The sequence below is a fragment of the Crotalus tigris genome, unplaced genomic scaffold (assembly GCF_016545835.1).
Source record: "Crotalus tigris isolate CLP2741 ecotype Arizona unplaced genomic scaffold, ASM1654583v1 scf7180000024280.1573445, whole genome shotgun sequence".
Classification (NCBI taxonomy): domain Eukaryota; kingdom Metazoa; phylum Chordata; class Lepidosauria; order Squamata; family Viperidae; genus Crotalus; species Crotalus tigris.
This window is the reverse complement of record NW_024100452.1, coordinates 1,256,243-1,328,331: the sequence shown is the minus strand read 5'-3', so window position 1 is coordinate 1,328,331 and position 72,089 is coordinate 1,256,243. Positions and strand designations below refer to the sequence as shown.

General features: G+C 39.0%; 1 protein-coding gene across 1 annotated transcript; it reads right to left on the bottom strand.

The window, feature by feature from the left end:
• Positions 1-14,928: 14,928 nt before the first annotated feature.
• Positions 14,929-48,399, bottom strand: UBL3 (ubiquitin like 3). The gene is made up of 5 exons (XM_039323636.1): positions 47,234-48,399; positions 27,633-27,741; positions 20,410-20,496; positions 17,517-17,594; positions 14,929-16,611 (listed from the first exon to the last, which is right to left on the bottom strand). The coding sequence occupies exons 1-5, from the start codon at positions 47,258-47,260 to the stop codon at positions 16,559-16,561; spliced, it is 354 nt and encodes a 117-aa protein (XP_039179570.1). The 5' UTR covers positions 47,261-48,399; the 3' UTR covers positions 14,929-16,558.
• Positions 48,400-72,089: the final 23,690 nt, after the last annotated feature.

Genomic DNA, 72,089 nt, shown 5'->3' with positions numbered 1-72,089 from the left:
CTCCTGCAATCAAGACATCGTCAAAGTAGGGGCAGACCCCTGGTATACCTCGTAGTGTGTTTTCCATTACGCTTTGGAAAATCCCAGGAGCGACATTCACTCCAAACTGTAGCCTTTTTACCTTAAAGGCTCCCCTGTGGGTCACAATGGTCTGAGCTATAGCAGCATCATCATCAACAGGCAGCTGTTGATATGCTTGAGCTAGGTCAAGCTTTGCAAAAACACGCCCCCCCCTTGAGAGAGGCCAGGATGTGACTGACCACAGGAACAGGATAGGCATGTTGCTGCAATGCCTTATTGAGTGTGCATTTGTAATCAGCACAAATACGAATGTCCCCATTTGCCTTGAAGTAGTTCTCCATTCTGGATACGTAGGACTCCCACCGCTCTGGATGTGAGACGTCGAATTCCGAAAGCCTTCCGATTTTCGCCATCTTCGGATCTTCAGGAGACGGGTCTATCAGCCAGCCTACCCCCGAATGCGCACCGGATTGGCGGGCAGCTGCCGAGTCGACGCCGTTCCTCTTCCGCCGCTCAGGACTCCTTGGGTAAGCTTACACTTCTTCCTTTCCAGGTAGTGCAAGGCATCCCACCTTCGTCGCCAGTGTTGAGTCCGTGGCGGGAAACAGACACGAGAAGCAGCTGGAGTTCTCAGTTTCTTTTATTCAGCGTTCAGCTTACAGGAAGATGACTTCAGCCTCGCCCAAACGCCTCGCAGCCTCTTATATAGGCAACTCCCGGGTAAATGGGTTACTTTTCCCGCGCCAGCACCCGCGCATGCGCACGGCGCTGGCGACAGCCTGTCTGGTCCCGGGCAGCTTTGCACCTGCCCGGGACTGCCTGCAAACGCCCGAGCCGTTTGCAAGGCTCGGGACATAACAGTTGGCATCTGAAAACACAGATTCCTATCAGTTTAGGATAAAAAAACAGTTGAAAATAGGAATATCGCATTAAAAAAAAAGATCCCCTCCCCTCCAACTTTTTCCCCAAAGCCAGTCCCGCCTACATGTGTGATGTGGCTTCACCATTTTGAACAGACCAGAAATAAATAAATGTAGCATTTCCTGGGACAAACGTAAAACAATTATGCATATGGAACACAGGTATTTGGGGAATAACAAAATGAAACATTGCCTGTTGTGTCCTGAGCCTGCAAATGCAGGCTCGGGACATTGCAAGGTTCCCGGGCAATTGCAAAAGCTGCCCAGGATCAGACTGAGTGGCGCCAGCCTCGTACGCATGCACGAGGCGCAAAAGCGCGCCATTAATTGTTGCTGTTTTGCCTGGGGATCCGGACACTAAATAAGGAGGCCTGTGAGCCTCGTTCTTGTTGGAGTGAGCAGAAGGAGAAATAAAGAGCTATTGATTCAACCATGTGTGATCTTCATTCGCCATCAAACGAAGGAGTTAACACTGGCAACGAAGGTGGGATGCTTACAAGCTTAAAAGATGAACAGCTGTAAGACTTACCCGAGGAGTCCTGAAGAAGGGAAGACGGCGTTAAACTCAGTGTCCTAGCCTGCCAGTACAGTGTCGCTGGAGGTAAGCTCGGCTGATAGACTCCTTCCCAAAGAAGCGAGGATGGCGAAGATAGGGCATTTATCTGAATTTGATGTTTCACATCCAGAGAGATGGGAGTCCTACGTTGCTAGGGTAGAGAACTACTTCAGGGTAAACCAGGTCAGAGAAGATGGCTTGAAGGCTGTAACCCTGTTGTTTGTCTGTGGTCAGGACGCATTTGAAATTGCGGAAAATCTGGCAACCCCTGCTCCTCTGGAGTCTGTAACATATACAGACCTAAAGAAGCTATTGAAAGAACATTTCCAGCCCAAGTTGTCTGTTATTGCGTGGAGACATACATTTGAACAGAGGGACCAGAGGACAGGCGAATCGGCTAAAGAGTTTATTGCGGCCTTGAGGAGAGCAGCCAGACCATGTGAGTTCAAAGATCTGGAAGAAAGGCTGAGAGACCGTTTTGTATGCGGTTTAAGGAATAGGGACTTACAGCAGAAGATCTTTGCAAAGGAAGATATTTCGTTCCAAGATGCCCTGCAAGAGGTTACAGCAGAGGAAGCAGCAGGTGGAGCAGAAAAAAATATGCGGCCCACCAGAAGCTCTCCAAAGACCGTTGCCATCCACCAGGAGAACGTGCAAGAAGAATCAGAAGAAGTTCCTGAAGATGAGGTGAATAAGCTTTACCAGGCAGCTGGAAGGAGACAGAAGGAACGCACAGAAACGGCTTCAGCAGTTCCACAATGTTTCGGGTGCGGAGGACGCCACAAAAGAGCAGACTGCCGGTTCCGTTTCGCCAATTGCAGGGCCTGTGGCAAGCAAGGCCACATCGCAGCCATCTGTTTGGGTCGTCAGAAGGTACAATCTAGAGAAGAATTGCATCTCAAAGGTACCAGGGTCCCCAGCCAAAATAGGGGAAGTATTCTAAGGACAGGCACACATAAACCCCTAAAGAAGAAGCTGTCCCTTAAAGTTAAGTTGCATGGGGTTCCCTTATCCATGGAATTGGACACTGGGTCCGCTCTCTCCATAATTTCCTTCAACACATTCAAGAAGATTTGCAGCAGCAGTGGCCTTCGAGTGAAACTCAGGCCATCCACTGTGATACTTACAGACTTTCAGAATTCTAAGGTGTGTGTTAAGGGGGAGGCCACCCTTAAGGTACAGTAAAAGGATTTTGAGGGTCCCTTAGATATGTTGATTGTTGGGGGTGAATGTGCGAGTCTTATTGGACTCAATTGGTTTGAGGCTCTGGGAAGCCAGGTCACGGGGCTGCACCATTTGCAAACGTCTAGTCTTGCTGAAGTCTGCAGGGAATTTGCAGATGTGTTTAGCTCTAAGCTTGGATCCTACAAGGGGCCTCCAGTTTCATTACGATTAGATCCATCCATAGCACCCATTAGGGTTAAGCCTAGGAGAGTTCCATTTGCACTCAAAAACAAGATTGATGCTGAACTGGACAAATTGCTCCAGCAGGGCATTTTAGAGCCTGTAGATTCTAGTCCTTGGGAAACCCCCATAGTAACGCCTCTAAAGGCTAATGGGGACATACGTATATGTGCAGACTACAAGTGCACACTAAACAAGGCAATGCAGCAACATGCTTATCCAGTACCTGTAGTAAGTCACATTCTGGCTTCCCTAAAAAGAGGGAGCATTTTTGCAAAGCTAGATCTGGCACAAGCATATCAACAATTACCTGTTGATGAAGCTGCTGCTGAGGTACAGACCATTGTAACGCATAGGGGTGCATTCAAGGTCAAGAGACTGCAATTTGGGGTAAATGTAGCCCCTGGCATATTCCAAAGTGTCATGGAGAACACACTTAGGGGTATCCCTGGAGTCTGTCCATATTTTGATGATGTCCTCATTACAGAGGAATCACCTCAAAACTTGGCTGAGAGATTAAGGGCTGTCTTGCTTCATTTTAGGAAAGCAGGCCTTAAGTTAAAAAAAGGACAAATGTAAGATAGGAGTCAATTCTACTGACTTTCTGGGATTCAGGATAGATGCTCAAGGCATCCACCCTTCTGAAGCTAAATTAAAGGCCATTCAGCAGGCCCCAAGTCCTAAGTCTAAAGGGGAGCTACAAGCCTTTTGGGGGCTACTAAATTTTTACCATGCATTTCTGCCAAATAAAGCTGCTATAGCTGAGCCCTTGCACAGGCTCTTAGACAAACAAGCCTGTTGGCAGGGGACTAAATTCCATGAAAACTGTTTCAATGAGGTTAAAGCATTGCTCACTTCTAATGCTGTACTAGCTCACTTCAATGAGCAACTCCCTGTTTGCATTGCCTGTGATGCTTCCCCATATGGAGTGGGGGCAGTTCTTAGCCATCTGTTGGCTGATGGGACACAGATCCCTGTAGCTTATTATTCCAGAACCCTGTCTTCTACTGAGCGAAATTACTCTCAGATTGATAGGGAAGCGCTGGCCATTGTGGCTGGCATTAAGAAGTTTCATGATTTCATATATGGCCGCCATTTCATGGTCTACACTGACCATAAGCCTCTGCTAGGGTTGTTCACCACGACCAAACAGACCCCACATATTCTTTCTCCTCGTATGCTGCATTGGTCCATCTTCCTGTCAGCATATGACTTTTCATTAATTCACAAACCGGGAAAGGAAATGGGTCATGCTGATGCTCTGAGTAGATTACCCCTGCCAACACTGGAGCCTGATCCTGCTCCAGCCATTAATATTCTTTCCATTCAAGAGCTGCCTGAGTCTCCCCTCAATGCTAGGGATGTGGCTGCAGAAACTGCCACTGACCATACGTTTACACGTGTACTGTTATGGGTATTGTCAGGATGGCCTGATAGATGCCCTGATACTGAGTTCTGGAGTTTCTGGCAAAGGAGACATGAGTTGTCTACCTTCAAGGGTTGTCTGTTATGGGGAAGTAGGGTAGTAATCCCTACCTCATTGAGGACTATAGTGCTGCAATCTCTACATGAGGGACACCCTGGCATAGTCAGGATGAAAGCGCTTGCGCGCAGCCATTTGTGGTGGCCTGGCCTCGATAAAGCCATCGAGGCTCAGGTGCATGGGTGCCATGTGTGCCAACAGTCCCAGCCTGAAATGCCTCAGGCCCCAGTTCATAGGTGGGAGGAAACTCAAACCCCATGGTCCAGGGTACATATAGATTACGCTGGGCCCTTTCAGGGGCAATTCTTCTTGGTTGTTGTTGATAGCCATGCTAAGTGGCTTGAGGTTGTTCCTGTGTCCTCCACTACTGCTGCCAAGACTATCCAGGTGCTGAGAAGTATTTTTGCAGCCTATGGCCTTCTAGATGTTCTTGTTTCAGATAACGATCCTCAATTCACCTCTTCTGAGTTCCAGATTTTTCTCCAGACCAACATGATCCACCATGCAACTTCCACTCCTTTCCACCCATCCACCAACGGAATGGTGGAGTGTATGGTGCGCACCACCAAGGATGCCCTCAAGAACTGACTTACGGTGACTGGCATCACAGGTTAGCAGACTTTCTTCTTGCACATTGCACCACACCGTGCACATCCACCGGGAAGAGTCCCGATGAGCTCTGCTGGGGTCACCGGCTCATTACTAAACTGGACAGACTGCATCCTGACTGGGTGACCTCAGGTGCCACATCCACGAGCACCAAGGTGTTTTCACATGGGTGATCTGGTCTGGACTCGGAACTACGGGCCTGGTCATCTTTGGGTACCAGCTGTGGTCTGCAAGGTCTCGGGACCCTTGTCCTATGAAGTATCCTTGGCTGACGGCCGTGTCATTGGGCAGCACATAGATCAGCTGCGTGTGAGGCTGGACTCTCACCCTTCTGCTCCTGATTCTGCTCTGGGGGGGGGAGGAAGGTTATAATGTGCATTCTGGGGATCAATGTCAGCAGTCATTAATGGCCGCTGAGGAGGCCATTGGTCTTCCATCTCAAGTTTCCACAAGTCCTCCGAACAGGAAGTCATGGGGCAGGGGGTCACCCCACACACCCATACTTACTCCACCCAGGGAGGCACAGAGGGGGTATCCACATTATTCACCCCTCACTAGCACTACTCCAGACAGGGAGACTGACCGGTGGTATCCACACAACTCACATCCTGCAAGAGAAGTGGCAATACAGCATGGGAGCAGGCCAAATTCTGCAACTGCTCCCAGACGGAAGTCCTCTGTACAGGGGGCAAACAGAGAGGCCACTCCTGACTCTGGCACCTCAGGCATGACCTTGGGGTCCGCTGAATACTGGGGGCCTGTATACACACCTGCTACACAGGTCACGTCCGAGACTGGTTGCGGGCTCGAGGACATAGGTTCCCAGGAGCCATCAAGAGTAGTCATGGAATCCCCACCCAACTCAGAAGGTTGGGAAAGTGCAGCTGCTCTCACAGAGCCTGGGGAGAGTTCTGGCATTTCTGCCTGTACGCCCTATCAAGGGTTACCTGTAAAACATGTGCATAAAAGTCCTGGTCTAGCGAGTCCATCAGATGGGCCGGTAGGCCAGGCGCCCTTAAGGTCAAGTCCTGGTCTGTTCAGTCGGACAGGGGAGCTGTCAGTCCAGGCACCCTCCCTAACCTTGCGTAGGTCCCAACGGGCTAAAGCCCCTCCTAAACACCTAGACCATAGGTCTGCAACCTGCGGCTCCAGAGCCGCATGTGGCTCTTTGAGCAATCCCCTGTGGCTCCCAGCCTCCTCTGCCATTTGCAGAGAGAGACAGAGACAGAGAGAGGCACTTGTGCTTCCCTGCTTCTCTCTCTGTGTGTGTTTGTGTGTAAAAAAGAGAGTGGACTCACGGTGTTCTCCGAGGAGCTGAAAAGCTTATTGGGCAAGGCTCCTCCCTTTGCTACGTCTCTGCAGGAAGCAGGAAGGGCAGGAGAGAGCTAGCTAGACCAGCTCTGATGACTCAGGAATTCTGGGAGTTGAAGTCCATGAGTCATAAAAGAGCCCAGGTTGCCTACACCTGAGCTAGCCCAATAAGAATGTGTGTCAGCTGGTTGGAGAACAGCTTGAAGCCAGCTTGCCAGGTGAGCAGAAGATCGGAGAGAGGGAGAGAAAGAGAGGGAGAGAGAGAGAGACCCTTTTGACATCTAAAATGAAGATAACACTGCATATATCAGTGTTTCCCAACCTTGACAATTTTAAGGCATGTGGACTGCAACTCCCAGAATTCTGGGAGTTGCAGTCCACATGCCTTAAAATTGTCAAGGTTGAGAAACACTGGCATATATCCTTTTTTTACCTTTATCTTCATTTGTTATATCAGTGTTATCTTCCTTTTAGATATCAAAAGGCTTTTGCGGCTCCCAGTATTTTGTTTTCGGTGGGAAACGGGTCCAAGTGGCTCTTTGAGTGTTTTGGGTTGCCTACCCCTGACCTAGACGAATATGTGAGGTTCTTGTCAGCATAAGGAGAATACAAGTCTATGGTAAGGAGATGGAACCTATGTGGGTAGCACTAGAACACGCGAAGTACACATTAGAGAGTGGCAAAACAATGTTGTAGTAGAGTGTATGTAAGAGGGAAGAATATTTTTTAATGTATTATTTATATTCTTGTGTTGACTGTAATTAAACAAGTACTGTGTGTGTTCTAGCTAAGGGGGAAGGGGTGTTGTGTCCTGAGCCTGCAAATGCAGGCTCCGGACATTGCAAGGTTCCTGGGCAATTGCAAAAGCTGCCCAGGACCAGACTGAGTAGCGCCAGCCTTGCGTGCATGCGCAAGGTGCAAAAGCGCGCCATTAATTGTTTCTGCTTTGCCCGGAGATCTGGACACTAAATAAGGAGGCCTGCGAGCCTCGTTCTTGTTGTTGGAGTGAGCAGAAGGAGAAATAAAGAGCTATTGATTCAACCAAGTGTGATCTTCATTTGCCATCAAACGAAGGACTTAACATTACCCATTTTATACATCCCTTGCCTAAATCAGATGATACCTTTTTTTCATTCTGTTATTTACTGTGGTATAAGTACCAGAATGGTCATTAAAAGAATTCTGCCATTGATCCAGCTGGGAGCTCAAATGCAAACCAGAACAAATTCTATTCTGCTTTCTTGGACAATTATATAAGATGGAAATTCATAAATCATCCCACACAAGGAAAAGCTGAGGCATTTGGTAAAGCAATGGTCCCCAACCTCTGGGCTGTGGCCCTCTACTGGGCCTTGAGCCATTCAAAACTGGGCCATGAAAGTGGTGGGCATGCACACATGCACATGTATCCCCACTTGCATGAGCAATGGATGAGCGTGTGTGCCCACTCCATTTGCATGAGCAGCAGGCATGCGTGTCCACTGCTCATGCAAATGGAGCTACACATGTGTGCGCACTTACTGCCACTCACACAGGACCATCCCCTCTCACCCCTCTGCCAGTCCGCAAAGCTGGAAAGTTTGGGGAACTCTGTGGTAAAGCAAAGAAAGGCCAATCTCCAGTATCCACCACTGCCTTTTAGGGATCTTTCCCTGACAATCCCAGCTGTGACCCAAGGTTTACCTCACCCACAAGAGCTTCACTATCTCTAGGGAGGCAAAGAAAATGGAGGAGGGTGCAGTTGCATGACATATGCTGATTTGGAAGTAGACTGAAACTCCAGTGGTCTATTTCTTCCATCAAGACTGATTGATGCTGGTGATCCCACCCATGTATTGGAATAGGTTGTGTTGGAATAGATCCCCAATGTAACCCAATTTTATATGCAGTGTCCTTCACTGCTACTTTGGACTTAGAACTGATAATGTTTTGCCCTGTTTTTCTGAGAAAACATCAAAACCTTTATTTCAATCCCATATGCATTTACAATTTCCTATTAAAACTATAGGGTCTTACATCCAGGCAAACCTTTTCAAAATTGTGCTGCTAATCTGATAAACTACTCCTCAGCTATGTCAGATCTGCCTGTTGCTGACCTACATTATAGAATTATCATTAGTATAAAGCAGGATTATCCTCTCATATTATAAATAGCTCTGGGTGGTGGGAAAATTGATTGTAGAAGTGAACTTTATGCAAATATTTTATGATATATAAAAACAACTCCTTTTCTATAATTTACCTTGGATGTTCCTAGATGAAAACAGCCCTTGCAAATCCATTTCAAATTTGATATTTCAAAAATTGCTTGTTATCTGGATTGTCACTCTGTCACTCCCAAATGGTTGCCTGCCCTTAACTAGCTTATTCATATTTGCATTTATATCAGCTCTAACAAATTAGTTATAGAAGTCCACCAGCATCTAAAAACAAGATGGCGATCACAGCAATGAGACTGAAGTCCTGCCTCTTTGTACTTGCATCAATGTTAGATGTATAAAGACTTTGATTGGTCTACCATGACTGATGTTTGCTATTTTTTTAATGCTCCATTCTCTGCCAGCATGCTAATGCTGAGGTCAAAAGCTAAGTGAAAAGCTTGGGATCACACCTGGGACAAAAGTTAGAAGCTTTGAAACAATTAAATCCACAGTCCCATTTATTCATTGCCTGGAAAATTAGTTTGATAAAACACAATATTGCCAACTAAGTTTGGATTGAAGTGCTAAGTTGAAAACACCAAATGAGTACAATGGAACTTACTTCTGAGTAAATAGACCAAAGATTGTTCTATAGGCAATCAACATAGGAACTTTTTTTTGTCTGAGCTATACAAATTCCATCACTATCTTTTCCAAGCTGTAAAAAGAATGATATTTGTCTCAACAAGTATATCCAGAGCTATGAGAGTAGTTAGGTTAAGAAGATTTAATTTTGCATGGAATGTAAAATTCCATTTAGGTGGGTTTGGAGGATTAAGTGTGGTTGCTGGCCACAAAATAAGAAGCTGGAATTTTCAATCCTGCAGGTAATTCTCAAGTACAAAGAAAGCTGTTGCCTCAAATTTATCTCAGACATTTAGCTTCCTCATTGAAGAAGGAATTTCAAAGCCTGACCCAACAAAGGTGATAGATACACCAGTCTGGTTACTAAACTGTATTAATCGCAGCTGTGTCCTTATTCCCAGGAAATGATATGAGTCACAACTTTCCATTTTAGAAAAATAATGTTTTGACATTAATGAACATGACAATTTGCAAAGACCCACGTTTGGCTGATTTTGAACCATCTGGACTGGCATTTTGTGTGCTGAGTGACTGAGAAGATCATGAAGAGCTTTGTTTTTATTGAAGATTCCAGAATTCCTTTTTTCTCCACTGATTTCGGAACATGTGAAGAAATATTTTTTTCACCAAGCACAGTGGCACATGAATTTATTTCCTGGTACTGGGTTTGAACCCATAGTGCAAGTCAGTGTTTCTCAACCTTAGCAAGTTTAAGATGGGTGGACTTTAAACCCAGAATTTCCTTGGCCAGCGTGTCTCCTGGTGGCCAGTGTAACTTGTTTCACTAATGACCATGCAATCATGGCAGGCATTTGTTGAGCTGGTGCAGATTACAGACACACACTTGTTGTTTTATTATACAAATATAATTGTTTTATTACATAAAATACAATTTTGGGGTTGTTTGTTATACAAAAAATAAAACTGATGAAATGACCTTCCCTGTTCTTTAAGACTCCATGTTCTTATGTTTATCTCATTTTTCTTACTATATATGATTTTTCTATTGCCAGTAGCTTCATAAAACTTCTTTCTTATTTGATCTCTATGGTTCTGTCTTTTAATCCTATATCTGCATTTTTCTATTTCACATTACTTATCTCTATATTTTTTGCATCTTGACTATTTCCTAGATTTTTGAGTCTTATTTCCTACATTGTCAGCTCTTGTTGCCAAATTGTCCTTATACATATGAACATCCCTTTCAATCCTTCTCTAAGGACTTGTGGTGTCAGGGCTCTTCCTTCTCTTCCTCTTACCCCTACCACCCTTAGCCAGTCTTCTTTCCCTGGAAGTGGTTTATCAAACTCTGCACTTGAGCTGTTGCATGTTTTGGACTTGCTCTACTTGCTTCTTTACAGATGCTAGTCGAGGTCTTTTCCATACACCGACCATCTTTGGGCTGTGCCTCAGCATGTCTTGATGTTTGGAGGCTGCTCCAAGCTTGCTGTTCCTTCTGTGATCCACTGAGTTTGCCCACTTTTGAACTGAAGTTTTCTTGTTTCCCTGTTCAACTTCTTTCTCATCATACCAATCCCAGGAGCACTGGCTTTCTTTTCTGTTTAATGGGTCATATTGTCCCATTAAAGAGAAGGTGGGCTGTTTTAAACAGCATTCCCAACAATACTGAAATTCTGGATCTCAGGAGGGAAGCAGAAAAGTCCATCCATTCAGGGCAGTGAATTCACACTTTCGGGAATTATTTGTTCTTACTTTTGTGATGTGTATCTGCAATTCCAGATTGTATAGCTGAGAGGGAAGAAATCCCACCTCTCTCCCCAATACACACTTCCAGCCTCCAAGTGTCTTCAGGATCTTACCCCCAGAGTGTGATAGCAAATAGCAAATTGTGTGTAGCACAATGTTTGTTTCATATTAGATATTTAGGAGATGCAATGGGAGTGTAATGGCTCTGTAGTCTCCAAAGGTAGCTTTGGTGCCGCATAGGGAATGGATTAATGGCAAAAATGTTTCCCTTAATTTGTGTATGGGGAACAGTGGAGTTCCGAAAGTTTAAGGGTGAGAACACTAGATTGTTATGAAGCTAAAAGTTTCCACTACCATTCTTTCAATTCCCAAATAAAGCAAAAGTGGATACTATATGCTTGTTCTTCCCTCTTGTGATAATACTTCACTGGAAGTTCTTCTCCAGGACAGGAAAATTAACTGATAGTCATCAATATGCAATATACAAGAATTTATTCATCCCTTGCATAGTTCACAGTTTACCCACAGCATGTACCTGTGCATACAGGTTTCCTGCCCGAGCAGGGGGTTGGACTAGATGACCTCCAAGGTCCCTTCCAACTTTACTACTATTACTATTACTCAGTATGAACCACAGATTACTACAATTCATCACATGTTCAATGGCTTCCCCTTACCTCTGAGGACTCTTCCATATTTTCTGCAGTTTCCCAGACACAGGCTTTAGATCTGAGGAAGATTAACATGTAGCCCTTATCATGGCCATATCACTTATTGGTTAATTTATAGCTTTCTACTGATGCTGTCCCTCCCCTGCCCCCAGGGAAGTGGGCCCTATTAGATTGATCCTACCCTAGGACAAGAAAGTCCACTTAGGGACTTTTCAAGTCTTTACTAAGCTTGGAAGTCTTAGACACTTCCTGAAACAAGGGAGTGTTGCTGGTCTTGAATAAGATCACACCCGACTACCTTATCTCTACACATTGATCTTAATGGGCTATTTGGTTTTCTGACAAAACTCCAGGAAATGTAGCATCAGAAGAAATGCCGATCAAATACTTGTGTGAACCTATATTAGGAATTAAAACCTATATTTTAATGATGTTAGCAAAACATAGTTTTTCTGCCCTTATTGCATGTGTAGAATGCCACCCTGCATTCTTTTTTAAAGCAACTAAGACTTTTATGGAGGTCAATAGAAAGTGAAATATTTTGAGGGCTGCAATCTGAAATACTTCACACATCTAGCAGATAAAGTTGTTTGAATGTTTTTGGAGTCAGGCTCTGGTGTGGCAGGTCCTATGGAGCTGATTGAGGTGGCTCCTTGCTCCATTACTTGGGAAGAGTTTGAACCTGTGAGTCTCAAGAAAGTTGAGAGGATTTTGCAAGAAGTTAGTGCTGCCACCTGGATGTAGATCATTATCTCTCCTGCTCATCAAGGCTTGCTGAGATATAATGGTTTGTTCAAACCGTGATTAATTCTACCTTGTGACGATTCATGCGGCAAAGTGGAAATAGTTCTGTGCATAAATTGCATCTGCAAATATTTGGCCAATGGCCTTTTTCAGAGTGACCCAGGTCTTCCTGGCAAAGGATGACTCGAGAGATTTATCTGCAGGACTGTGCTGAGGAATTGCGATTTTCTGACAAATAAAGTCACTCGGATTTGATCAGAGTTAGATGTTGGCATGGATACTGGAGGAAGCAGATTATCTGAACCTACTCAGCAAGACTTAGGTCTGGATACAACAATTAGGTTGACTTCTGTTGGGGTTGGGATAGGGATGGTATGATCTTCCTGGTTCTGATTGCTCTTTCATCAGGGTTTGATACCATCAATTATGCTATCATTTTGAACAAGCTTTGAGATTTGGCGGGGGGGGGGCATTGTACTGTAATGATTCTCTTCCTTTCTCAGGAGTCAATTTCAGTTGATGTAAGAAGGCGGGGAAAATTTAGCCTGAGGTACTTGCTATGCAGGATCCCACATAGCTCGACACTCTCCCCATTTCTATTTACTGAGATCAACCATTACAAAAAGTCTGGTATCATCAGTACATAGATAATAACTAGTTCTATATCTAGACCCCAAGTCAGATATACGATGCTATAGGGATCATATCCCAGTGCCTGGCAAATTTAAGGGTCAGGATTAGAGGAGCAGGCTGATGGTCAACTCTGGCAAGATATGACAGAATTCAAGGACCTTTCAGTCACATGGATTTATCATCTTTAGTTCTGGAACAGATCACACTTTCTGGATAGAACTTGTATATAATTTGGGTTTCTGAATGAGAAGGTGATAGCCATAGGTACAGTGGTGGGATTCAAATATGTGAACAACTGGTTCTCTGTGTGGATGCTGCTTCCAGAAGTCCATTCTGGGCCTGGGCAACAAAAAATTAGCTACCGGTTCTGCCGAAGTGGCGCGAACCAGCTGAATCCCACCACTGCATGGGTAAGAGGACCTTTGCACAAATCCATTTGCATGTTAATTTCGTCTTTTCCTGGGCTGGGAGGCCTGTTTCCCAGTCATTTATATCTTGATCTCATCCTATTTGACTTACTCTGTCTTCTGGAAACTACAATCAGTCCAGAATGTGGCCATATGAGCAATTACAGGTGTTTCTTGATTAACTCATGTAATGTTTCTGCTCTGTGGGATGCCAGTGGGATTCTGACTTCAATTTATGGGGTTGGCTATCCTAAAAATCTGTACAGATCTAGTTATCTGCAGAACCATCTTTCTCCTACCATTTCCATCTGATCAAAAGATCTAGTAGAGTTGGCCCATTCCAGGGCCAGCTATAAGCATAGTCACATTATGGGATCTAGAAGACATACCTTCTTTGTAGCTTTGCCTGCCCTTTGGAATCTCTCTCCTGAGGGTTGAAAGATCCCAACACTGTTGAGTTTTAGGAAAACTTGGCTCTTCCAAGCAGATTCTGGGATTGAGTATAATGATTCATTCTCTACTAGTCTGTCTTGATGATTTCAATCTTTTTAAATTGCTTAAAATCGCAACAAGTGGATATGTAGTGTTATTGTTTTGTTAGTTCTACCACTATATGGTTATTTGAACTCTAGTATGTAAGCTGCCTAGTTACTTTAGTGATTCAGACAATAAATAAGTAATAAAGTCAAAATTTACTTTGGACTTTAAATGTTTGCAATAATGGTGAATATCTGTAGTTTAGATGTAGGATGAGAGCAAAGATTCGTTCTCCGAGCTTGTGGGTTGATTTCTGAATGTTTTGTTACCAGGCTAGGTAACAATTTTAGGGGATGTCAATATTGCTTCAGATGTGTCAAGTGAGGTTCTATGATGGGTCTTGTGATGGGGAGGTTACATCAGGTTAGGATCACTGGGAGGTGAACTGCTGGTGGGAGAGAGTCTTGCGTGGGTTGGTTGTGGATCGGTGCTGTCTCTGGTTGGCTGTGTGGTTGATTTGGATTCTGAGAGGTTTGTAAGTTGGTTGTAGATCAATGTATCTGTTGATGGAATTGCTTGTGGAATGCCAGGCTTTGATGAACTCATGAGCATGATGAGTGGTAGTGTGGCCGATGATTTTTGTGTTGCTCCAATCAAACTGGTGCTGTTTTGTGTCAGTGTGGGTAGAGATTAAGGATTTAGGATCATGGCATTTGTCTGCCAGCTGGTGTTTGTGGATCCTGGTTTTTAATTGATGTGATGCTTGTCCCACGTAGAATTGGTTGCAATTGTTAGTTGATTTTGTAGATTACATTGTTCCAAGACTTGATACAACACAAATACTGAAGCTCCTCTTCCACTCTTCATTTCAAACTATGCTTACTGCTTTAATCGATCAAGCCTATCCCTAAGTCCAGGTCTTCTAGACTGTTCATGTTTGACATCATAGTGGCTTGTTATAGAAACCAAACAGAGAAGAACTCTTCAATGTGCATCATCTTCAGCTTCCATAGAAAAGTCTGGTAAAACTGAAACAAATATAATCAGTTCAAACTAAATTGTAAACCTCACATCACTCCTGGTATTCCAAACCTAGTAATTTAATGATTGTAAAAAGAGAGAATTAGAAGAATTATAATACAATAGAACTAATTTAAAAATGATGCAGGCTAGATCAAGCTCCCCAAATCACAACCAGGTGCACTACAATATTCTTCTTTTATTTAGTTTACAGAAGAATCTATCAGTACAGGTTGCAGAAGGAAAATGTTTAGTGCTATTTACAATTTGTTTAAAACTCTGCTCTATACAAATTTAATTTTGAACATTATGAACAATATCTTTGTAGGCCTACTGCATATAAAGCATTTTCTCAAAGCAGTAACATTGAATAAAGTAACCTGATTACATTTAAATGAAGATCATTCAAAACACGGAACATTTGTAATGGCTATGGACTCAAATACAGAACACAATGTCGGTCTGCATCTTTAAAAGCCTAGATCTATTTATATAGTTTATTGTTGTATTATTTTACCCTCCAATCTATACTTAAGTTCTATAGCCACGTTTTTATAAGTTTTTTTAATTAAATATATTCTACATAGTTTTACTTTCAACTAGGAAGAATTCTCCCTAGTAGAAAAAATATAAAATCTTTATATAATTTTTACAAGTTTAGATGAAACTACCTCATGCGCTTTAGTGCTGTGCAAATTTTTTAGCATATCTTTTTTTTAAAATTACATGAAATAAAATAATGGCATCCTTTGTAGCTATGTATGCTTTTAAAAACAGCTTTTGATTTCCAATACAATTGCAAGCACTAATATCAACTGCAAATAACAAACAAATGAAGTCATTTAGCATTTTTTTTCTATTTTATCCTCCTTTTGGTTTAATTATCTCTTTAAAGTCACTGTTGAGTAAGCATGACACTGGACACTAAGATCAGATGAATAAGGATGACTGAAAAACATCAATTGTAGATATTCAAATACATAAATTGATTAGTAAATGAGGTCTTTAATATTTATGCACAATAATAAAAGCCTATGAACTACAGGAAATTACCCCTCCCATATTAAGGCTAGGAAATGCACTCTCTGCACTTATTTGTGCTGTCTAAACAAGCACTCAACAAATGTAAGAAAGAAGAGTGCACATCAATAAAAAAAAAAAAGGTTGCAAGAGCCCTCTACAGAGTGCTTTAAAATTACAGGCACATAGTTTGTTGCAGTAAGAATTTTTATATTTATAGACAATTTTAATAACTTGTGTTTTGTGCCACTTGGTCATCAAGGGTGACTTAGGTAGAATTTACTTAGTAGTTATTCTTTCCCGCCCATCCATCCCCCTGCTTTCTATTGGCCATGACTGAATTTAAGAAAAAGACTATGAATTAGTTTTCAGTGCTGATTCATTTCTTGGTGTTGGAAATACTTAAGAACATTTGTTGATGAGGTCTATATATTGTCAACCATTTTAGTGCAAATTGCCTTTAGTATTTGTGATTGGTTAAAGTTCCGGTTAAGAATGATTTTATGACAGCAAAATGATTTCTGCTGAAAAGTAGTTAATTTTTTCTTGGAGAAAAAATTAATTGGCGAAATGATGCATTAATAAGCTTGTTCAACAACATAGACAGTAGAAATAAAAAAGTATTCATTGTTCTAGAAAAAAAGTATGACCAGGTTCATGTAATATTTCAGTTCAGTGGATTCACAGATAGGCAGAAAGGGTTTTTGAAACAATGTTGGTCTCCTCTAATCCTGCAGCATGAGAGACAAAAACTATTCTACATCACAAGTAGCAGATACAGGGGCACTTCTACAGGATCACACAGCAATTGCTCTCTCCAGTTTTCTCACGATTTCTCTGCCCTACAGAAAAATAAAAAAAATGTTTTCAAGATAGTTAATGCAAAACACTACTCTCCATATATGCATTATAAAAGCTTTATAGTATTATTATAGTGTTGAATAATAGGGTTTTACATGGGATGCAAACAATTGCTTTCCTGTTTTCTCAAAAGATTCACTGGAATATTTTGAATTGGCCATGTTCTGATGGAATAAGGGCCATCAAAATAATCAATGGGAAATGCCACAAGTTCCCTGTTGTCTTGTTTTTTTAATTCTTGGAATACAAAAGTAGATTAGATGGTAGACCACACTGATTATTATCTACTATTCAATGTACTGAAAATTGGCCAACAGACTATATGGAGATGTGTGTGTGTGTGTGTGTGTGTGTGTGTGTGTGTGTCTTTCTATAAACATAAACAATAGTTAAGTGCTTTTGTAGCCTGTATGAAGAAAAAATCTGTCTCTCTCTCTTCATTTTAATCTAACAGTTAGGCTTCCTAATGCACATAAAACTCAGCAAGAAAATGCAGGTTTATGAGCACTAGTTTTCCAATAATAAAAAAATTAAAAATAGTATATCAGATAGACAGCAATAAATGCTTAACAGACTACTCTTACCTCACCTCACCCCCTTTCTCATTACACTATTCCAACCAAACTCTGCAGGAATAGAACAAATATGTACAGCTAATATTGTTCAAGTCTTCATGGCCTAGCCCAATTCCACGAGTTTTGGTCTCAAGTTAATCCAGCAAATTAAATGTCCAATTCTGAATTTAAATGAAATAGTTCAAAGAAATCCAAGAAAACACTAGACTGATCATAAATATAACATATTTACAACCAGCAAAAGTTGTTTTCTTCCTAATTTTCATCTACAATATCCAATTTAAAAATCTGTTGCAATTTGCTAAACCTACCTTGAGAGTTTGGCTCTGGCAATGTCTCTCTAGCCACCAAATGCATCACTGTTGTTTTGCCAAAGGGCAATTTTAATGCTGCAAAAAAAAAAAAAAATGTTTGTAATGCTCCTCTATAATGCACATTATTGTTCCATAATTTCAACTGCATTATAATGGTTTCCTGACTCTGCTAGTATTCACAGTGCACATTTTTTAAAAAAATGTTAGCATTTGTTTAACTGAATCTCTCAAGCTACTTCCAGAATATAAATTGTAAAAGCAAAGAGTAAAATATTTTATTCATTTTTGTAAATCTATTGATGTGGAACAGACATGTCAAACTCGCGATGTCACATGACGTTGCACGACGTATCGGAGCTTTTTCCCCATTGCTGGCAATGGGGTGGATGCGGTTTCTTCATGACGCATCCGGCCCATGGGCCGGCAGTTTGACACCCTTGATGTGGAAGGATAAATTAAAATCAATGTAGCCATAATTGATTCAATTAAAATAACAGATGATGAAACACTTCTATGTCCATAAGGTTGCTGTGGAATTGAACAGTTGTTTTATATCACTTCATATTCACTTCATACTCACTGCACCTTGGTTGCTCTGTATTACCCTTCATTATGTCAATGATTGTGTCAACTATGAATGGAAGAAACTAATACAATATATAATACAATCTATATACCTATAGATTCAATAATACATTGATGATTGTGTCTGTGTCTCTCTCTCTCTGTGTAAACTCTTTTATAACTGAGCTTGAGTCCTGTTGATTTTATGGACCTGTCTATTTAATATTCTTGTCAGTAATATAAAAGTGACTTGCTATGGCCTTCAGACACTTTTCAATTTCTAAGCATAACCTATAGCTTTGCTCTTTCCTGAAGGTTTTCTCATCAAAGTCCTAATCATGGCTAACCCTATTTAACTTTTAAAATTGAAATAAGTTTGACCACTGGCTGCTACCATGCAGGTTTATGGTTCCAAATAAGAAAATATGTTTTTCATCTGGTGTGGACACATTCATAGCACACAGGATCTGAAGCACCTTTCAAACTCTGGATCCAAATACCTAAACAACCCAAATATACTGTAAATACACCAGATTTATTTTGCTCTGTCTTAACTTCTTCAGTATCTTCCAGTCAGAGATGTCGCTGGAAACAAGTTTGGTAATTTCAAAATCCCACGACGTTTATTTTTCAGATTATTGTTATAAACTGAGACATTGGATTTCATGATTCCTGTTCAAAAGTTGCACTGGCATATAAAGCATATAAAGCTGGGAGAAAAAAGAAAGATGAAGCAACTAGAAAAGCTGAAAAGAAATGAAAACACAGGGATCTGTTATACTTCCTGTAGCTAGACTGATTTATATTGCTACATAGCAGGTTTTCTATTTCCTGCTGTGAGATAAATGGAGGGGAAAGAGCCAGAGACAATTTCCTCATGAGCTCTTTTAATTCTAGCTTTTCAATGGATATCTCTGATGACTTGCTTGAAAAATATTTAATCTGTTAGTCCCTCTCAAACCTGAATCACAATGCTTTGTGTAAGGCATCATTATAAAGAAGCAATTAAAAGGAAAAAATCCCAGATTTAAATATTGAGGCAAGTATACATCAACTATGTTACAAGAAAAAGCATTCAATGTAATGCAGAAAATGTCCTGAAAGAATACAAATTATTCATAGAAAACTAATAAGTGATAAAACCTATCATCTGGGGAAAGCCTACATCAAGAATCCCAATACTTCCAACATTCCAAGAAATAATTTTTCTTCATGTTTCAAAATGTCTTAATCCTGCGCATTACATTGTGGCAGAGAAAACAGTAGAGAAAAAAGAAATAAGCTTATCAGTTCTAAAGAGAGAGTAGGAATCTTTGGCTTCTTATTATTTGAACTAGTTCTATTTTAGTATTCATAAGAATTTTTGCCTGCAGTCGTTTATTAGATTTTCTGTCCCAGTCCCTTTCCTTTCTATGTCTTGCCAACAAGAGAAGCCTAAATGCAGGATTTTTCTATTAGTTTAATTTTGTTCATTTTCTAGAAGCTTGATTTTTTTTTTTTAGATTTTTATTTCATCTTTTTAAAATATATATATATACAACTCAAGGCAGTGAATATACCAATATTTCTTCCTCTTCCTCCCTGGAAGGTGAGTTGGGCTGAAAGATGACTGGTCCAAAGTCACCCAGCCTGTATTTCATGCCTAAAGTGGGACTGGAATCACTATATCCTGAATTCTAAGACAATATTTTTCTCTAAAAAGTGAGATAAAAAATCTTCAAGTTTAAGTGCTTCTGGTAGAAATTACAGGTATATTGTTCGTATCCAAATACATTTATACTCCATTTGAGATGTTATTAGCAATCTAAGAATAACATGGCAGGTACTAACTAGATAGATGTCATTCAGTTAACAAGAATAAGTGAGAAACACCACAAGGGGGCACAACTGAACAGCTTTTGTACTCCAACTGAAATAATACCATTCTAACTAACTAACTAACTAACTAACTAACTAACTAACTAACTAGTAGGGTCTATCTGAAAAGCAATGCTAGATATGAGAAAATTTGTTTTGAATCAGCCATCAATATTTTTACTCATAATTATAACACCTAGGACACTTCCTTAGTCTTAGTTTCATTCTGATTATATTTTCTAACATTCCCATGCAATATAAAAACTAAAACTATAATACTGTTATAACCTCAATTAAAAAAACAATTCATATTAAAAATATTCTGTTTCAGTTCCAACTATACCATTTGTTGAACTTTCCAAAAATGTATTTTAACTTTGCATTGTTCCCAAACCAATGAAATTCTATCTTTTTTTTTTTTCATTTTAGTTCACTCAGAAGATCTTTATAAGCCAATTCCTTTCATTACCTCCTAGTGTCACATTGCCATGCAGAAATCTTCCTTGATAAATAAGTCTCAGAATATTTGGACTGCTCACTTGTTCTTCTTCCCAATCTGGAAAAGTAACAAGAAAAATAATAAAATTCAATTATATACTTTTGAAATTATATATTCCTTATAAATTTCCAGCAAGGCTAATAATGCACCAGCTTATAAATATCGTTTTGAATGTGTGTGTTTTTTTCTTGTTATAAGGAAGATGGATAGGTCTTTAATTTCAGCTTAAAGAGAAAGTCAAAGGGAACTGAACTAGAAAATAACTCCAGCAATTCCTTCCAAAAATACTCAAGATAAATATAATAATTGTTTATATTGAACAAGTTATTCTGTAACTGATATTAACATCTGGATGCAAATGAGATGAGAATATAGAAAAAGTAGGTCATCTGGGGAGTAAGAATCAGAATAGTAACTGTTTAGAAATATCTGCTTAGAAAAAGATCTGTTTCAACTGTATGAGTTAAGTATCAGTCTATTTACATATATATATATATATATCACAATAGAATGATTCTAAAAGCACACACTTGATTTGATTGTTTGTAATGAAACATTGAGATAATTTACTAAGGACACAAGACTGAAAAAGGTTTCAGTTAAGGACCAAATCATTATTTGGCTGAGTCAAGAGCAAAAATGGGAATGAACTGGAAAGAAAATAAAAGAAACTAATAACACTAGAATAAAAGTATAATGACTGTAGATAAAATACAAGTCCTGGATGTACAAAATAAATTAGAAAACAGATTCATCTCCCATAAAAAGGGGGGGGGGTGACTTGGTGACTCAGTGATTAAGATACTGGGCTTGTCTGCTGGAAAGCCAGCAGCCCAGGTTTGAGACCCGAGCACAAGGCGATGGGGTGAACGCCCGTTCTCATCCCAGTTCCTGCCAACCTAGCATTAAGAAAGCATATACATATATATATATATATATATATATATATATATATATATATATATATATATATATATACCCGAGTTTCCCAGAAAATAAGACTAAGTCTTTTTTTTTTTAACCTCCAAAAAAGGCACCAGGTCTTATTTTCGGGGATGTCTTACTCGCCTCCGGCATCAACAGCTCCGCCCAGCAGGTCCACTTCTGGGGCCGAAGGAGCAGCTTCATTCTGCAGCTGCATTCCAGCCTGCATTTTGCAGTCAGGCCTTTTCGGAAGGCCTATGCAGCTGAGTACTGAGCTATGGATTGAATCCATAGCTTGGTTCTTGGCTGCATTGGCCTTCCGGAAAGGCCTGTGACTGAGAAATGCAGGTCTAGCTACAGAAGATGCTGCAGAGGAAGTGGGCTGGTGAGGAGAAGCCTGGCTGCAAGGTAAGTGGGTGCGGGGTGCGTGAGGCAGATCCACACCCCTACCTCGGCCCTAGCTTGATTTTTAAGTGTGTGCCTCACCCCAAAACTAGGACTTATTTTGGGGGTAGGCCTTACTTTCAGGAAAACACTCTGTGTGTGTTGATATACATACATACATACATACATACATACAAACAAACACACACACACACACACACATATGGACCACAATCAACCCTTCTGACTACATTTCACTAACATATACACAGGTATGAGTGTGTGTGCGCGCGCACATACTCACACATACAAAGAGACAAATAACAACAAAAAGAAAATGTAGGAGAGTAAGTATTTGGTGAAATGTGGAATGCTTATGATTTTAGCCATTAGGGTTTTTTTTTATTAAAATAGGATCAACTCCCAAACTTTAGGAAGTGAGGAACCTGAATGCATGGATAATATTTTCCATGCTAGCTATGAAAATGAAAATTAGTCATGAAGTAGAGTTGTGGCTTGTAATTATTGTATTTTTCCATATAATCTGTATAGAGCTGTCTATACACTCTGCTTACTGCTCTACTATTAGTGGAAAAATAAATGCATGAAAATTTGTTTTCAATATGGGGGAAATGTTATGTTCTCACATTAGTATCAGAAACATACTAGAGTATATCCCTGCATTCTATTTCAACAACAAACATATTAGAAATACAGCTTAGTAGAGGGGATAATAAGGTCCATGCTTTAATATCAAGGTTCCATCATGAGATTGTGTATAAGATCATAGTCTGGACATTGACATACCAGCTATTATTCAATGGTTATTATACAGTGGTCTCAATGGCAGTTGAGACAAGCCATCACCATGGCCAAAGCACTGATATCTGGAAAGGTCGATGACAAAATCTTTAATACAAATCTCAAGTTACAACATCAAATATTTTCTCTCTTTTTCCCTTAACACTTACTGTCTCATATTTAAGCTAATACAGTTCTTATTATATCAACTCAGTAAAAACATCATTACTACATTTATCAATAAATTTTAGCTTATACGTATCTTAATTATTTTTTACATTTAATTTTCATAAACAATCCATTACTTGTTATTAATTTCCCCCCAATTCCAGTTTAACCTTTGATATTTATAATTTTCAGGCTTTAGGTAACCAAGATTTCCCTTATCTAAATTCATAACAGAATCTAATATCCAAAATACACATTTTATCTATTTGAATATAATCTTGTTCTATTTCCTAAAATTTATCTATTTCTCCCCATATTAAATCATCTACTTGATAATACAATATCCCCTTTAATAAACCAAAACCATTATATATATTACCTGGGTTAATCAATGTATCAAACATATTCATAATAATTAATTATTTTCATTTACGTCTAATTTTTAAATATTAAACAGATAAAATCCTTATTTTCAACTAATTTCCAAATATTTTAAATCTAATGACCATAATTCCCTTATCTCAATATCTCCTTTTAACCCTCTAGTTAATAATACGAAATTCACTCTAATAAATCAAAACCCCAATTTTCTTCAGCCTTATATTCTGGCTTTCTTCCTTTGCCAACTAGTTTTCCACATCAGTGCTTTAGATCATCAAATAGATCTCCCTCTATTATTATATACAGAGCTTTTTTTGACATAAACGCCCAGAATGGAGTTCCGGCACTTTTTTTGGATGGAACCTTGTAGGGTAGGCAAGGCGGGTTGTATGGCATGTGTGAGTTCCGGCACCGTTTTTTTTTTAATCAAAAAAAGCACTGATTATATATGTTATCTGAAATAAAGGAGACCATTTCATTACCATTTTTTGGAAGGACTAGCCCATTTGTATTCATTAACTTGTCTCCCTATTATTCCAATTCCCCATGATTGCCCTGATACGTTTATCTTCCATTCAATCTGTTCTACTTCTTTCTCAAATTTCTTCTGATTTATATACAAAGTCTCTTCCATTTTCAGTGTTGTCACTCCCTTTTCTGGATTTTCTATTAACTGTATTTGTTGATCAATTAAGTACTCTGTCTTATTATTTGATTGTTCCACTGCTTCTGTTAACTTCTGTGTTGTTAATTCTTTGGTTGTAGTAAAAGTTTGGGATTGTGTATCTAAGCTGGCATCTTGATCTTTTATATTAGGTCTTATTTTATCACAAGCTGAAAAATGATTTCATGTATTGCTTTCAACATGAAAAGGATCTTTTCCTGGTCTTCATCCATCTCTTTCACGTGTTTATAAATAGTCTTTATAATAGAAATTGTTTGTCAAGCAAGATTTTATAGTCCAAGGTATTTCATCATCTCATACAGTAACCAATATTCCTCAAATAAAGAGAAAGGAAAGCAATTCCCCACATATAACTCTAAAAGTCAGTAAAGGTTTACATTCACAGTTCAAGTAGGCCAGTTATGCTGCCCAGCTGTTCTCTTACAGCTGAGTTTCTCACATGTGATGCCAAGGTCAGAAGAGTCTCATCTAAGTATGGGCTTCGAGCCAAGTCTCTTTTAGGAAATAACAAGGTGTAATACCAAACTTTGCCACAAGATGTCACTGATCCCTTTTAAGGTTTTTTAAGTCCAAAATTTTTATAATCCTTTTTCCAATTTTATTTCTTTTTTGTAAATAAAAGCAAAAATCTCCAATAAAAATAGGAAAATTTTTGGTCCCCAAGTTTCAGGAACATATAAATCCAATTAAAGTTGTTCGTTTAGTGCTTTATTTCCCCTGGGTAGTCAGTCACCGCTATTCTTAGAGCAGTGGTTCTCAACCTTTTTATACGGCGACCCCGGTCATAAGGACGCGCCGTGCATACGCGGCACCCCCCCATGCGTGCCATGCATGCGCGGCGCCCCCTGTGCGTGCCATGCATGCGCGGTGCCCCCATGCGCGGTGCCCCCGTGCGCGCTGTGCATGTGCGGCGCCCCCATGTGCAGCGCACATGTGCGGCGGCGCCCCCTGAGGGGAAAAAATGGCGGATCGCGTTGTTTGGCGACCCCCGTAAAATGGTCGTTCGACCCCAAATGGGATTGCGACCCAAAGGTTGAGAACCGCTGTCTTAGAGGGTGGGATAGAAATTTCCTTCCCTCTCTCCTCACAGGGGGAAGGATACTTCAGGCAGCTTTTACAGGAAAAGAAAGTACTTAAGATAAAGAGAAGATCAGATCTCACCCAGTTTCATCCACGTTGCTTTCGAAGTGCTTGGTAGTAAGTTTGACTTCGGCTGTCTGTAGCCTAATGATGGGCCATATTACTATGGCCAGTCTTTCCTCCGCCGGTTTGGAGGACTGCCCTGGATTGAGCAGAAGGGCTTCCACCCTCCCGCGATCAAGCGGGGGTCCCCTCCTTGCTCGTCATCCCTACAGAGCGACTTTCGACCCTTTCCAGGGTCCCCCAGCAGAGCAAAACTGAACGTGGAAGACGGAGTTTGCCTTCCAGTGGCCGTGGCAGCCGCAATGGCAAACCAGAAGTCTGGAAAGATTATTTTTTTAGCCATCTTCTTTTCCAGCCAGTTTATGCATAAGAATCTAGCACAGTGGTTCTCAACCTTTTTAATGGTGCGACCCCCAACCGGTCATAAGTCGAGGACTACTCAACTGGTGCAGCACCGTTTGCAGAATGGGACTTTTGGCAGGCTCAGCAGGACAGAGACAGCTGGACAATTCCTATTGGCTTTCAAAAGCCAATAGAATAAAAGGGAGTAGCATAGCTAAGGAAAAGGGGGGAAAATGGTGGACTGCGTTGTTTGGCGACCCCCATGAAATGGTCGTTCGACCTCAAATGGGGTCCCGACCCACAGGTTGAGAACCACTGATCTAGCAGCTTAAAACTGCAGGATACAAAAGCTCTAAGATTCAAGTTTAGCACATTAACAATGCTAATCATTTAGCTGGAGTATTTAAGTTAATTTGACAATAGACAAACTGCAACTTTGTTATATTCCTAAACCCCTCAGCAATGTGTGATATTTATTAGACTGGCTGGTAGACACACTGTGTACCAGAGGTAGGATATTTAATTGAAAAATTAAGTTCTGACCATCCATATGGAACAAGAAACTCTCAGAACTGGCACTCTCTCCATTGGAGCTAGATTATACCGTATCACCTTTCCATTTTCCAGTTCTACTCTGTTATCAAATAGCCTAGTGAGCCTTCCTTTTTTTTAGTATCACAAAGCTGATTTGGAAGTATATTTTGGACTTTTGTCTTGATGAGTCAACCAGTCTCTTTTTAACTATAAGACTCTGCTTGTAGGTCATGTTCCCTTTAATATTGAAAAAAAAACAGGTCAGAGTATAAATTCAATAAACAAACACAGATTGTCCAGATTAGATGTCAACCAATTCTCAACAGCTGTTAATCAGCATGGCTGATGGTGAAGAATGGTAAGAACTACAGTCTAACATTTGGAGAGTCTTGCATGCCCACCTCTGAGATCAGGTTTGAAGCATTAGTATTGGATTAGAATACCCAAAAGACATGTGTAATAAGAATATCTTTCAGTAACAGAAGCTAATTCCCCAAGTGCACACCTTCTCAATAATATTAAGCACCCATTGGTAACATTAACATAAATCCATTACAACCTATTATACATGGGCAGCTTTTGAAAAACATTAAACATATAGCAATTAAATAACTGACCATAATTAGTTGCTTGAAATTTTATCTTCTTAAAAGGCAATTCTATTAGTTTTCAAAGTGATAAGGAGGAGTTATAATGATAGCTTTAAGTCATACATGACTTAAGGACTGCATAAGCTTAGAATTGCTCAATCATTAAATTACAAAGATAAGAGCAATTAAGCAAAGTATCTTTACTGAGATTACTTCTCTAAAATTTGATGAACTTGGGTACCACACTAAAATTTTCATTACTTTTCTTTGTTGTTGCTGCTGCAGCTATTGCATTTTTCTTTTTTACCATTTCTACAACCTCAGACATTTTAACTTTACAAATTATTTAAAACGTCATTATTGAGGGTTTTTTCCCAAGCCTCTATGTAAACGTTTAATTGTAACATTAGCAAGATATATATTGCTAAATATGATTTAATGGTACTGTCACTACATTCCTAATTATTCTTAAATACAGCAGAGAGCAATGCTAATCTAATTCCAATCACATGGTCAGTTACTTACATGCATCATTTTTAAAGGCTTATCCATGCAAAAAAAGGGCTCAGGATTAAAAGTTTTAACATTATAAACATTATCTGTTGATAAATATGCAGACAAATATACATTTATAGACGCATAGGATCAATTCTACAGTCAGAATTATAATGCCTAGCAGACAACTTATCTTTGGAGATGGTTCCTACTTTTCTACTTCCAAGTAGCACATGGAGAATATAATTTCATAAGATTTGCAATGATTTTATAGATGTATAATTATTAATAATATGCAAAATATTATGAATGTGAGCCATATCACATTTAAAACCTTTTTAAAAAAACATTCTTTTTTAAAAACAATTAAATTGACTTTGTATTGTGAAACAATTTAAAATGAGGTGGTTTGAATTTGAAACATTTTGCATTCCATTAGCCCTTCCCTTTTTGACATTTTTTCTGTTAGATAAGAATTCAAAATGTCAGTTTATGAAAAATATAGTTGTAGTATATAGTTTTGGCTCTACTGGTATTTGCATTCAATATTATTTAAACACTGATTTTAAACAGGGGGGAAATAAAACCACACTGGATAAAGCACATAAAATATATTACATATATTTTGAAATGCATATATTAGCCTTTCAAAGTTTTATTTTTGATGAGGATATTCTTTCCCCCCCATTCCATGCAATCGACTGGAATACTGATCAAATAATAAACATTAATATTCTAGTACTTACCCATTGGCCAGTTGTCATATACATGTTTTGCAATATCTGCTGCTGAATCATTTGGTGAGAACAAGAACTCTTTCGTTTTTCCACTTACCAAAATGAGGCGCAAATTTATCTGCAGAAAAAAGTAAAATATCAGGAAGATCTGTTCTAAAGTATAGAAGTATTTTTTAATATAAGTTTCTAAAGTATTCATTGAAGATGAATTACATAAGAATACATGTACTATATTCAGAAAAAAAGAAAAAACAGGCTTGTGTTTATGATAATGAAACAGGATTGTAGGTATACATAAAAAGTGATATCCCTACTTTTTTTCTTTTTTAATTTATGCTACATAATGCAATAATATGTTTACATATTGACAAAAAGAAGGAGACAATTGTAACAAAAACTATCCAGGGTGATTAGAAACTACTGACTATTTCTTTTAGAAAACAAAATCAGAAAAACTGTAACAATAGTCTAAAATGCTGAGACTTACTGATTTTAGGACACAGAACAGATAATATCAAAACATGAAATATAATTTTACAATACAGAAAACCCATTATATAACATTAGATTATTCATTAAGACCAATTATTTTAACAATTTAGTTTAAATGACTAGTTATTTAACATGTCAAATGCATCCTTTATGCTCAAAAAAAATATCAATTTGATTGAAATTTATCACACAACACTGATGTTTATAGGCAAAGAAAATCCAATTTAATCCCATGGTTAGCCATGTAGAAAAAGATACATATCAAAGGACTGCTGGCATGAGGTTATAGTTCCCATGGACTGATAAAAATGTGTTTGGCCAAAGCATCATAATCTTGATTACTGTGGTTTGAATCAAATTCTATAGGACATGGAAAAGTAAAACTTGAAGTAAGACCACAAAGACAGGTGCTCTGTAAGAAACTGAAATGTGGGTGAAAAAGAAAGAAGCCACTCAACAAATATCGGAAAAAATGAAAATTGGTCATAAAATTCATGTCTGTTGTCTTTATTCTAATGGCTGAAGTATAGGAAATAAATAAAATGAGGCCTAATATGATTTAATAGTAGAAATGTGATGATAATTATAACACTATAGTAATTAAAGAATACATTTGTTCAAACGAAACATAAATAAAAGGGAAAAGTTACACTGATGGTTAAAATTATCCATTCATGCTCAGAAATCCAAATTAATAAATCTGACAACAGTATACAGAGCATTCAGATTAAAATAAGAGAAAGAGGAAAAAGAAGTTCAATATTGTTGTTGATGTCTACTATTATTTGCATAGCCAAGTAGAGGAAGTGGATCAGTCCTTGCAAAAGCAAATTGCATATCTTTAAAAGATGCATGAAGTTGCAGTGATGGAAAACTTTAATTACCCTGACATCTAGTGGAGAACAACCACTGTGAAGCAACGTCTTTCCAGGAAATTCCAGACTTATCTTGCTGACAGTTTTCTCCTTCACAGGCACCAGAGATCAGTTATTTTATGCTTGACTTAATACTAATCAATAAAGAACACTTAGTTGAGGAAGCAGGAGAAACAATAGGATAACTCTGTGTGATATAATGGAAAATTAAAACTGAATTCTACTTTAGAATAAACTGTAGATTTTAATAAAATCAGAGCCATGCTAATGCTAAGTAAGTCCCATGATAGAAAAAAAAATTATGGGAAAATGAGCTCAAAATGAACTATCAAAGATTACAAAAATTTCAGTCAGAAGAAAAAAATGAAGGACAGCAGAAGTGGCTACCCAAATCTTAGGAATAATCTGAAAATAAAAAAATATACAGGGCCAGGTCACAAAAGAAGTATAGACAGGTAGGTTCAGAAAACTGTGGAGATAATATTAGGAAAGCAAAATCTCAGAATCCACCGAGGTTAGTGAAGAATCTTAAGAATAAAATCATCTTTAAGATTCAAAATAAAAGGGAAAGTAGTAGTATACCAGCTGTTCAATTAAGAGGATAACAATCTAATATAACATATAACAAAGGAAGAAGAAAGGTACTCAACCCCAACTAAGTTTCAGCAACAACAAAAATGTGTCTCACTGAAAAATTAGAGAAAGCAGGATGAAGGGGCAAAGTTTAAGCCTGAGAAAAATGATCAGGGAACAACTCTCTACTTTGAATTAGTTTAATTTCCAAAATTTGTAACAAAAAAGCTGACATAGAGCTATTGTAGAAGAAGACTGATTTTTTTTGTTAATCAATTTAGCAGCCTTCAAAAAAGAACAAATGAAAAAAAATGTATCTTTTTCTACATGACTAACCATGGGATTAAATTGGATTTTCTTTGCCTATAAACATCAGTGTTGTATGACAAATTTCAATCAAGTTGATATTTGTTTTTGAGCATAAAGGACGCATTTGACATGTTAAATAACTAGAACCTAACCCTGACCTGGTCTGGTTAACTACAACTATTTCCTCCAAGATCCTGAGAAAACCTTCCATCAACCTGCTACTTGGTTCTGAAGGCACTGAGGATTAAAACTAAAGCTCTAAATCAGTGGTTCTCAACCTTTTTAATGCCGTGACCCCCAACCGGTCGTAAGTCGAGGACTACCCAACCAGTCGTAAGTCGAGGACTACCCAACCGGTCGTACGTCAAGGACTTTCCCTGCCTGGGAGTACCGCGCATGCGTGGTGCCGCCCCCTGTGCCGGCCGAGGCCTAGCTGGCAAGGGGCAGCGACGACGCAGGGCGACCACCAGCTGGGCCACCAGCTGGCCCAGCCCAGGCAGGTAAGGCACCTGCCGGGCCCCATGCACAGCAGCAACCCTCCCTGCGCCCACCACTGCCCCGCTAGCCTTATCTTGGCTACTGCCCATTCGGGGTGGCGGCAGGCAGGCCCAGGCGCTCCTGGGCAGCCACGGCAAGCGGCAGCGATGGCGCAGGGCGACCACTGGCTGGGCCACCAGCTGGCCCAGCCCAAGGCAGGTAAGGCACCCGCCGAGCCCCACGCGCGCCAGAAACCCTCCCTGCACTCGCCGGCCTCCCACCTCCCACCCCTGGCCCTCTTTTACTTATTTTTAGTACTTGCTCAGCAGGGAGGGAAGCTTTCCTTGCAGCACCGTTTGCAGACTGGAGCTTTTGGCGGTCTCAGCAGGGCAGAGACAGCCTGGACAATTCCTACTGGCTTTTGAAAGCCAATAGAATTAGACTCTATTCAAGAGAGTCTATTCTATTGGCTTTTGAAAGCCAATAGATTCTATTGGCTTTCAAACGCCAATAGAATAGAGTCTCTTGAATAGTCTATTCTATTGGCTTTCAAAAGCCAATAGAATAAGAGGGAGTAGCACAGCAAAAGAAAAGGGGGGAAAATGGCGGACAGCCTTGTTTGGCGACCCCCGTGAAATGGTCGTTCAACACCAAATGGGGTCGCGACCCACAGGTTGAGAACCGCTGCTCTAAATGTATAGCTGAAATATTTACAGATTTTTATATCCAAATTATTCAGTAACTTCCCTTATCTTTATAGCTAAATCTCATTTCACTGGCTTTGTCTAAGTGGAAAAGTTAAACATTATAAATCGTTAATAGAAGCACAATAAGTTTGTTTAAATATATAAGGTTGTAAGTCTAAAAAATGATGAAAGCCCCTGATATAATATTCCATGTAATTAGGATTGTCAATAGACTGCAAGCTATACAAAATGGTGCTAAACAAATAAACTAAATAATTCTTCTAGATCAGGAAAAAATTAAAGCCAATCTGACATTTTTCAAAATCAATCTTCCCTATCCAAACGAATACTTTTGATTATTGGATTATTAGGAATTTGTCACGGCTCATATAAATGTACTGTATTGCATCATTATTTTGTTTAGCCAGTTCATTTTAATCTATACATCCTGAGAAAATATACTACCCGAGCCTTTGTAAGTAGACAATTACTGTCATAGGCACAGTGTATTCATGGAGGAACAATGACATTAAGAAAAAATACAGGAAAGACGTGATCACAGGTTAGGTTTAATGAGTTACTGACGAAATCAAAATTAGCTGAGTCTGCGCAACATACTAAACTATATAATATGGCTTAAAAACTACAATGACAGAGTCAAACAATGCATTACACTAAAACCAAATTTTTTTTTTCATACACTTCAGCCTTGCCATTTATACCAGGTACTACTTATAATATTTTTTTTAATAACGTAAACTTATATTGTACAAAAATCATTTAACAGAAAGATCTATTTGGATTTTTATGGTTGCATTATCTAGACTTTTACCTTATAATCTCATTTTAAATGGCATCCTCCCCCAGCTTTCTGGTTTGGTCACTTTATCTATGAAAATAATTTTGAAGAAAAGCCCAAGAATTAATTGGGGAGACTTCTGCATTAAACAGAAGGCAAGTACTATAAATTGGGATATAGTAAAGTGCTAGGTTTGAATGAGACCATGTTTAAGTCCCATCTCATTTACAAAGCTCACTGATTTTGAACTAGTTACTATTTCTCAGCCCAACCAATCAAATGGATCTGTTCTTATGGCTATAAAATGTGCCATTTTGAATTCTTCAGAATAAAAAACAGGTATGCATGTATGATATAAATAAATATAGCAGCATCATGTTATGACTTAACTCCTTTAAGTGACACGAACCTACGCTGCCAACCACAAATAAAGGTGGTTGGTTGCCACTACTGGAAATGTATTTTTGTGGGAAATTAGTTTTTCCCTCTGTTCATGAAATCATTCTGGCTGAATGCAAATAATTGCATTCCTATAGTATTTTTACTGATTAACATATAATGCCCCCAACATAAACACAGTAATAGATTTTGTAAGAAAAATAGTGAAAAGTAATCATAAGTTTAAAAAGATAAATTTTACAATAAAGTAGAAGACATCCCCCGCTTCAGATATCATGTTTAATGTTCAAATGCAAGATATTGGGAAGGAGTGAAGGAAAGATAGAGGCAATCTACAGTCCACATTATGGAGAATGTGCTTTTGCATAGCAGACACATTTCTAATTTTCTTTTGAAAGATTTGGAACGCCCAAATTTCATAAGCTATCTGAATCTAAGTAACCTAAATTATACTGGCCATATTCCATGAAGATACAGACACAGTATTATACTAAAAAAAATGCAAACATTTTCATGTGGAAATGAGAATTAGATTTTAGTGAAGTCAAAATATTAGCTAATTATTTATGTTGTTCTGGGAAGCAATCTGAGGAATACCCAAGCTAGGAGCAAAATGTTCCAGGCAATTGGCTGCTTGTTACTAGCATCTTGTTTACTTAAATTCATAATCCTATGTGTACTTTACTGTATTTAATCAACAGTTATTCTCATGCAAGTATAAAGTATGGCATTTTACAATATATGCTGACATCTTTTTAACTACTAAAGCATAAACATGATAATTCAATTCAAACTTGAATTGCCAATTCGAAGTCCTGGTTTTAAAAAAAAAACTCCTAATTTTGAAGCATTCTTAGCTCTAGTTTTAGGCTACAATGTTATCTGTGGTTAAGAATAAACATAAAATTGAAAGTTTTCTGTTAATTACACAAACATGCTGTTGTATATTTAATTCCAACCAAAGTCAGCAAAATAATTTTTTGTGTCTTCTATTTATATTCTATACCTAACCTTGAGTTTGGTCATTTAGTAAGATACAGGGGCAGAGTGTCTAAGACAGGGGTTCTCAACCTTGGCAACTTTAAGACTTGTGGACTTCAACTCCCAGAATTCCTCAGCCTGCTTTGCTGGCTGAGGAATTCTGGGAGTTGAAGTCCACAAGTCTTAAAGTTGCCAAGGTTGAGAACCCCTGGTCTATGGAGATTCTCAGTCATCCAGATCATGGTTGCCCCAAAGATCCTTTTTCAAAAGGCAACTGATTTTCATTGTTTTTTCTTGAAGACTTCTCAACCAAGAAGCATCCTCAGTTCTGACAGAACCCTGGGGAATGGAAGAATTTACATTCCTTGCAGTCATCTGATTGTTAGCACTTTTAAGGTAGGTCATTATCTCTCTGAGAGTTGATGAGGCCCCTTGGAGGTTTATCTGTTCCCGCAGGGTCACCTGAATCAGAATACAAATAGTTATGGAACCTTCTGGAAACTGCTGAAAGGACTGTGTTATAAACAGGAGATGGGTGATACAATTTCTTTTAAAAAATATTGAGCAGTCAAGGATCATAGTGTTTAAGGAAGTGATACAACGTCATCACACTGTACATGTGGGAAGATGCGGTACTTGAAAAAATGGTTCATTTTTTCATTTTTAAATTTCCTTTTTCAATATATTAAACTAATCATCTGCACAGACTTTTTGAGTTTTTTGGCCATTGAAAATCAGTGAGAAATCTTACCTCTTTTATTTATAGATTACCTGCCAGAACAGAACAATTTCAGGAGGCTCTAAGACAGGCATGTCAAACTCACGACATCACGTGATGTTGCACGACATATCGGGACTTTTTTCCCATTGCCGGCAATAGGTTGGGTACGGTTTTGGCGTGACGCATCCGGCTCACAGGCCGGCAGTTTGACATGCCTGCTCTAAGAAGTATAAAACACAGGACTTAAGAGAATCACATGTAGACTTCAGGCGGTTGAAAAGATATTTTGCCGTTCAGTTCATTCTGTGTTTCTCCTATACTGCCAATATTTTGTGATTCATTCCTGGCATTACAGTATCTACTCTGGGGCCAGATGCACACTTCTATATCCAAAATGATTTGGCTGTTACAAGGACAGAAGTTGATATCCCTCACCTTCAGATCATGTCTCATCTGCCTCTAAAAAAATCCAGAATATTTGACCACCTGTGTCTATTGGGCCTTCAACGACTCAGTCAGATCTAATGGTGGTTATGAGATAAACTCCTGAGCTGTTTCAGCCCTATTTCCAAGAGTAGGTGGATTGAAATTTCCCAGAATGATCAGACTACAAAACTCCAGAGCAATTCAATAGCAGTATAAAGCAATCATACCTATATCCCAATGGGCATTACTTTGAGAGCAGGACCTCCCAGATCTCAGTGGTACACACAAGGTTTGCCTCTCATCCATGAGTTGTGCATGAAGGAGGACTTCTTATAGGCAACTGTCAACCCTCCCAGGTAAACTATACAGGAAAGATGACTAGATGAACTAATTGTATTTTACTGTAAGTACAATAAACATTAACAAAATTTTACAAGTCTGAAAGTATAAATGTGCCGCCACCATTTTTAACTGCTAGTCCTTCCTAAGTTCTTTCTCTGACTGTTAGGCCACTGGGGGCTCCTGCTTCTCTTGCAGATTGTTTCCTAGACAGCATCTCTTTCTGTCATTCCCCAAATTCATCCACACATTCCATTATACCAACAAACAACAACCAGAAACCTGGTCTACTGAGACTCTGGTGACCTAGTACCAGAATGAGCATAAAGGAACTTGCTGTAAGATACCAAACCATCTTTCCCCAAAAGCAATTGGACTTTTGCTGTTATCATCTCTCTCTCTCTCTCTCTCTCTCTCTCTCTCTCTCTCTCTCTCTCTCTCTCTCTCTCTATTTTTTACCACTCCTCAGACCCCTATCAATCTCTAAAGACCCACTTTTAGAAATTGCTCGAATTCACATGAACATTTATGCACAATGCAAGGCATTGGTGAGTAGCATTTGTAACAAGCAGTATCCTGTTAATAAAATTTTATTACTTTCAAATATTGTTATCACAAGAAAAGAATCTGCTGAGTGAAAGTACGGTTTGCCTCATTACTGTGCATGTCTGAAGGACCTGATTCTACTTCAGCAGAAATAGTAGCTCAGACATGAATGAAACAAAAAACAATTAAGTTCTCTCTCAATAGTTTTGTAAGTATTCAAACATATGTATGTTTAAGATAAAAGACTGAGTTGATCAATTCCCTGGAATAATACTGTAATAATGATCTTTGACACAGCTTTTTCACAGCTGTGCATAAAGCACTGTAACCTTCTTGCCTTCCATGCATGATTCATTAACTACTGCATCACAAAAACAAACACCTTTAAACATAGTTAATTCACTGGGACATCAATCTCTGTTTTGCAACAAACATGCAGAATTGTTTTATTGCTAATTAGCAAATATCAACGCCTTAAATGAACACAATATAATTTAGTCAGGTAGTTACGAGGCCAATAATGTCATTCAGGAACCTTAATCCTGGGCATCCATATTGAGATCGAGTGTTCCATCCTCTACACCAAACCGATCTTTCTCATATAGAATAGGGAGTTATGTATTTGGAACCAATCATCATAAAACAGTTACTGAACAACCACTTCTGGACAGAAAAAACAAAATTAATCCTTGAAGGATGCTAATTTTGAAATTAACATATAAACACAACTATATAACTGAGCAAAGCCAATTAAACTATGACAATAAACATGTACTAAGAATGCAATTACACCTTATAAAGGATAAAACTAAGATCAGAGGAATGCAATTGTTATGCTAGAACTACAAGCACTACTAAAGTTATGCTTTCTAAAGTGCTGTCTGAAATAACTATCCAAAAATAAAAAGGAGGAAACTTAGGAACAAGGTTTTTCTAAGAAAAATTAACACTTTTTTACTCTGTGGAATTAGTTGTCCCCTTATGAAAGAAAGAGAAAGAACTAAAAGTATTATCAAATTGAGGCATTCAATCAAATAAAACACTGCCATCTCCCTTCTCATACAAGTATTTGCAAGGATACTTAGTTTAGTCCGAGGAGGCATGATGGCTCAGCGGTTAAAGACACTGAGCTTGTCAGCTGGAGAGTTGACAGACTGGGTTCAAGACCCGAGCTCCATGCAACGGGGTGAGCTCTTGTTATTTGCCCCAGCTCCTGCCCACCTAACAGGTCTTATTTTCAGGGGGTGTCTTATTTTTTTCCTGACACCTGTCTCGCCTCGTGGCAGCGGCACAGCCCCATCCACTAGGAGCCCGGTGCCACTGCCATGAAGTGAGGCAGGTGGGGGAGAGCTGCCCCATGCACTTTGCACCCACTTAGCGCAGGACTGCCACAGCCAGGTCTCCCATGTCCTAACACCTGTTACAGCACTGTCTCACTTCTTCTGTGGCCGCTTGCGGCAAGATGCCATGTGGCGCATCATGTTGGTGCCACTGCTGCCACGAGCAACACCAGAATCCCTCAGGATGGCCTTGCCAATGCCAGCTGCACGCTATTTAACTCTAAGTGCCTAGACCGGAGCCTCGGCAGATTTAAAGGAGACTGCCTCGCGCTTGCAGCTCTGAGGGGGAAGCAGCAGCAGTGGAGTGCTCCTCTCATCACCTAGCCTGCCCCGTTGCAGCTGCTATCCCCACCTGGATCCTCCACCTCCTTACCAGCCTGAGGTTCCAGTTTTGGTGTTTAGGTTTAAGTAGCATGCAGCTGGCGCTGGTGGGGCTGTCCTGGGGCAATTCTGCTGTTGCTGCTGCTGCTGGGCTGGCCTGGGCTGCGCCCTGACGCTGTCTCCCAAGCTCCACCTTCGCCTGCTACCCAGGATTTCTCATGCGTTTTCAGCTGGCTTGGGAAGCAGCGGTGGCAGAGCGCTCCATCCTGGGGGGAGGATTCTGCTGTTGCTGCTGGGTGTAGGCATGGCCAGCACAAGCACATTGGCTGGCTTGGGAGGCTCTGGGGCATGGCCCAGGCCGGCCCAGCAGTAGTAGCAAAGATTTTGTTGATAAATATTTTTGCATTTTATTGTCCTTTAAAAAAATTATGAGATAACAAAATAAAATTACTAATGGATCTCTGTGAAAGCACTAGGTTTAGAAAGTTGTTTTAAAGCAATGTTTCCTTATGGGGTGGCATTGTCCCAAACAGAACCAGTGTACAAACTGGGGTTTTCCTGGACTCATGACTCCTATTTAAAGAGCAGTGGCAGCTGTGGCCAGGAGGGCCTTTGCAAAACTGTGTTGAATGGTTGCACCAATTCCTGGTCCAGGAATGTGACCCCAGGGCCATTCTGTGAGCTGCACTGGCAGCTAGTATGCTTCCAGGCTCAATTCAAGATCCCAGAAGTGACCTATAAAACGTTACATGGCATGGGACCAGGTAATCTGAGGGACTGCCTTTCCTCAGTTACATCTTCCATCACATCAGGTGTAGCAGGAAAGCCATATTAAAGATCCTTCCCTCCAAAGAATGTCATCTGGAGCGATCCAGGAAGAGAACTTTTTCTGGTGTGTACCCTTTAAAGTATCATTACCCCCAAATTTTGACCCCGATGGCCTTTAGGAAGGCCCTGAAGACCATTGTGCTCTCTTCTAGAAGTAGACTTTTTATTATGAACATTTTATTATGAAAATGTTGAATGTGATGTAGTGAAGGGCTTTGCTGCTGATTACGGTTAGTTTTGTTATAATATGGTTTATTAAGGGATTTTATGTCTGTATATTTAATTTAGTTGTTTTTAACTGTGAACCGCCTAGATTCACTCAGGTGAGATGGGTATACAAATCAAATCAATAAATAATGGTTCTTTTATGCTAGTATTTTAACACAGTACTATAATGTTTCCTCAAAAATATGTATATATTCACCTATCTCATTCTGCTAAAACTATTTCTTACATTTTTTATTTTCCTTCCAAATTACTCTTAATACTGGGAAGCAAGGAGAGAGAATGGTGACACAGAAGTAAGACTGTGATTTCTGTCAACTACTAAGCTATGTATACCAGTCTCACAACAATGTAACTCTTCTCAGACAGAGTAGAACTTGTTTTACAACATTTTTTCCTACCCTCTCTCCTTGACCTTATTTTTTACTTGCATTCCTGGTCAGCTGCATAGGTACATATGCAGTCACCAGACTTCTTTAAAAAATATAACTTGGAACAGCAGCAATACTTCACTTCTGTAACGGCAATACTCACAGTTTACATATAAAATATATACAACATCATTTTTTGTTAAGCGTTCTACAGTGTACTAAACTGTAGCACTTCATTCTGTTCTAACACAGCAGACATTATCTTGTATTCAATGACAAGTGCCATATTATATAATAATTTTTAGAGTGCCAACATCACAGGGATTGGATGGTATAAACATCAACATCAAAAAAAAAATTCTACCACGACAAATGTCCTATCCCACCAATAAATGGTCAACTAACATAATATATGAAAAAGATTGTCATTCAATACCATCCGGTATCATACATCAAAAGCCTACTTACAAAGGAATGTTTAAGTGTTTCTCTGAACACCAAGAGTAAAGGGACCAAGCACATTTTTGGGGACAGCAGAATGTTGAGGCAGTAACGTCATCTGGCTTAAGCATGCCTTAGTACTTGTTTGCTGGATTGGAATTTTGAGGAAGTCCCCTGCAGGTGACCAGATAAGATGAATATATTCATCCTGACAAATCAGTCCTAATGTAGCCTCGCACCATGCCAAGTTGCTTTTTCATTTCATTTTTCAAGTAAAGCTTTAGGTGTGAAAATCAGCAATTTGTACCCAGAAACCTATTAATAACAGCAACCCTTAAAACATGCATTATTCTACAGTAGAGGGTGTTGTCTGCTAGCTATTCTGTACCGATTATAGTTTGTAAAACACACTGCACATCAACCAAGCTGTAATATAGACATAACCATTGTTGCCAACATCTCCAGATTCAGATACTGTAGAACTATATCTACACACCAACCAAAGTTAAGCATTTCTTGCACCCACCAACCCCACTTGCTAGTCATAAAGAAATCACAATTCCAGGAGGCTCTGATGTCACAGGCCTGCTCTTTTGGGGAGCATGACACCACCTAGAGCTAATACCAGAACCAATATGAACAGCAACTTTGTTTTCCTTAGATTTAATCTGAGTTCAGCTTGTTTTCTACTAACACTAAAATTAAAAAATCAGGCATGGCTATGCCTTTGCATAGTTAGAGACTTCAGTATAGCTACTACCAAAAACCTAGAAGAATTTAAATGCAAAAGCAGCAAGACTCCAGAAGGCTCAAATTTGTTTGAAAGACAAGATAGCCTGAACTGCTTGTTGATAATTGTTTTATGCAGGTATGTCTGTGAAATTATTTGCAGAAATAACATTTGCCATGTAAATTCAATAGAGTTTAGAAGTCACAATAGTACTTAGAAGCTTCTTCCTTATTAACATATCAGGAAAGAACTAGCAAAGATGGAACACATATAGTCACACTTTTCCCATTGGTGAACCCAAAAAAAACACAAACATTATTGAAAGACTATGTTCATGCCTCAATGTATTTGACATAATTTGCTAAATCATTAGTAGAACATCTCTCAATAGCACACTATTAACAGAAACTCCATAGCTGAAGCAAATTCTCAAAGAACCCAAGGCGATATCTGATTATGTCACTGTTGGTATTTTCTTCTTCCAATACCAATTGGCACTGTTCAAACTAACATCTGCATACAAGTACAGTATCATAAGCATTACTGTCTTTTTAAAAAGTCAATCTTCTAATTTACTTGTATTGCCAATTATTTTCTTAATCATGGTATTTCTATTTAGGAAATAGCAGCAGTTCTGCAACTACAGAGGCTTAATCACATTTTTGACAGTAGCGTATTTGTACATTTAGGGTCTGGCCAACAAAAACAGGAACAGAAACTTGTATCCGACAATTTACAGCAACAGCAATTATGACAGAGATGGAAAATTCAGACTCAGGTCTTGAAAGAGTTATATGGCACAAAGGGTCAGAAGGATATTTTCTTAATTGGGGCAACTATTCAAATTGATAAACAAGAAATTTACATATCAGTTGACAGAATGTAGTGTCATAAAGCTGACACTTAGATAAAGTACTAAAGACTCTCACATGTCAAATTCATCTCCTGTGACTTTCCTGACATTCAGCTGGTCAGAATACAGATCTGCAGGCAAACATGGGCATGCCTCAATATGCCCATATAACACCTCTGTTTTACAAGCTGCACTGGATATGATTCAAGGTGTTGGCCATTACCTATAAACCTCTACATGGCATAAGTCCTAGTTGAGAGACTATCTGTCTTCCATAGTATCTACCCTACTGGTTCAATCAGGCAGAATTGGTACACTCCAGGTTCCATTGATGAAGCAATTCCACTTACTGGCACCCTGGAAGTGTGCCTTATCTCTAGTAGTACCTGCCTTATGGGTTGACGCTCCTCCTGAAATTTGAACAGTTTCCACCCTACTGGGATTTTGAAGGACCTTAAAGACCTGGTTTTTCCAGTCCTCTGGAGAGATAATTGATGTCCCTTTCTTCCTTTTTGGTCCCCTCTGCCATTTTGTTCCTTTGTCTTATGCTTTCAGTATTGTTTTGTTTATTAAATGCTTTAACAATTGTAAATAGCCCAGAATTTCTGGGAGTTGGATAGCATATACATTTAGTAAATTACTATTTCTACTACTATATTATGATTATTACAAAAATTGTTTGCTTTTGTTTCTTCCAAGTTGTTTTTACAACTTCTCACCTAGCCTATAGCTGTGGGATGAAGTCTAGAGAATCTCTTATCCAGGAATTAATCAAATTCAGCCATGCTTTTTCTCTCAAGATTATCCAGAGTAACTTAGATCAGGGGTCTCCAACCCCCGGTCCGTGGACCAGCACTGGTCTGCGGCATGCCAGCAACCGGTCTGCACAAACAAGCAAAGCCCCATTTGCAGGATGCAGGCAGCACACAAAACCACGCACTCTCTGGTCCATGGTAAAACCGTTCTCCAGGGAATCAGTCCCTAGTGCCCAAAAAGTTAGGAACCTCTGACTTAGATGCTTCAACTATAGTCTTAAAAGGAGTTGAAATATTAATGTTCTGGGTTATATCACTATGTAACAGATGCGTCTAATCTGTAACAAGCATATCTTTGGTCATCACAAAACATGTTGTGAAATTAAATGGATTCTTGGTTTGAATTCACAGAATTTCTTAACTTTCAAATACATTTCCTTACGCTTTAGCTATATTCATAATATGAGTTACAAAAATATTTCAAAGTTTATGATGAAATCATACTTTTTAAATTCATTTCACCTGGAATTAGTAAACAGTGAAATATATCAAAACCTTAACTATTATTTAATTGCACTGAATTACTTTAACATCAATTCAACTAATCCAATTATTTCAATTTATACGGCCACCCATCTCAAATACATATTTTATAACAATTAAAAATTACATAAAAGAACAAAAAGCAATACAGTAGAAAACACATTAAAAACATACATCAGAATCAACATCGAAATATAAGAAATCAACAGCAATCAATTAACACTCTATACATTCTACCACATATCTACAGAATCATGTCTTATGAAAAACCTATAGCATGGATCCAATCTAATCTCTGGGGAGATAAAGTTTCAAAGAGAGAGTGCCATGACAGAAAAAACTCTCATCCAGGGCTCCACCAGATAATATTTCCTGACAAAAGTATGCCTCTTTTGCCAGACCTAATGGGACAGGTAGATATAATCAGAGATGAGGTCCCTTAAATAGACGAATCCCATGCAAAAGTTTGCTCTGCCACAACAGTATTTGCCAAGAAAATAACATGGGACATATCTATTTAGTCATCAGAAATGAAATTGAAATGAAGAAAGACTTCATTTTAACTTAAGTTTTATTACTTAATATATTTCTATCTCCTTAGATAAACTCAGAAGATTAATTTATGAAAAAGTAGCATAAATAGTTTGGATTGCTAAAATACATTTCAAGCTCATCCATAAGTGGAGGAGCCACTATTACAAATATTTCATATGACTGACTTACTTCGTTCATTGGTTCTTCTCCAGTAATGATTCTATAAAATTAAGGTGTGGACTATGAAGAAAATCTAGAGATATCTTTACTAATATATATTTTAGCTGAAGTTGTCTGACATACAATTTCTGTTTATTTTCAAATAATTATAATGTTGAGACTGTAAATTCCATGCTCGTGGGTTTCATTCATTAGACAATATGAGAAACAATATATACCATATATCAGTGATGGCAAACTTTTTAGAGACCGAGTGCCCCAAAACCACCCCGCCCCCACCCTGCCCACCTGCCCGCAGGGCCACCCACCACCTCCACGGCCCATGGCAGATCGCCCAGGCGGCCCAGCAGCACCATGGTGGCCACACCCTCTACCCGCGCCCTGCAGCATCATCTGTGCATGACGGAGCATGAGGGCAAAGCCTTGTCCCCACTACCCGGCTGCCATGTCCTTGGCAGTGCTGCTCTGCGCGGGCGGCACCCAGAGGAACTTTCCTTCAGGAGGGCTGCTGGTGAGGAGGAGGTCGTGGGGGAGGCAGGGCTGGAGTGATGGCATGCGTGCTCACAGAGAGGGCTCTGAGTGCCACCTCTGGCACGTGTGCCATAGGTTCACCACCACTGCCATATATCCATATAGCAATTGATCATGTTCTCATTCAGTTATGAAGATGCCAGCATTTCTATTCACAGAATATATTTCTTTAGTTCCACATATTTTTACATTTTAAGAAAACTATTATTTTTCGTGGAATGTTGACAATATTATTTTAGTGTCTGGAAATATACTTAGGCAAAGAAAATGTAGCTATCTTGGTACATAAGTACCATAATGAAGGTCCCTTAACACAAAACTGAAACAATCCATTAGACTTATTATGCCTTAGTCTTTAACAATTTTCCTTCATCAGCTATACACAAGCTTGGCATGTATGGAATGTGTTGAAAACCTGATTATATTAATCAGGAAATGATGGAGAACATTGTGTTAATACTTTTAACTAAACTATTTAAAAGCTACATTATGCAGTTGAAGTAGTCAGACAAATGAACACATAAAATTTTCAACATAATGAAGGTATTTTAAACATATTTAGTGCAAAATCAATTACTGTAGTTTCATAATAAAGAAAAAAATATTTATAGGTGATCCACGTTTAATGACCGCTTGTTCAGCAACCATTACATGATAGTTACAAGTGGTCCTTGGAATTCTGGCCATTATAGTGTCTCCATGGTCACAATCTGAATATTTGGTTCATGATTAGAACAAGCCATGGTCACATGATCATAATTTCAGATATTCCCTGCTTGCTTTCTACAGCTAACAGTAAAGCTGGCAGGAAATCAGAAGTAGAGAAGTTGTTGCGGTGAGGACCTTGCACATTGACAGCAATCAGGACTGCCAGAAGTGTCATCACAAAGCAATTCACATGATGTCACATTTTACTACCACATAGCTCCGGTCCCAATTGTTGTCATAAACTGAGAACTATCTATAATCCCTCCATCCCTATTTATTGAACTTTGAATGCAATGGACACAATTTTCATCCAGACATTATTACAATATACAAAATAAAAATAATCCACTGCATCTGAAGAAATTTAGAGAAAGTACTTAAAAGTAGATTATTTTGTTATATTTATGTGTCATGTGTCAATTTATGTTACCATTTACATAATGGCATTGTTAAAGATTAAATAATTGGAAATGCTTTCAGATTTAATTGACATTTGTGAGTAGTGGTACCTCCTCATCTCACTATTTTGTTAAGACAAAATGTTACTCTAATTAGAGTAGTAGTAGTAGAGTAGTAACTTTAGAATAGGTAAAATCAGCTGCTAGTTTTTTAAAAAACACACACACAACAACCCTATAAGATGGGTTGGGCTACTAGTCTTAATTGCCCTGGTTACAAGATCTTCAACAGCTTCCATTTCCATGATATCATGGTTATTAGTATGTTGGCATTAACATACCACACTTTACCTCAATGCTCCTAACAAGATTAATGTTCAAGTCTCATATATAGACCTGGAAAACTAAAAAAGTACAATTGCTATTTTGCAAAATGTATTCTGTAAACAAACATAGTTAACATAAGAAAAACAATAACATTTTATAGAAATAGTTTTTGAATATAAGAATAGTTTTTGAATATATGTTTTTGAGTATAAGTCCCACAGAATGAAATACAGAAACTAGACCCAAATAAATATAATTCTTGAAGCAATCAGCTTAAGAACTAATTGTTTCAGTAAGAACTGCTCATATTGTTTTTTTTTAATAATTTAAATTACAATAGGCAATGACTATTAATTCCAAATCATGTCTGGACAATTCCTAAGCATTCCATAGCTTTAAACTGGTAATTTTAAGAACCAATTATGTGCAAACTGCTACATAGTTGCAAATATATATAGCCACTGATTTACTTTATATAAAGCCCATCCTGCACACTCAGATATAACAGAGCAAAAGATAATAATCAGAATAAAATTTTAGTATATTTTAATGAATGTTCATTAACAGTGAAGCATTTTAAGTTCCATATTTCAATTATAACACTTAGGAATATGGAAAAAAACATGTACAATTTCATGTACAGAACAGTTGATTTTGACTGGCTTATACCCAATATAAAACATGTGTTTTTGGTCTGGATATGGAATGAAGCAGGACCGTTTTGTTCCAGATACAGAGTAAAGCACTGTTTGTTCCAGGCTGAAGAGTTTCAGTGGAAGAAATGGGGGGGGGGGAATGCCAAAGCTGAGAGTTTTACTTAGTGATGGCAGCTGAGAGAGGGCAGGAGAGGAAAAGATACCAGAAAGGATAAGGGTGAGCAGGAGGGCCTATGGGAACTAAGACCAATCAGGAGTGGGTGCATAGGTCATCTGGAAAAAAATAAAGAGAGGTACAAGGTATCCTTGTTTCGGAAGGAGGGGAGAAAGGAGCAAAGTGGACACCAGCTTTGCCCTATCCACTCTACAAAAATCACACTGGGATTGCTGTAGGACTGGTTTCAGCTGAAGAACAGAACAAAAACATTCCAAATTTTGTTTCTGCCAACAGCAACCAATCCATAATGGTTCATCAAAATATCCAGAATATGCGGGCTATGCTCTAGGTTTGAAACAAAACACATTTTACATTCTATACACACTAAGACATTATATAGGAAGATATTATATACGATTTAATTATCCTACTAACTAGTGCTCCTCATAAAATAATAGATGTCCATTCAGAATTAAATTCCAGCAAAATACAATGTCAAAAATTCCAAATTGATAACATTGAGAGTTTACTGCTGTATATTTTATTATCTTATTATAGGGGGTATTTTTTCAAAACCATCACATACTTTCAAGAAGCATTTAGAAAAAATGTATACTATAATGAAAGAGAAGATGCCCTAGTGCAGTGGTTCTCAACCTGTGGGTCAGGACCCCATTTGGGGTCGAACGACCATTTCACGGGGGTCGCCAAACAAGGCTGTCCGCCATTTTTCCCCCTTTTCTTTGGCCACGCCCTTGGCACCCGGTGATGTATAAGTGGTTGGGGGTCACCACAACATGGGGAACTGTATTATGGGGTCACGGCATTAGAAAGGTTGAGAACCACTGCCCTAGTGTTACAATGAAAATCAAATAAAAACAATTTGAAGTTGAAATCAACATTGTTTTCTGTCCTTTTTCTCCAATACTTTGCTCAGCCACTTTAAGCAAAAGTTTGAAGCTATGGTTCAACCTTCATTATAGTAGCGGTCACAAATTACTGTATTCCTGCTATGGAAAGCCCAAAACAATCTACAAAGCATGAACTGCAGTTTTGAAAGCTGAGATTTGTATGTGTATACGTAGCAGATACAGAAAACTAATGTCCCAAAGCAATTCCATTTATTTTTAACATAATCACAAGTAGTAAAAAAAAAAATACTGTATGCTTTAAATATGAAAACCAAAAATATTTCTTTAGTGCCAAAAATGAATCAAGTTAATTATATATTAAAGTTTAGAAATAATTCAGAGAGACATGTTTATTCATAAGAATACCTGCAGGTGGTACCTCTCTAAAGTATATGATTTTGCTTCCTTTTGTCCAGACTTTAAAATATACTCTGATCATTAATTCAGCACTTTTTTTGGCATGACATCTAATATGAAGTCAGAAAGACATGGCTCAAGAAAAGTTTCTAGAATGTTTTGTTGCAACCAATACATTGTATTAAATTATAGCCTTTTAGACCACTTGAGGTTATTAAATACTGTAATTGGATTCAAATAATAAAACTAACAGAAAAAAGGTACCAAAATGTTGATTAATTCAAATAAAATAAGCCTAATGAAAACATAATTTTGTTTCATTTATACTTGTGCTCAAGTTAAATCTCAAATGTTTATAAAAAAATTAAATACTAAAACAAAGCAGATGATTAATTCTACTACACTGAAAATAGGATGCTTCTTCTTTTCAGTTCTGCTATGGTAGGAAGAACCAGAGTCATACAGAACTGGGGAGATCCAAAATCAAGTTCACCCTCACCAAAAGAAATTGGGTAACTTTGGGCCAATTACTCATTCACAACTCAACCTATATCACAAGATCATTTATTTGTTGTAAGAATAAATGAAAATAAAATGAAGAGGAAACCCCGTGTAAGCAATCTTGAACTCCTGGAGAAAAGGCTGTGAATAAACTTAATAAATACTGAGTAGATTCTACCCACAAAAACTTATAATAATCTGGCCTTCCATATACAAAAACACTTCTTGCTGCAACACAAACCAATAGACATCCCCCCCCCTTTTTTTTTCTGGAAGTCAGTTCTTTGTATTTCTGGAAATAAAGTCAAAGGCAAACTTACCATATCAGATGGAACACTGCTAGACATCTTGATACTATGTTGTCGGTTTCAAGAAACAAAGGGAAAAAATGTAAAAGCCAGCCAAGACAACACAGGTACAGTAAAAGATCTTCCAGCTAACCAATCTTTGGTTTGTTCCTGGTAAGTTCTGTGCGTTTCTTCCTTCAGTAAAAGCACCTGACCCGCAGCAAGAAAACTGACAAAGAATCCAATTGGTATTAAAAGGCTGGATCAGAAACCACAGAGAAACTAGAGACAGCAATGGATTCTTGTCAACACCAGCATGAACACCAATTGTGCCAAATAGACCAAGCAAAAACATACAACAACAACATGAATTGTGTAGGAGCGCTTTTCTTCTTCTCTTCCTCTTCCTCTAGGGCCAATAATGAATGACGAAGATGATTCAGAGGATAGTTCTATATCCGAGTCACCTTCTCATTAAAAAGAAAGAAAGAAAAAAACAAGCGACAGAGGCACTCGATGAAGTAAAGCAACGACTGTCCTCTTTCCCTGAGGCCAAAGTTCTTGGGGGGTGGGGGGTGCTCTGGTCCGATTCTCAGTAAGTGAAAGTGGGGTGGGGGGATTTCCTCTCTCTTGGAAAGCTGTGCTTCCTACAGCATTTACAATGCTGAGTTAAGATATATGTATTAAAATAAGCCGGGAAAGAGAGAAAGGAAGGGACAAAGAAATGTTACCCTCCCCCCTCAAACTGCAGCAGCAGCAGCTCAAGGGGGGATTTAAACCGCAGCTGCCTCTCGCAGCAGGAGTAGCAACCCTCGCCGTCCCCTCCGCCTCAGGTCTCGGCTTTCATCGCCTCCGCCGGTCCGTTTCTCCGCTGCTCCTTCTCCGCTTCTTCTTCCTCCTCCTTCTCCGGGGTCTCCCTCAGCAGCAGACGGTTAACAGAAGCCCCCCGCAGTTGAGGCTGAGGAGCAGCTCCTTTTTTTCTCGCCAGCCAGAGAGCCCGTTGAAAGAAGGGCTGGGTACGGTTTTCTTCAGCGCAGTTTCTGCTCCTCGGCACCCTTTACCGCCTGCCGCCGCCGCTACTCCCGCAGCCGCCTCTTGTCATCTTCCCTTCCAGCCAACATGGCGTCTGCGCCGAGCGGAGAAAAGGGGACACAGCAGAGGGAAGACGGTCCCGATGCCCCCATCCCCCACTCCGCTTTGGCTCCGCCTCCAGATCGCTATTCGGTGACCGCGTCAAGTGCAGCACCGCCCACTCATTATAGACGTAAGCAGCGCACGCCGCTCGCGCGGCATCCTAGGAAGTGTAGTTTTGAAGCTTCGGAAGTGTGGAAACCTCGGCCGCCGTTTCATTGTGATGCAACTTTGGCTTTGACCGCTGTTTGCTGTTGTGGCAGCTCCGCTTCGACAGCCGTCGCTAAAGGCTTGGAAATTCCCTGCTGCTAAAGTCAAAAGTGCATTATATGACCGGAGTGAGATTCGATTTGACTGGTTTCAGTCATAGGACTAAACACATTTCTTTTCTCTCCCATCCGAAATCTGACACATACGTGCAAAAAAAGAGAAACGTTTCACTGACGCCCAGGGTCAAGGAGCTGCAGACCGAGACGATAACCCGTTTCAGGCAACCGGAAAAATCGAAATATTCGGGATTGATACCCGACTTCAGTATCAGTCTCAAACTTTGTGGGCAGAAGGTCATAAAAGTGAGAGATTCGTAATTACGCAACTCAGCCCGCCCTAAGAGAAGGTTGAGTGGGTCGTCAAATCCCAGTTAGTTGCCTGGAGTACGTGTTGAGTGTAAACAGCCATGCAACTATAGATAGCTTATCTTCATTTGTTTGTTTTTGGGGAAGGACCTTTGAGGGCATTTTAAAATGTTGTAATTGCTAAGTCTGCCGATTGACCAGATCCAAGCATTCAGTCTGATTTTAGTTTTTGACAAGAATGTCCTACAATTGTGGACAGCCTCTGTGGGTGCATGCTTCTGCCTTGGTTGTGAAATACTGTATATGCAGTCAACATGGCATGGCTGAAGAAACCATAATCCTCAAGAGATAGATGCCAAATTCTAAAAAAAACACACCTGTACAGACCTTAATTAAAAATACTTCATTACTAAAAAGCTAATCATCATCTGAACCTCCAGTGAGTCCTATCCTTTTTTACTGGTGGAGAGTCTTGTAAAATAGCATAATATCTATGAAGCACAATTAAGTGAAGCACAATAAAAGAAGATATGACTGTAGATGTCTAACTGCCTACCTATAACAAGAGCTGGTTTCACGTATTTCCCATAAGCACTTCCTAAATGAAGACAATCGTGTTGTTTAATTGGCCCAAGGGATCATATGATACATGGTTTCCATTTTCTGTTGTTGGAGAAAGATTCTTTCCAACTGTTTAGCCTACATGTAGCAGAACAATTGTTTAGTGTTCTCCGGGCAATGGAAACAGTAGAGTTTTCATTCTTTTACATTTATTACGATAGATACCAGGCACAAATAACAAAGACTTCCCAAATATGAATGATGTTACTATATGAAATAATGAATATGCCCTTTTTGCTTTTTTGAATACTCTTTTTTTAAAAAAGAAGGGTCAAAAATGAAGAATAGAGAAATTCTATAATGATAAAAGCCACATCAATATACATTAGTTTGTGGAAAGTATTAATGTTATATTGTATAGTAATAGATTACTGTTTAAGATATAAATCACAAATTATGTATTTTGTAACACTGCATATATAGCTTTAATTGTATGAGCTCACATATGTACTGTATATAAAATTAAACAAAAGGGAAACATCATCTGGTTGCTTTTAGAATCAGCAGGCAGTTCCTAGAGAATTATCTTTCTGGGTTTGTTTTGGTTTTGTAATTACACTATTAGCTTCTTATGAAATCTAGTAGAGCACTTAATAATAGCAGCTAATCTAATTTATTTTTACAGTTTAATTAGGGGCCGTGTTGATTCAAAATTGAAAGAAAAATATTGTCTGCAGAAACACAGCATGCTGGCTGCTGAATTCTGGGAGTTGAAGTCCACACAAAGTTGCCAAGTTTGAAAAGCACTGCCACAGCAAACACCTGAGTGTTATTATCAACCTGCACATGTTTTCTTCAATGAGAGAGAGAGACACATTTTATGAGATGGACAACTGTATAAATATGATTGATTCAGTCAATATTGTTTACTGCTATGTGCCAACAGTATCGCTCTGCCACAAAATACACACAAACTAAGTAAAAGGTGTTATAATGTTCACAAACCTCTACTAAACTGATACAACTAAGTGTGAGCCAAGACACACTTTGATACCTTCTGTGAGATCTCCATATAGGGCTCAAAGGGACATACGATGAAATGAGTGCCACACCTTAAAAATGAAAGTTCTGCTCCTTTTGTAGATTCTTTGTGACATTGCACAGGTGAAGAAGAGGGTGGGGAAACAACTTTCCCTTATACCACATAACCTATGGGCTTCTTGAAAGTATAGTCAAAAGGCGTGGTGGTACTGAGGTCATGGATCCTGGTATTTTTTAAATTAGCCATTTGAGTTATATTGGCTCAATAATTGTTGCACTCTGCTTTCCAATTTTACCCCATTGAAAGTTACAAACAACTGAACAGACATGAGAGTTCTAGATGTTCTATACACATCTATATCTTTATATCTCTATATCCCTATATTTTATATATAAAATATAAAAAAAACTCATTTTTACGACCCTGTAATCCCTTAATTCAGGTTAGAGTTGGGGCGACTGGATGGAGCTGAGTATTTACTGGCCAGATGCCCTTCCTGATGCCATGTGGAGTTAATAGCAAATATTTTTTCTTTATGCCCTAGGAGGGAAACAGCTATGACTACCTAAGATAGAGCTCTTAACCTTCCAAGTGAGAGATGAATGTCTTCACCACTAGGCCACCATTCTGCTCTATATAAAATATTAATATAATTTATATATTTCTTTAAACACTTTGAGTGTGAGAAGAATTTGGATCATAAATTGAATGAATTAATGAATACATAGATCTAATTTGATATTCTTCTATTTGGTGCCTTTCTTATATATACAGCAGGGGCCCCCAACTCTGAGGTTGTGGACTGGTACCTATCCACGTGCACAAGTGGCAGGCATGTGTGTGAAGCTTTATTTGCACATGGGTGGATTCGGTTGTGTGTGAAACCATCCCCTCCCCCACCGGCATCGCTGGCACCGCTGGTCTGTGGAGCCAAAAAGGTTGGGGACCACTGATATATTGTACCTGACACCCAGAATTCCCAGGTAGTAGAGAGACACAATCTCCACATAGCTGGAGAATGTCAGTTATCAGGATAGCAATTCTAGAAATCCAGAAGGGCAGTGAGACATTGCAATGCTCTGAATATTCATATCTTCTGTAATACAGTTGGAGTAGTTGAACTGATTGATACACAACCATGCAGGATACATTAGTATTAGCATAGATCTTTTTTTGTGAGGCTATCTTTTCGGGTATTGAAAAGAATACTGTTCTGGTTCAACTAGTCTTTCTCAACAGTTATTATCCTCCAATGATCTGGCACTCCAAACCCCTTCAGAAATAATGGTTTGGACAGACCATCAAGTAGTTATTTCAGTACCATAGGATACATTTCCTTTGGTTTGCTTGAGATTTCACTTAATTCAAAGTAAAGAAGTATACTCTGACCATGTTTCTATTACAGTGTTCAGCCTTGCCCCTTCTCATAATTACCTGCTGAGACACATATTTTTCTTGTTAGAGAAAACCAAAGAGGAGCTGAATAGCTCTGTATTCCCTTTGTTACCTGTTAGCATGTTGCCATCTTTACTGAGCAACTGATCTACCAATTTTTTTTCCTTCCCTTTTGAACACATTAAAAGAAGCCCTTTTTATTTTCTTAGCATCCTTCACTAACCATAGCTTATTTTGAGATTTTATTTATTGTCATGCTTATATTTCTGGACTACTGAGCTTATCCTTGTGACCTGGCCCTCATTCTATTTCCTGTACAGGTAGTCCTCAACTTACAATAGTTCATTTCATGATTGTTCAAAGTTATAACGCCACTGAAAAAAGTGACTTATGACCATTTTTCACACTTATGACCATTGCAGCATCCCCATGGTCTTGTGATTTACATTCAGATATACTGGTTCCTATTTATGATAGTTGCAGTGTCCCGGGGTCATGTGATCCCCTTTTGCAACCTTCTGACAAGCAAAGTCAATGGGTAAGCTAGATTCACTTAACAGCCGTGTGACTAACTTAACTGCAGTAATACACTTAACAAATGTGACAAGAGTCATTAAATGGGGCAAACCTCACATAATGAATGTCTCACTTAGCAACATAAATTTTGGGCTCAAATGTGGTCGTAAATTGAGGACTACCTGTATATCTTTTGCATTCAGAACTACAGTACATTTTTGGGTAGCCATATCAGCTTCTTCTGTTGCTCCAATTTTCTTCTCCTCATAAAAATTGTTTGCAACTATGATTTTAATAGCTTCTTCTTTAGGAATTCTGATCCATTTTGAACTCATTACCTCATTAGCTTTCCTGACATGGGATCTTAATTAATGTTCCTCTGCATTAATTAAAATCCACGTGTTTTTAATTCTTCATCTTCTGAAAGAGAAAGCAGTATTCGTATCAGATGTTAGTCAATTTTGCTTTGCCAGGCTGAAAACTACATTCAGATTGTGAATTGTAATGTCCCCATGTCTTTTCTGTTGATAAAAGATCATGAATTATTGTTAGATTCTTCCATAAATTGCTTTTAAACAAGTGCATAGTATAGAGATTTCTTTTTTCCATAAAAGATACCTGCTTACTTTAAATTTTCCATTTGTGATCACCAAGCAGTCTATAAAATTAACTAGACATATGGATATGTTCTCTTTTTCTAGACTAAATTGTGAATGTGTAAATACATTACAGACTAAATATTTGTTTTTAACACCTAACTGTTCTTATTCTCTCTCTTCAAATGTTGTGCTTGGATTTGAGAAAAACAAACTGGAATTTTGAGTAAGCTGTTTATTGTAGCAGGTAAGTCTTCTGAATTCGTCATCCCCACCAAGACTATTTTTTCTATCTGTACAGAGGAGTTAGTTCTGATTTGCTTCATTTTAAGAAATGACCATGACATGCTTCATCTTTTCATTTTGTAACTTCAACACAACATAATATAAATAATGCTTTGTTCTATACTCCCTCCACATTTGTTCTCTCATCAACAAGCTCATCTTTCTTCCCACCCACATTTCTTCCCCCTCTAGTGTCTGCCTCCTTTTATCTGCAACAGCCACCTTCTTCATTCTTTTCTTTGTTCCTCCGTTTGCCTTCTGAGATTCTCCTGCAGTACCCTAAATTCTACACTTCAACTGCCACAGATTCCTCCCCATGATCAATAACCTAACTTCTTCGTCTGGCAAACAAGCTCTCTCCTTTTCTCAACTACAGTACAATTTATTAAAGTCTTGTCATGGTATTGCCAATCAACAAATGTTTAAAAGAAGAGGCCCAGATAAAACAGGGGCTTACACAAGCCCCTGACAAAAATAGAATTAAGCTGATATGAAAAACTTGATAACACAAAATTGACTTAATCCCTATAAATATAAAAACTTTAAGGGTTGTTTGGATTTAAAACTTTCCTCTTCCCCTCATAGTCATCTTAATTTTATTGTAATATTTATAATGAAGGATTATAAGAAATACTCTCTCACACAGACAGACAGGCAGATGGACACACACACACACACACACACACATACATACATTTTTCTCCTTCCTCTTTTGCTTAGATTTTATTGGTCACTGTATTCAAGCATTATTGATGACACCTTTTTCTAAAAACCCATTAGCAGATGTTTATTTCATTGCCTGGGGTTTTAGACAACCATTTAAACAGAATCCAAATTATAGCTTGAACTTCCATCTTTTATCAAGAAGATTAATGCTCTCACAGTTCAGATTAAGCATCTAAACTGCAGCTAGCTTCATAATTCATGCACATATTTTGAAAGTTACTTCCAAGGTTCCCAACAAGCAGTGCTTTGTCTCAGATGATACTTTCTGGGTCTGTGCTAATATATAGATAAGAAGGATAATAAGAGCCAATTTTTGAAAAGGGTTTTATGGAGTAAAAAAGGAAACTATAGGCAAATTTGCTTGACATCGGTTCTGTGGAAAATGGTTAAAAATATTATGAACATGCAAATAAGAAAGTACCTAGAAGAATGGGCCTCGCTGAAAAGAAACAAAATCTTGCCTCACTTAATGTCTAGACTTTTGAGGGTTATTAATAAGCATGTAGACTATGGTGACCCCAAAAATGATAAAGTCCTTCCTAAAGGCTTCTAAGTAAGCTAAATTACCATGGATAAGTCAACCAATTAAAAGCAGGAAACTCATATTGACAAGTAAGACAAAGTCAGATCCTCTTGAACAAGAATCAGTTTTGAGATTGATGCTTCATTACCCAACTAGGAAACATCATCAGTGCTAGCGATGGTTGGGTTTGCTTCCTGTTTTGTCCTGCCAGTGTAATATTGGCTTTCTTCTTGGTAACTCCTTAATTACGATATGGTTTTCTACTTGATTGTTTGTATGGTGCTAATCCTTGCTTATCTGGGTGCTGGCTATTGCAGGGGATGTCTGGTCTTTTGTTTCCTTCTTAGCTTTTCCTTTTCTCTTTTGAATAGTGTGTAAATATGGTTTGTTTCTCTTTGTCTATTATCTATGTATAGCTAGATAATAGCTATACAACCTGAGCTATATATATTCTTTTATTGTAACCTTTATATAAATGATTTAGAGTTACGACAGAGCAATAGGTTGTCATGTTTGCAAACTGTTGAGGTTGTTAAAATTAAAAAGACATTGTGAAAAGCTCCAAATGGATCTCTCCAAACCAGATAAAATGGCTTCAAAGTGACAAATAGAGTTCACTGGAAACAAGTTTTATTTCCCAAAAATCTAAACTTCACTTATATTTGATGAGATCTGAACCAGCAGCAACTGATAAAGAAAAGGATCTTGGACTCTCAATGAATAGCAAAATAAAAGTGTCAGCTCGATATGCAGCTGCTGTCAGGAAAAAAGGTTCATTCCCTCTTTGGAATCATTAGGAACAGGAACTGAGAAAGAACTGCTGATGTGAAAATGCCCTTAAACAAATATATAATGGGACAATGTTTAGAATATTGGATAGCCTTGAAGAAGGTACACAAATACAATATCCTTAAGAAAGATATTACAAGGGTAGAAAAGATGCAAAATTGGAGCGGTGGGAACCAAATTTATTAATGCAGCGGAGCAGCTCCTTGTGTTGAAAGCTGTAGCAGCTGAACTCTTTAATTTGGAACAAAAGAGAGCAAAGGAGAGTCATCATGTATATAATCATGCATGATACAGATAACATGCAAAGAGAAGAATCTTCTTCCTCTCTGACAGTGTTAGGTCAACATTGAAGTATGCTGAAGGACAAGATTTAGCCAAAGAATTCTTTTCCCCACCCCATACATGGAATTTGCTGGCATCAATTTAGATAGTGTATATAAAAAAAAGACAAGGTCATGGAAGATCAAGTTGTCAGGGGCTACTATTATTTATGGATATGTTCTGCCAATTGAACTGTAGGCTACCTGCTTTGACTACTGGTTGCTGCAAGGTAAGATAGAGATGGGGCTACTCTCCTCAGGTCTATTCTTATGAGTTTCCCAAATGCAGCCAACCAATAGTGGGTGAGAGCCAGTGCTGGCTGAGATGGACTTATGGCTTGATCCAAGAGAACAATTCTCATGACCTTTTTAAAGACCTTTTTTGGACAAAATGCCCAAGCCTAGGCTCCAGACATGCAGCAAGGCCCATGCAAAGACTGTTTTGTTGTGACTGGCAGTATCAACAATTATAAGTTAGATCAGTAAAATGAATCACCAGTTATGTTACATGATTTACTGTTATTTCATCCACTTTTGTTTGGGAGGTATTAAATTTAATGAACAAAAAATAATTAATAAAAACTGACTTTGCCATAGAATTCAGTGAGAAGAGCATTTTGTTGCAGATCACTTGAAGTGTTAGAATTGTTAGATATTCTAACATATCTATAGTGGATTTCAATTCCTTTGTAGAAAAGGAGTCTGGATATTTCCATTCATTCTGCTTTTTGACAACGTTGCCCCACCCACTCCCACATAATAACTTATGCCATTGTTTTCTACATGTTTTCTACAATAGCGGGTTTCTCAGGAACCAATCATGTATGCAATTAATTGCTAATTGCCCGTACTGTTATTTTACCTGCTACTCACCATTAAACCTGCACTGTTTATGTCACTCATAATTTCAGATGTTAATTGGTCTGTCAGCTGTTCCTCTGGCTTCTCAAATTCAAGCAGAGATGGAACAAAGAATATCAATCAACAGTTTCAAAAGCATTCAGATGAATTGTTGCCAGCCCTTCAAATTAGGCTAGTTGAAGAAATAAACATGACAGGAATTCCAGAAAGGTTCTTTATCCTTGTAGGGTAGAATGGTGGAATCTTGAAAGCCTACCTCTTTATCCCGTCTTATATCAAACAAAAATCAAGACGGGAGTATTTTGACTTTCTTACATTTTCTTCTTTTGCAGAACAATTTTTTTCTGAAAGTCCCCCCTTAGCAGTTTGCTTATTCCTTCCCATTGCTAAAGTTAGGTCTGTTCCTTCACAATTATAGATTAGTGTGCTGTTTCTGAATTAACTTTGATAAGGTTTCCATTATACAACCTGCAAGTTACTCCACCTAAATAATTAGGCAATAAATCTTAAAAGTAAACTGTTTTTCTCATTACGTGTCTCTTTCCTGCTATACATGTATGCTAAAATCGTTCAGCCCTGAAACCGAACAGCGTATAGCTACAAGGAAGGAGACTGGCTGCATATATGATTTACCGAAGTCTTTACTTACTCAGAGAGTAATGTGCCTAGTCAGCACAAAGAATAATGGAATGTGAGGTTCACTGGAGATTCACTCATGCTCTCTGCAACCTTGTCACCTGATTTGAAATGTACAGAAAAACATTAAGTCTCTGTCTTCCATTATTAATTTCTTTATTTACTATGGTTTCCGTGATGCTCAATTCCTCCAGGCTCTGCACAGCTCACCCCACCCCCTTACAAGTACAAACAAAAGTCAGACAAAATTAGTATTGTATCAAAGGCTGCCCCTGTCCTCGATTATATATATATAATTCTTATTAAAGACATTTTAGCAAGATAAAAGCAATACAAATATTAGAAAAGAAAAAAGGAAAGTAAAGAAGAAATGTAAATATTTATGAAATAAAATAGAAGAAGAAAAGAAAAAAATAAAAGATTATAAAGAAGCAGCTTCCAATCGTTTTGACAGTGCTTATAAATGCATTTATATTTAACTGTAGGGAAAGGAGTGGCAGAACCTGGGAGCAGAGTTAAAAGAGGGATCATCCTAGAATCTCTACATAGCTACAAGCAGACTAAGTCCGGCCCCCTTTCCTTAATTTTGTTGAGCCTTATCTAAGTTCTAGCAGGTGCTAACCATTAGTTGAGAATATTATAATAGGCATAACGAGCAATAAATCAGTTTATTGGACAATCATATGTGGACCTGATCTTTCAACCTGATATTAACCCACGCCTGCCCTTATCCTCTGAATGGCCTTTCCCCACCCCATATTTGATAGGCCCAACTCTGCTTACCATTAGAAAATCAAGCAAGACCTAGTTTTCTTCCCAGGCATTTGGAACCAGTTAAGTCCCCTTTCGGTTGTTAAACAAACAAATCAAATGGGTATCTTAAATTAGAATGGCTTTATAACAAGGTTGACCAATCAGTAGCTTTTTTAAACCCATGAGCAGGTGACATTTTAAATAATATTGTATTAAAATAGCACTTTTTTTTAGAAAGGCACAAATAAGAAAACCAAGAAGCAACTAATCTGCAAAGGCCACACACTTTAGCCTAATGTCACTTCCTTCTCTGGGCTTAAGCAATGCATGACTTCCATCAGAATAGTGCCTCTCTTCTGATTCTGCCAGCAAAAAGAGGAAAGTTATAACTTACCTGGCTTCATGCCTCATCTGATTTCTATTTTATTTTAAATAGGAAAGTAGCACAATTCAAAACAAAGTACCGTCTTCAAGCACAGTCTTTTATTTTTAAGAATGCAGCTAAGCAACATACAGTATATATCCTAGAGCTATTTTTGAGATGGGGAGGGGAGACAGGCAATTACTATTTTGAAATTCACTCTTCTTAGAATAATTACTTGATCTCCTTTTCTGGTTTTTCAGCAGTAGGCTAAGGTGGTTTTAAAGGTAAAGGGAGACAACCCATTGAATGTTTTTCTTTTTTGAGTTGCTTGTCTAAAATGTTTTTTATTATTAAGTTGTACCAGCAATGGTCAAACTTCTGGTGGCAGAAATATGTGCAGCATCATTTTTAACCTTCCATGTTTCAGACTTACCCATTCATTTGCAGTCAATGTAAACACCATCTTAGATTCCTTTAACTGAATGTTGCAACAAATAACACATTTCAGGAATGTCATCCTGTTAAAGAGATTCAAGATGTTGTTTGCTATGAAAAAGAACAACACCAAGAATCTGAAAACTTGGAATTCTGGGGGAGGCAGGGTCAGCTGAAGCAAAAGTGGAGTTGATGAACACAACAAAGACCGAAGAACCAATCAGTAGACCTTTGGAACCTCTCCAGAGAAGAGGATCACTCACAAGTGCTTTGCTCAGCTGCACCTCACAAGGACACTCTGCAAGATAGCCATCTTCCACAGGTTTGGAAGATGGGATTAGCCACCTTGCTCATAACTGCAGCAGAATCTTTTAAAGGACACCAAGTTTGCAAGCCTCATCTTTTAATCCCGTTCAGAAATTGCCTATTAATCATAAAGAAATCTACTAGGGACTTTGGAACAACAAGTTTGAAAAATCACCAAATGAGTTTAGCTTCATCTCTGAACAAAAGAAAATTTAATTATAAGCATAAGAACTTAAAGAATTTGAAATAAACAGCAAAAAGATTTTGATCTAAGAAAATTATAAACAGATTAAGGGTCAAATTTGGAATGTTGATTTTTACTGTAAGATATTGGAATTAACTATAAAAATAGCTTCTTTATTTTAGCTCTCTTAAATTATTGTAAGTCATAACAAAGATAAATGACTTTATGATTTAAAAACTGAATATTAGAAGGTACTAAAGATTCTAAGTAGAACGGGGGAAAATGCAAGATTGCTTTTGGTGTCAGTTAGAACTGGTATTTAGAAAATTATTAAAGGAGATCTTTGAAGAATGGAACCAGAAAGCTGTGGCTAAAATATCAATAGTGTCAAAAATAATGTCTGACTCTATGGATAGATTATATCCAAAATATGTTAATGAGGGAATGACAATGTGGAGCAAATTTTGTCTGAAAAGACAGAGAAAATACTGAAAATGGAACTACAAATACAGGCCTATCTGCAAAAGTTTGGCAGAAGAACCATGGAGACCCCAAGAAGAGCAAGCCAAAGCTGCCTTAGAATCATTTGTGATCTGCAGTCCCTGTAATAGTATGCGGGAATGACCTTGGGAGACAGGAGGAAGAACAAGCAGACTGGACAACTGTCATGTAAAAGGCATCTCAGTCAACAGAGGTAGAGGGTGAGGCATGGGAAGCATTTCAGAAGGGGTCCTCCTAAGTTTTCCTGGGAATAAAAAGAGAGAAGGAAAGATATACTTTCAATCTTTCAAGAGTCTGTTAATTTAACCTTACAATAGAGTTGATACCTATGAATGTGCTTTTGGTCATTGTGCTTAAGGGACTGACAAAGCCCCAGATAGTCCTTTCCAGTATTAATGGGACATGCAAACATTGTAGTGAAATATTTAAAATCAAACCTTGAGCTTATGTTGTGATCCTTACAGCTATTGTTGAGTCCGTGGCGGGAAAACAGACACGAGAAGCAGCTGGAGTTCTCAGTTTCTTTTATTCAGCGTTCAGCTTACAGGAAGATGGCTTCAGCCTCGCCCAAACGCCTCGCAGCCTCTTATATAGGCAACTCCCGGGTAAATGGGTTACTTTTCCCGCGCCAGCACCCGCGCATGCGCACGGCGCTGGCGACAGCCTGTCTGGTCCCGGGCAGCTTTGCACCTGCCCGGGACTGCCTGCAAACGCCCGAGCCGTTTGCAAGGCTCGGGACATAACACCCCTTTCCCCCGGGCTAAAACTACTACCAACATACAACATTTATTTTATATGACATTTTGCTCCCCAGTGCTCCCACTGATTACTGGCTTTTGCCTTGCCAGCAATGTTATGTAATCTTCTAGATACTTAGGAGATTTCTTTGCTCTCTGTGACCTTCTTAGCTCTGGGTTACTGGCATAAGTCCCCTGACTGGAGGGAGGCGTGAGCCTGTTCTCTCTATTGTGCCCTGGTGTCTTCCAAGGACTGTGCCCCGATGCCTGGCCTGCTTGCTTGCCCACCGGGCTCGTCAGGCCAGGGCTTCTGTTGCTTTGTGACCTGGTTGTCCTACCTAGCTGTAGACCCTCAGGCCCCTTGAAGTGATAACCACTGCTGGGCGTCTCTGTAGAACCTCCTAGGTCAGTCCAAGACCTGTCAGGAGGCTGTCCCATCCCTGAACCCCATTCTGTGCTCGGGCTCGTGTGGGTTTCTGTACTTTCCCAAAACTCAGGTGTTCCCTGATTTGTGCTAGGGGTGTTGTAGTCGGGACTTGGTTCCTCGACTAACTCTGTGTATGTTTGACCCCCTGTAGGATTTGGGGTAAGGTCAGGCCAACCTTGGGAACTGTGTGCCAGCTCTCTTGCGGGGAATGATTTGTTGGGATGCCCCCGGGTATCCTCCGTTGCTGGAGTGCTGTGTGATGTATGTGGAAAGTGAGTATGCCCCCGGGGTGACTCCCTGGCTGGAGTAGGCGTGAGTGCCTGTTGTGTGGGTAAGCTCCATGACTTCCTTTTCGGAGCAATTGCAGAATCCTGGGATGGGCCGTTTGTGGCTCCCTCAGCGGAGATGGGCAGTAGCTCTTGCCCTTCCCTTTGTTCCAAAGGGTCCCCCTCCCCCCCTGGAAAAGACCCAGGAGTCTCATCAGAAAAGTCTCGCCTAGAGCGAAGTTGGTCGATGTGCCGACGCAGGACACGACCGTTGTCCAGGGCAACCTCGTAGGAGAGAGGACCTGTGATCCTGGACACAGAAGCGGGGACCCATGTATGACCAGGCCCGTAATTGCGAGCCCAAACCGGGGCACCCACAAGTAGTTGTCTAGGTGCCCTAGGATGTGAGGTAGATGAAGGCAGTCTGTCCGGATGCAACCGGTCAAGTCTAGTAGTAAGTTGGCGCCCCCAACGAAGTTCAGCTGGACTTCTCCCTGTAGAAGTGGACGGTGTGGTGCGATAAGAAAGGAGAAAGTCAGCCAACCTGTGATGCCAGTCCCCGTAGGTGAGTCTCTTCAAGGCGTCCTTTGCGATGCGCACCATGCGTTCAGCCATACCGTTGGTGGACGGGTGAAAAGGCGCAGACGTGGCATGACGAATCAGGTTTGCCTGTAAGAAAGCTTGGAATTCGGAGGAGGTGAATTGAGGGCCGTTGTCGGACACAATGACATCTGGCAGCCCGTGTGCAGCAAAAATCCCCCTCAGTACCTGAATAGTCTTTGCAGTGGTGGTGGATGAGACAGGCACAACCTCAAGCCATTTTGAATGGCTGTCAACAAGGACCAAGAAGAACTGGCCCTGAAAGGGCCCAGCGTAGTCAATGTGCACCCTAGACCATGGGGACTGTGTTTCCTCCCATCTATGCACAGGAGCTTGGGGCATCTCTGGGCGAGATCGTTGGCACAGGTGGCATGCGTGTACCTTAGCCTCAATATCTTTATCTAAAGCAGGCCACCACAAGTGGCTGCGTGCAAGAGCCTTCATACGAACAATGCCAGGATGACCCTCGTGGAGGGATTCTAAGACCCTAGTCCTCATTGAGGTGGGAATGACAACTCTGTTTCCCCAAAGCAGACAACCCTGAGAAAGGGACAGTTCGTTCCTCGAGGTCCTTGAACTCGCAGGGCTTGGCGGCCTTCCGTAACGCGGCGATGTATTCCTTGGCTGACTCACCGGACCGTTGATCCCTCTGTTCGAAGGTGTGGCGCCATGAGATAACGGACACCTTGGGGTGGAAGTGCTCCTTCAGCAGCTTCTTCAGGTCTGCGTAGCTTACAGACTCTACTGGATCAGGTGCTGCAAGGTTTTCTGCGATTTCGAAGGCGTCTTGGCCGCAAACGCAAAGCAGGGTGGCAGCCTTCAAGCTATCTTCCCTCACTTGGTTTGCCTTGAAGTAGTTCTCCATTCTGGATACGTAGGACTCCCACCGCTCTGGATGTGAGACGTCGAATTCTGAAAGCCTTCCGATTTTCGCCATCTTCGGATCTTCAGGAGACGGGTCTATCAGCCAGCCTACCCCCGAATGCGCACCGGAATGGCGGGCAGCTGCCGAGTCGACGCCGTTCCTCTTCCGCCGCTCAGGACTCCTTGGGTAAGCTTACACTTCTTCCTTTCCAGGTAGTGCAAGGCATCCCACCTTCGTCGCCAGTGTTGAGTCCGTGGCGGGAAAACAGACACGAGAAGCAGCTGGAGTTCTCAGTTTCTTTTATTCAGCGTTCAGCTTACAGGAAGATGGCTTCAGCCTCGCCCAAACGCCTCGCAGCCTCTTATATAGGCAACTCCCGGGTAAATGGGTTACTTTTCCCGCGCCAGCACCCGCGCATGCGCACGGCGCTGGCGACAGCCTGTCTGGTCCCGGGCAGCTTTGCACCTGCCCGGGACTGCCTGCAAACGCCTGAGCCGTTTGCAAAGGCTCGGGACATAACAGCTATATCACTCTAATAGCCCCCAGAAAGTAACAATAGATGGGTCTGAGGTAATAACTCTGAGGTCATGAGTTAGGCTGTATGAACATGCCGAAGACTGCAATAAGTATTTCAGTTGCCACAGCATCCTTTGTTAATTTTTAAAACATGCTCTAGTCAGAGAGGTTACTATAGATATTTCCACATGAAATATGGGATGTGCAGAGATTCAGACTCATAGGGGAAGAGGTGATGTGCAGGTAGGCAAATACATAACACCAGTTGGCACATCCTTAAATCAAATGCAGTTTTTCCCCTGAGAGTTACAATCAATGGCTTCACAAGGCCAGAAGAGATACAACTTCTTTTTGAAAGAGGTGTTAAGAGATGCCATATGCATACCCATAAATCCTCTGAATCATGTTTCCCTTCAGATCCAGATCTCTGGCTTTTCTTTCCTACTGCACAATTATGCTTCTTTCTGATAAATGAGTTTAACATCAAAAGAGCAGTGATGATTGTCACTGTAGCTTTAGGACTTTTTCAGGCAATCAACCTTTCAAGCAATCAGTCTTCTAGTTTCTTCCGACATTTCAGAATCCAGTTTAGAAACAGGGAGTGTGGGAGAAAACTTATTGAAAATAATCAGAATAAACCTGTATAAATAATTTGGGCATATAGGATTCTGTGAACATGGATAATACATTCATGTTTGGGCATCTAGGATAAAAGAAAACCAGCAACTGATCAGTGTTTGCACTTTCTGGCCAGCATCTGATAGCATAAAACTGTCAGTCAATCAGACTTTGTTTTTTGATAGTGACAGTGCCTCATCCTACCCCTTTAGGTCAATACATAACCACCTAACTCCTCCCATTTGCAAAAGTAAAAAGAATAAATTGCTAGAGTTTCTCCATGCTTCTAAATTTGATAAATAAATAAATAGTTTCTCCGTTCAGTGCAGTGGCAAAGCTTTGTTGCATTTCAAATTTTGCATTTAGACTTCCTTTGCTAATCATGCAGCCTGCTACTATAATGGAATCCCAGGAGGTAGGATGTTAGCAAGCTAAAAATTCCTTCCTGTGAAAGCACAGAGTATGCCTTCAAGCACAAGATAACAATATGTTGCCATTTCTGAAACAGCATGTCAGTCATAAGACAGTATTTCTCAGTCCAGGGATAAAATGCCCACCCCAGGCTATCAAAATCCTTCACAATTGCAAGCCCATAGTTATGACACCACATGTTCACAACTCCCAAAATTCCTAGGCAGTATAAATTTGGGGAATTTTTGGTTGGGGAACATATTCTTAAACTTGAAGTTTTTCAATTTAAATGTTTGCTAGGCTAAAAGATCTGGGCTGTAAAAATCCCTATCTTTACTGGAGGGCAGCAAAGAGATAAGAAAAATCTCTAAATTTTGCTGCTGTGGTCCAGAACTTTGCAATAGATATGCTAGCCTACAGATTTAAAAAAAAACCTCCACCTTATAACTACATATAAAGTCCTGCAATAAACCACAGGGCTTCTTTAAGGTTAGAAGACACTCATTAAACCATGCTGCTGAACCTTATAGTTAAAAAATATTACATCAGTGTCCTCCAACCTGAGATTTTCCCAAAGTAGTTGAGACCCGGTTCCCTAATTCATGCTAGTCAGGAATTCTGGGAGTTGTGATTCCAACATATCTGAAATCCCCCCCCCCCAAATTTGGCAAAGCTGGTCTATGTTTGAACCACAGACCAGCCTTTCCCAACAAAATTACTTTAGAAGTTACAGTCCCAGTAAATCTGGAAGCACCATGTTGGGGAAAGTTGCCTCAGACAAAATGATCCTGTTGAGGCAGATAATGAGGAATTAATCTGTTTTATGCTTTTTTCCTATCTATTGATGCATAGAATAAACTGTCTTCGTAAGCTACTCGGCAACAGCTGCCTGCGCAGAGCTGTTCCCTCAGGAGTAGCTCTAAGCTTACCATAGATTTTGTTTTGCTTTCAAGTCAGGTTTTACCCAGGGAATTCTTGTGACTTCCACCAGCAGCATGCCACAATCCAGCCTGACAGCGTTTCTGATAAACAAATCTCAGAGTCACTCTTTCTGTGCAAGCTGTGTGTGCATCTTGAAGCTTAACCATGTTACTTAGCATAACAAGCAACTTAGAGGTGTGGATGAAGCCATGTAGGAGATGACAAGTTGAAGTTAATTAGCCCTTCAACTGTCAGGTCTGATTATTTCCAGCTGGCACTGACATTTCTAAGATTAATTAGGGAGTATGCTTCACAGAGACCACCATTACATAAGTAACTTTTACCTACCTGCCTCAAAATTCATCTAGAAAGATAATTGTGGATCTACAGAAGGAAAAATACCAGTGGTGGGATGCTTACTGAAGAAAATGCCACATTTCCCTCTCCCTCCCCCTGCCATATAATTCTATACATATTTCCTGTCTGGCTTCCAGATAAGCACAGAGAGATGTGCAGCCTTGTACACTGAACCTTGACCTTTGAAGTGTCCTGCAGCTTCAAAAATGGTTGATAGGCTTCATTTCAATTCCCTTGTAAGAGCAGCTATACATTCTGATGGCTGAAGTTTTATAAAGGGAAACAATATGAATAGAACATTTCACTGCAGATTGAGTTAGTTCAATGAATGCAGTCAGAGAAAGATCAGAAGAAAGAAACTTGAGAAAAAGAGTTGATAATAAAGCAGCCTTTCCCAAGCTACCACCCTTTGAATTTGTTGAGATGATGATTCCCATGAATTCTCCAGTCCTCTCAAGGATGCAAAAAAAAAAAAAAAGGTTGATTGAAGCTTTTCAGTTATTACACTCAGAAAAATGAATTGCACTCAAGTTTCTAGCCAAACAGTATATATCATTTCATGATGCAGCTGGAGTGAATATTCACTTACACTTAATATTTTGCAAATCTGCAGGAAGCATTTCAATCTTTTTCATTCTAGGAATCATCATTCCAAACAGCTGGAATGCGCCACTGTGACAGAACTGCAATAGGCCATCAAAATATATTAGTATAACCCACAAGTATAGCCAGAATTGTAGTCCAATCTAATTGGAGTGGGAAAAGCTGGCCCGGAAAGCTTTCTCATTGTCTGAAAAACTGATGAAGATATGAGCTGCACAATCCATTCTCACCAAGAAATAACTGTTTTTCAGCTGTTGTGGATGGAAAATAAACTTTTGGTGAATAAAATGTGGGCCATCTGTACTTGGAAATTGCATATACTGTATAGCTCATCTTTGTAAGCCTCTTAAATGAACAAAAGAGTGCCTGATTAATGAATGCTAGACATTGTTTACTTGACTGCATGGTAGTATCAGTCTAAAAGGAAAAAATAAATGTGGTACATCAATATCATCTACCCCTCCACAAAGACTTATCCCAACACTGATTAACGAATATACCTGCATTTTATTTCGTTTTCATCCATCGATATCACTCCCAGTTATTTGAATATTTTAATTATCCCACATGTTTCACTGGAGAGATGAGGTTACATTTAACAGTTCAGAAGCATTTCTGAGGTAGATATATTAGCTTATAACTTCATTAAGTTACCATTAGGGTTCTTCAGCAACATTAGAACCTACTCACTGAGACGAACAGTCCAAAGATAGCATTTTTTTTTTTGCCAACAGGAATATCAGGAATATAGTTGGTTAAATATATAGCAAAAATTCAGCCTGCAGGATTGTTCCACCCTTTTCCATTAAATTTTGCCCAGATAGCTACAAGGGGCTCAGAGGATTGGATTGTGGTTAATGTTGATTTGTATATTTTTTCATAAAAATTTACCAATTGATCTGAAACTCTTCCAGGTTCTATCCTATCCATAACATATGGTTTAAGCATTTTCAGTGAAGCTAAAAATGTATGTAAACATATTAACAGATATTTTTCTTTCCTATTAACAATGTGTGTTTTGTAAATAAAGAGGGGGAAAATCTGTTTCATTACTAAACCATCATTAACTGGGTTTTCAGTAATAAAATAAATTGAAATATACTTATATATTATTACATAGAACATTGTCATCTCTGTTTTGTTTTGTTTTTTGTAAAAAGATTTATAAATATATACAGCATTCTAATATGAAAGCAAAAATTATAAATCAATACACTACATGCAGTGGTGGGATCCAACCGCTTCGCACCACTTCAGCAGAGCCGGGAGCTAAATTTTGGTTGCCGAGACCCAGAATGGACTCCCGAAAGCGACATCCACACAGAGAACTGGTTGTTCACATATTTGAATCCCACCACTGACTACAGGTAAATATATTCCAATAAATGTACTAAAATAATTGTAGAACACGTTTTCGCTTATTTTAGACTTAAGTTAAATGGCATTGCTTTGTGATCTAAATCAGTGGGTCTTAACCTTTTTGAACGAATCGCCCCCTTGAGCCAATGAGGAAGTTGTCATTGCCCCCCTCCCCTAATATAACCTCTCACTCACAACATAGGAAATAATTCTTTAATTTATGCAAATACTTTTTTGTTTTCTTTAAAATTGTGATCAGGACATATCGATGCAAATAATTTATTTCCAGTCTTTTTCCCATATCTCCCATATTCTGGCCAATGGCGTGCCACTGTATGGGTAGAGGCTGCTGTGCAACACGCATGAAGATAAGCAATGCGTATTCACATATGTACGGCGTTCTGTACTGAAGCTAGCTGGAGGAACATTTGAAAACACAATTCAATCCACTAATAGCGAGCAATCTGATGTTTTTGTATGACAGATATATAGCGATTCACAGTACGAAAAAGTCTCAAAAGTGTCCCCAAACTTCTCCCTCCATCGCCCCCATATTGCCCCCTTTTTGTTCCTTCGCCCCCCCTGAAAAATGAAATCGCCCCCTGGGGGGCATAATCGCCCAGGTTAAGAACCACTGATCTAAATCACAGTCTTCCCTTTTTAATATACAGTATGCACAATATCTGTAAACTTGAAAATACAACTATGAAATATTCTTTTGAGTATTTATGGATAAACTTACCATTTTTTTTCAAAGAAGAAAATGTAGAATTAGTTTTTACCTGAAATATAGATGTAGAAATAAGGAACAAAGCATTTATTTGGGATCTCAAATAGATTTTGAAATTCAACAAGTATTGTAAAGAGGGGGTAGACTTCACATTGCTGGGTTTCATTCTGGCTTATGTTAGAGCATGGAAATAAACAAGCTTGAGCCAGTTAAACCAGAATCAAGATCAAAATATCTTCCACAAAAAAATCTAGTTTTCCCAAAAATATTTTTAAATATAACATTAAATTCAGAAGGAAGCATTTTCATTGCTGTAATTTTAAGACAAATGAAAATTGTGTAATGCAAATTATTTTAAAAATTACAATAAATCTTACTATTTTATGTCTACTAAGAAGTATTAAGTGAAATGCAACACAAAATGCTGATAGAAAACTAAGCCTTATATAAATTATTATTTTATTGGCATTTTTATATTAGTTATGATACATTACAACATTTTCAGTCAGATTGATAACATTTGTTTATGGCTAAATTCTAAGAATTGATGTTTTGCATTGGTATCAAATCAACAGTACAAATCTAATAAACTATGTAATTATCAATTACATTAATATAAATGATTATTATTGTGCCTTTCTGTGTATACCATGGTGTGCTGTTAGAATATTTGCATAGATGTGTGTGTTAAATTTAACTCGGCTACCTGACTAATGACTCAGAAGCTTATAGGACAATATCTATTAATCTAGAATGTAAAATTTGTTAGCAAGTTTTCCTTTTTAAAAGACTTCTTTACAATCTTCATTTCTTAATGTATGTAAATTAAATTCCTCTTTGAGAAAAATGCAATTTTAGCATTCAAAAAGTCCTAAATTATAGAATTAAGAAAACTCTATTGCTAAATCTCTGGTTAACCTTCCTCTGCTCAGTAAATGCATCAATCAAAATCTGTCTATTCCTATCTTACTATATAAATTAAGAAGAATTGGGGTGAGATCAAATATGGGATGTGTGTATTATGCGGACATTCTAATTAGCAGTTCTGCTTGGTGAGTGAACAATTAACTTGAGTGTATCATTTCACCTTACCTTAGTTTAATATATTAAGCCTGCCCCTCTGAGGTTGAGTTCACAAATATCCTAAGTCAAAAAACAAACAAACATATCATGTGTGAATCTAACAACATGGCTGAACATGCTGAGCAAGCCCAGTCATTAACTGTTCATTCAGTAAGTTGTTGTTTAAACTAAGCTGAAATTCTCCCTCTGTTTTGCCTAACCTTCAATGTGTTAGATCATAATTCCATCATTTTCTATTAATCAAAGCTGATTAGGGAATTTAGGAATTGTAAAGCTATAAATCTAGAGATATCAAATGAGGGAAGCATCTTTAGGAGCTATGCAAATATTTGATTCATAGGAATCAAAGATCTAATTTAAAAAGAAAAAAATAGAAAGTCTCATATACCCAGCTTTGGTTTAACAATATTGTATACAGTTCACTTTTAAAAACAGCTTAATTATTGAGGGAAAATGATATTACAATTCTGGAACATTTCAACTGTTTGCATTCAAAATTAATTAAATATGTTTGTTTTATATATGCCTTTTTACTCCCTTTAATTAACATAAAATCTCCAAAGTCAAAACAAGATGAAAGCAAATTCTTGTATTCAGAAGCAATATGCCTAGGCTGGTTATTATTCTCTAAAGTTCTACAAATTGTCATTACACTATAATTTTAACTTCTGAGTATCATTAGAAGTCCCTCTCATTTCAGTCATTTAGAATTACAATCGAGGTACAAATTATACTTCTAAGAAAAATGGCCTTGTAAGAGATTGCTTATAGAATATTATTAGTCTATCAGAATCTGGATTCCCTTGTAATAAGTAAAAAATAATAGTTTTGCAAGACATAATTGATAGTCAGAATACTTGTACTTAAAGGTCAACCTAACACCTTGTTCTGATGTGTGTTTATTCATTGATAGGATCAATGAGTAAATATTATTGCCCTTAATGGCAGAGTGAAATACCTATTTAACATTGTGCCACTAAAATCTAAAAGATTTATATTGGTTCAAAACCAAGCTGATCTTTATTTACTGAAAATAACAATATATAGCTAGAAGCAAAACTTAATTTTTAAAATATAATGAACTGACTTTTCTACTGAATATATATATATATATACTTCTGGAGGCAGGTTGTTCCACTGATTACAGTTAGAACAATTAATCAGTTGGATAACTTGCCTCCACAAGTTGTAAATGCTCCAACACTGGAATTTTTAAGAAGAGACTGGACAGCCTCGCCTTGCCCTGCGATAATGGCACCCCCGCCCTGCCTCGCCTCGCCTCACCCCGCAGGATGAGCCTCCTGCCCACCGCCCCACCTGCCAGAGACCCCCTGGATCTCCCCCAACCCTGTCGGCCCCCACAGACATCCTTCCCCATGAGCAAAATAGAGGTGACCACACCCACCCAGTCTGTCATGACCACCACAATCACGTCCACCCAGTGGGCCACACCCACCTGGCACCCGGCAATAAATAAGTGAGTTTTGGGTTGCAGTTTGGGCACTTGGTCTCTAAAAGGTTTGCCATCACTGGTATAGTGTTTCTACCTGAGCAGGGGGTTGGACTCCAAGATCCCTTCCAACTCTGTTATTATTGTCAGGTATATGTATATGCATATATCAATAGCGCTTAGATTTATATACCACTTCATAGTGCTTTACAGCCCTCTCTAACTGGTTTTGCAGAGTCAGCATATTGCCTCCAATAATCTGGGTCCTCATTTTACTGACTTTGGAAGGATGGAAGTATGAATCAACCTTGAGCCAGTGAGACTCAAACTGCGGAACTGCAGTCAGCAGAATTAGCTTGCAACAGTGCATTCTAACCACTGCACCGCTGCAGCTCTTAAAGGGTGTATACAACATTGATACAACACTGTTCCTTTCTTGATTCTTCCTGTAGACACTTTTGCCTTTGTTATACAGAATAACAGAGTTGGAAGGGACCTTGGAGGTCTCTTCTGCTCAGGCAAGATACCCTATACCATTTCAGACAAATAGTTGTCCAGTCTCTTCTTAAAAACTTCCAGTGTTGGAGCATTCACCGCTTCTGGAGGCAGGTTGTTCCACTGATTAATTGTTCTAACTGTCCGAAATTTCTCCTTAGTTCTAGGTTGCTTCTCTCGTTGATTAGTTTCCATCCGTTGCCTCTTGTCCTGCCTTCGGGTAGGACTCCCTCTGCTTTGTGGCAAAAGATTGTTTTGTGTCAGAGAGTGCTTTTACATTTTTAATTTTTTTTTATTTCTTTGTGTGGAATTTAAGACCAATATATAAACTTTATTTAATTTTTTCTAGGTATTTAAAAACTGCTTTTGTATTTGTTCTTCAGTCTACTGTTAAACCTATGTAATTTTTTCTATTTCTGTTCATGGCATGTAATTTCTAGTCTTTGATCATCTTTATTTTCTAGTGCAGGCTTTCTATCTATCTATCTATCTATCTATCTATCTATCTATCTATCTATCTATCTATCTATGTCACATTAAGCTGTCACAGTTATAGTACACAGAAACCCTGTACTCAAAAACTTAGTTTCCAAGGCTCTCAGTGATGGCAACTGAGTCTTACAGAATCCATGAACATGGGTAAAATCAGCATCAATTAAATTTTGAAATTTGATTGTGAAGTCTCATTTTAAACAATTGTGATGGGCTGTTAAAACTTAGAGCCATATGCTGAAAATCAGATGCTATAGATTGAGGCAAGTCTTTACTTCAAAGCTTGCACATACCAATTTAATCTGTAAATAGTTGATAGGCATAATCATATATTCTGAATAAAACACTTTTGTCAAAGTAAATTTGGTGAAAGCAGATTGCGCTGCATTAGTCAGGAAGAGAAAGAATTAATAAAAATGATATTTATAAGTAAATTTCTAAGAACTTTAGAGAAGTAACT

What these genes read in the sequence shown, in the direction of transcription:
- UBL3 (XM_039323636.1), bottom strand. Translation starts at nt 47,260, where the DNA reads ATGTCTAGCAGTGTTCCATCTGATATG. An exon ending in GCAGTGTTCCATCTGATATG is followed by an intron (nt 27,742 to 47,233) that starts GTAAGTTTGCCT and finishes TTTTTTCTGCAG; the next exon opens with ATAAATTTGCGCCTCATTTT. An exon ending in GCCAGAGCCAAACTCTCAAG is followed by an intron (nt 16,612 to 17,516) that starts GTAGGTTTAGCA and finishes ATTTTTCTGTAG; the next exon opens with GGCAGAGAAATCGTGAGAAA.